Genomic DNA, 72,089 nt, shown 5'->3' with positions numbered 1-72,089 from the left:
AGTGTGTGTTCTACCTTAAAGGACAAATCGGTGTACATTCCTCCACATAAAAGAAATCAAAAGGTGGAGAGAAAGGTTGTTAAGTCAAAACCTTCGTTTAGGTCTCAACCTAAGGCTTTGGATGGATTTAAGTTTGTTCCAACTTGCCACCATTGTAGTGTGATTGGTCATATAAGACCTCAATGTCATAAGTTGAAGAGGGAACAAAAAAATGTTGCTAGATCCCTTCCCAAAAAGTTGAAGAGTGGACCTAAACACATTGTTTGTCACCATTGTGGTGCCTTTGGTCATCTAAGACCTCAATGCTCTAAGTTTCATGCTTTTAAAAGAATCAAAAGAAAAGAAAAACTTGAGTTTTTTGGAAGTTGTGCTAAAAAGAGTAAACTGGTTTTGAGTGAAAATAGCATGTTGTTAAAGAAAATGTTTAATGCTCTTAACTCCTTGACTATGTGCATCTCCAGTTCTCATTCTTCCAACCCTCGTCTCACTTCTCTTGAGACACTCATTCCAAACAATCGTTCCGTTTGGATGAGGAAGGGTTCCTATGGTTGAGCCTTTACTCTTTTGGTCCTTGATCTAATTCTTTCGATCTTTGTAGGACCCTTCATGCTTTAAATGTCATAACTTCATGCATTTTGTGCATCTTGCATCTATTTTTATGCATTGTTTTGTTTTTTATCTTACTTTTATATTTCAGTTTTGTGTGAGTAAAAAATCCAAAACCACATAAAAAGTGAAAAATTCAAAAAGTTTGATCGTATATGTTTGAGCACATATCACATGTGAGTTTGGCCTTGTACCTTTGTACAAATGGCTTTGTGCATTTTCGAGCTTAGCTTGTTATTTTTGCACTTATATCTTTGTGGGAAAAATCTTGACATCTTTGTGTGATTGTTGTAAATCGATCTTCAAGCTTGTCATGAATGATTAGTCAATAGTCATGTTAGTCTTGATACATGCGTAGACTTGTGCTTATATCTCTTCCTACTCTTTTATTTTTATTGCTTAAAGAGCTCAATAAATGTAAATCTCAAAATGAAAAGAGATAATGAGCTACAAAAGCCGTCGCATATACTAGTATTCGACTAGGAAAAAGGGAAAGCGACTTAAATGAAATTGTATGATACCCAAAAAGCCAAAGGCTTGTTCATCAAATTGAAATATCACAAATTTCAGGCATCGATCTCAAAATGAGATGTTTTGATTCAAAATGATCAAATGTTATGAATTGTAAAGAAGCCAAATGAAAAACTTCATCATATGTAATCATTTTCTTGTGGGAGGTCATATATGCTCATTTCTATAATTGAGATAGACCACTTGACTTAGCACTAGTTGTGTATGACTTGATTGAATTGATCATTGAAGCTTCACTCTAGACTAAGGACTATTCCACATTTGATACACACACACAACACACATGCCTAATGTTCAATGAATGTCTTATTCATTTGTTAGATTGTACTTGTCTAAATGTGATGTGTGTGTGCTCAATCTTATATGGATTAATCCAAAAAGATTTTTGATCATTTTATATGTTTTTGGAAGTGATTTTTATCATTTTTTGTGTTTATGTTTAGTGCTTACTTTGTTTTTCAATGTTTAAACATGTTCTGTTTTGAAAAACAAGTATCAGAATTTTTGGCCACTCATTTTGGCTACTTGCGCGAGCTGCCAGCAAGCTGCCAGTTTTGGCTACTCGGTTTGGCGGCTTGCAAGCCACGAGTCTAAGCCGCGAGTTTAGACAGAGAGGTTTCGCGGCTCACTCGCGACTTGTCTCGCGACTCGCCAGTCGCGACTCGCCCAGAATCAGCTTTTTAAAGAGCTTTTTCGGTGGAAACTTGTTTTAAACCTCTCCCATCCTCTCTAAAACCCCTCTTTCAACTCTAGCAGGGGGTCTTCTAATGCCAAATCCCCAAAATGACAGCAATGCTGAAAAGTAAAAGAAGTGTACCATCTCCCCTAGCAAGATAGATGACCTGCAAAATCCGAGCATGAAAATTAGACACTATTGAAAGTTAATTTAGAATAGACAAATGAATAAAAATTATTTGTATGCAATCAGGTCTGCATACTAGAAATTGTTTTGAAGAGTTATCTAACTATTCTCTAAATGGCATCAAAGTAGGTAATGGAACATGGAATGTGGGAGATATTGCTACTGATTTGTCATGTAAATTAGTTAATTTATTCTATTATGCAGAGAAAAACACTTGACATTCCAGCACGCAGTTCTTAAGATCATGAATTACAACATTAGAAAAACTCAATGTCTTTTAGGCTCTCAAATAATTAGTTGAGCTAAGAAAAAGTAGATCAAGATTTCATTGACCAAAATAGTCAATACAATTTGCACTAGTGTCATCTCTTACTGCATACAACTTAATGAAATTTTTTAGTATGGTTAGCTATGTGTTGAATGACATTGAATATGCCTTGTAGGGGTGGACATTTCACCTCAATGTCGGAGGCAAGTGCTAGTAGCTATAATTCCAACTATAGGGGGCATGTGTGTGACATGGATCAGTGTGTGTTGTGCACATCTTTGCAGCTCCATAATTTCGGTAGACAGTTTTATGGCTATAGACATTGGAAGCCTGTAAGTATCAGCTATGCTTACTATCATCGTTCCTTTATGGTTAAAGTTGCTATGCTCCTTAGCTCATGTACTTACCAGCTTTGTTTAATATGCAGGGCAGCGACGAACATTGTAAGTCCTTTAAGTGGTTGGATGGCATCCCATGTAGGCGTGGAGAGTGTCATTGCGAAATTTACTAGGCTTGAGGCCAAGGCAGCTATGGCAAAAAACAATGAGATGGAAGCCTGTGCAATGATAGCAAACCTACTCCATAGGGAAAGAGTAGCAAAGTGTAGTGCTGAAAAAGCAAGGGTTTCCCTTCGTATGGCCAATGCGCAAGCACGTAAATATCAAATTGCTCTACTTATGTCATGGTTGGCATTTGTGGTGTTGTTTATATTTTCACTTGGTGATTACGGCAAATGTGTTTGCCATGATTTTGAATTTGGATTAGTGGTTTGCGTAATGAAATTCTATCATGTGGTTGGACATGAAAATGTATTGTAGGTGTTAGGAGTGCCTTCTAGTGTAGGTATTGGACCTGGCAACGTATGTGTTGAATGACAGAGTTATTGTAACCTTATATATAACATTGTTGTTTTGTAATGGTAGCATTCTTATTTTTTGCCTTTCCTATTGTTTATGATTCAGTTGTGTTGTTAGTGTATTTAAGCATCGATATGAATAAAAACAGGGCAAGCAGAATTTAATCCCAAATATCCTTTTATAGTTCACTGCACATAGTTTATAAAATCATGCTATACCATTATGAAATCACCCATCATCACCAAAGTAAAAAGTGGGCAAAATGTGGACTTGACAGAAACTTCAAATACCATTGACCCTACAATAATAGTGCATAATACAATGGTATAAATACTAAATACCGAACTTATGCGCATCATACATTCGTGGTTCCAAAATAGCGTAATACTGTTATAAAAAAAATACATAACATGTGCTAAACATGCACCTAGTAAATGCTAATCGCCTGCCCTATGCTACCAAGTCTATAAATATCAACATGTAAGCATTTACAATACAATTCATGTGCGAAATCAATGCCTACAAGCGACATAATCAACCCACATAGCATCGGTGATGTCATCCCTAAAGTGGGCCATATGTCTCTTTGATGCTTCCGACATCTCCACAACATGCCTCTAGTTTGCGGTGCTGGTGGAAGCTCCATTGTTGCCACTATCGGGCAGAACAATAGGATTTCCTTCATATTCAACATTGTCCCATGTGTTAAACAATTCATCACAACAGTTATTAATGCATAGAAAACTGTGTAGACAACAATATACAGTAATCACATAGTGTTGCCTACTACGCTTGAAGTTTGGCATTAAATTGAGGATTGGAAAATGAGCCTTTAGCACCCCAAACAATTGTTCAATAACCATTCACAAGGAAGAGTGTCAATAGTTGAACAACTCTTTCTTGGTTGTTGGATTCCTGTTACTAGAATGAAATTCCTGGGCATGGTACCTAGTTGATTTGTGAGGTGGAAGGAAGCTTGTGCCAATAGGCAGGCCTGAGTCCACCAAGTAGTATGTTCTTACATGTTTATGAAGCTATTTAGAATTGGCTACAATAACTATAAACAAAACATGCAAAAATTGATAGCCTTTGAGATTAATTGTAGTACCAGTAGGTGGCCATGGGAATCCATGCTTCGGGTCACCAATCGCTTCCTCCAACACCCGTGAGTCATTAACACTACCTTCCCACCCTGCATGAACATAAACAAACTGCATATCCATGTTGCACACACACAACACATTGGTGGTTACCATAGCCTTTCGGCTCCTGTATGCTTAAATCGCATGTTTAGGAGGCTGAACACTCACATGGGTGCCATCCATTGCCCTAACACAGTTCTGCACATGACACAAGTACTGATGATGTATGTACCTAGTTAAATAGAATACGTTTACAATACAATTAAGTGATATATATTACCTTGAACCATGGGTAGTACTTGTTCACTCGACGATGTTTGGGGAGGCAAATTATATCTGGATCTGGCTTAATGAGATGTCTCGCATATGAATGAAGAGCCCGTAACACCCTGCGGAAGTGGCGGGACACTGTCTTAATTGAGTGCTGGAATCTGTCTGCAACACACCTCATTCGAGTACTGTGGCCAAGTATGTATAACAACATGGCGGCCACCTGCGTGGCATCCACATCACCCTGCCCTTCCTTTAAGTATCCATGACTGACCAACTCATCCACTAAATGTAACAGATATGGGCGTGTCATGCGAAACATCTCAAAGCACTTATTAGGATTACTGTCAAATTCATCCATGTTTCCTTGGCCCGTAAGGATACTATAACGCATGGGCTATTTATCATAATGTCGTTGCATATAGGTGAACATCTCACCTACCAAAGGATTCACAAAGTCAAACTTTGCTTCATCTTCGCTATCACACTCTAAACCCCACCAGTCATCATCATCATTATCATCACCAGCATCAATGTTGTTGAAGTATGATTTGTCAAAATCATAAGCCAGGAATGCATCTAACCATTCACTCCTTGATGCCATTGTCACCTACACACCATAATGGCATACTATTAACCCCTTTTATTTTAGGCATAAATGCACTTTTAGTCCCTACATTTTGGCTTTTTTCCATTTTAATCCATATATTTTAATTTTACCACTTTTAGTCCCTAAATCAATTAATGCATTCCATTTTGGTCCTTTCCGTTAGCCCTCTAACAAAAATTGCTTAGGTGGCATATGAAACTATTAAAATAATAATAATAAATTTTATTTTACTATTAAAAATGCCACATCAGCTTATAAATTAAAAAAATTATTTACTAATTTTAACTAAATAAAAAAATTAAAAATAGATAGTTTAAAAAAGAAATTAAATTAATTAAATCTCAAAATTCAAACAATCACACCACAACCAACCATGGTGTTCATCATAATCCCAAACCACAAAACCCTATCCCTAACCCTAGACCCAAACACCACCACTCTCCACTCCCTCAAACTTTCTCTCTACCACCACATTCACATCCCAATCCACCACCTCCACCAGCTCTACCTCTCCCAATCCCACCCTCTCCCATCTCAAAATGACGCTGTCCTCCTCTCCCACCTTTGTGTGGTACTAGACGGACCAGTTTGTTTCAGAAATCATTTTCCACAACCGGCTCTTCAAGCACAAATGCCGGGTTATGAAGCCAGAATCAGCTACGACATTTTACATTCCGTTCTACGCTGGACTTGCGTTGGGGAAGTATCTGTGGTCGAATTCAAGTGAGGAGGAGCATGATTAGGTTGGATGTTGGGTGAAGAGAGAGAGATCGTAGATCTGGGTTTGCTTACCGAAACGAAAATCTCTAAAGATCTCTTTCTTAGACCAAAATCTGCCTCTCTCTTTCATCTTTCTAAGGCTTTAAAGCTCTAAAGTCTCTCTCTCAAATCGTGGATTTGGAAAAATCTCTAAAGCTCTCTCTCGGATCAATGGTTGTGAAGTGGTGGTTGGTCCGGTGGTTGGTGGGGGTGGATTGTTGGATGGGTTTGACGTTGGTGTGGGTTGCAGTGGCTTGATGGACTGATTGGTAACAGTGGAGGGGCTGAGGTTAGCGATGGTTTGGATTTGGGTTTAAAGTGTATTTACCTCCAATCTCTCACAGATCAATGGGTCTCTATTAGATCGGTGGGTTTAAAATTTCTAGGTTTGTTTACGGGTTTCTCGAATTTGGGTTTGAAATTTATGGATTTGTTTTAGGGTTTGATGTTTTTATGGAGGGTTTGATTTTTCATGTGATGTTCTAGGTTTGCTAGAGATTGAGGGTTGGTTTTGGGTTTGTGTTCTTTGTGTTTTGAATCTTTGAAGGTCTTTGTATTTTTTAGATCAGTGCCCTTTGATTTTATGTGTTCCATGTTGGCATGTTCTTGATTTTTTTAATTTCCTTGGCAACCAAACATATTATTTAAGGAAGAACATGAACATGCTCTTCATGATGACTAGGAAGAACATAATGTAAAGAATTTTTTTTTTTAATTTAATTTCTTTTTTAAATGATCTGTTTTTAATTTTTTTTATTTAGTTCAAATTAATAAATATATTTTTTTTAAATTTATAAGCTGACGTGGCATTTTTAATAGTAAAATAAATTTTTGGGTAAACTACATATTTGGTCCCTATCTTTTATAGTATATTTCAATTTGGTCCCTAACCTTTCAGTTGTGTCAATTTAGTCTCTAACCTTTCAGTGTCATGTCAATTTAGTCTCTGTTGTTATATTTTAGATGAAAATTGATGACATGTTAAATAGTCAAAATAAAATTTTAGTGTATTGTCACATCAACGAAAGCTAATTTTTCATTTTGACCATTAGACACGTTATCAATTTTCACCCAAAAAATAACAGTAAGGACCAAATTGACACAATTGAAAGGTTAGGGACCAAATTGAAATATGATATATAGGATAGGGACCAAATACGTAGTTTACCCTTTTTTTATTATTATTATTTTAATAGGTCCGTCTACCACCTAAGCAATTTCTATTAGTGGGTTAACGGAAAGGACCAAAATGGAACGCTTTAATTGATTTAGGGACTAAAAGTGGTAAAATTAAAATGTAGGGACTAAAATGGAAAAAAGCCAAAATGTAGGGACTAAAAGTGCATTTATGCATTTATTTTATACAGTAAACCAATGCTAATAACAAGCACTCAACACCAAGGCGAATACGAGAAGTTATGAGTGTAGATAATAGAAATCAGTTACATGTTGATGCTTACAAAAATAAGTTACATTAACAATAAACATTTTATTGGAAAAAAAAAAAAAACATTTGATTTTTGTCCATAACAATAACTACAAAAATAAAATTTATACATTTGCGTTCTTACGAAGAAAAAGATTGTGGAAGCACAGGTCAAAAGTTAATGTGAATATACCAATAGACATCTTTTGGTATATCCAATATGAAGAGTTACAGCTTTTCAATAAAGACTTTTGGGTATATCAAATTTGAAGATGACCACTCTTCATTTCACCACATGACTACATAAATTTAGTATACATTTAAAAATACTAAATAGTTGTGACTTTTCATTTTTCACTAGATACTTTTTCAGTTAATTAGGCACATACCTTTTGACTTTTCATTAACTACTCCTTATTGCATCACATGGCTACATAAATTAATATCATGTATACATTCAAAAATACCAAACAGCTGTGACTTTTCATTTTTCAATAGGCACATTTCATTCAATAGGCACCTTTTTGGCCAATAGACATCTTTTCGGCTAGACACCTTTTGGTATATCCAATATAAAGGGTTATGACCTTTCAGTAGAGACTTTTTTGGTATATCAAATTTGAAGAGTTATGACATTTCAATAGGTACTTTTTGGCATATATATTACAACATATCTTATATATACCTATATATACAACATAGACTAAACTAAAGACGCAACATTATGTCTTTTATTCCTTCCTACAAAAAACTAATAAATAAAATAACATTGCTTTCTTCTGCCTAACTAATAAAACTTTGTATTATTTCTTTCAATATCATTTTATTTATTTATTTTAAATTTCATGCATTTTCAATTGCTACTCCTACTAAAAAATAATGGTTTTTTTTTCTTGAAACTCATTCAACAGCTATTCCTATGCATCGCACGAGTTAACAACTAGTTTATATATATATATATATATATATATATATAAACTGAAGCCTTTAACTTTTTATTGATATCTCCAAATCTTGCCACATCATTATCTTTTTTTTGATAAAATTATTTTTGTTTAGTCCAAACTTAACAAGGAGTGAAACTCTATCTCTCTAACAAGCTCAACTTAAACTCAAACTTATCGTATCATTTTTTTTAACAAAATTATTTCTATTTAGTCCAAACTTAACAATGAGTGAAACTCTATCTCTCTAACAACTCCAACTTAAACTCAAACTCAAACGTTGATAATTTATCTCCAAATTTGCAAAGTTAATCATAAACACTATAAAAATAGTGCAAACCCCAATATATATATATATATATATATATATATATTTTTTTTTTTTTAAAGCCGAGTAAAGGTATAAGCTCTTCTTTTGTTATTTTCTTCTCCTTTACTTTGTTTAAAAAAAAAAAAAAAAATTATGGTTTGTTAAAAAAAAAATTATGGTTTTTCATGTATTTTTTAAAAAAGTCATTTTCGTATATGAACCACTAAATTCTCTTTAGCTGTTTTTTCCGATATAAAAAAGCTTGCAATAAATGAAATTCAAGGTTGCTACTACTACATATGTCTTTGTTTCATCTCACGATATGAAAGTATGTTAATTTCTAGGGCAGAAAGCTTATACACGATATATTAAGAGAAGGTATGGCTTGCATTATTTTAACGTGGGCTCTTGCTCAACATTTTTTAGCATGGGCCACATGTTGATAAGGTTCGTTTAAAGTTTAGACCCATTAAAATTTAAAGCTTATTGCTTATGGGTTCGTGTACTTTTTTTTTCTTATATTTCTCTTTTGAATAGTCATATACTTTTTTGAATTGTTTCAATAACTTATTCTTTAATTATATATTTTTTTTAGAATTTGGAAGTTTTAATATATGAATTTGTGCAATCACACACACACACACACACACACACACACACATATATATATATATATATATATATATATTATCTATAATTTGTAGGCTCTGAATCTTTTCTGATTCCTTTCAATAATTATAGTCATGGATTATTCTTTTGCATGTAATACATCTTTCTCTTATATTTCTCTATTGTTTAGTCATATATATTTTGTTTTGTTTTAATAATTTCTAAGCAATGAATCATCTAATTCTTTAATATTTTTTGGTCTTTCAAAAGTTTTAATATCTGAATTTTTGAGCTATTTTTTTGTAGTATCTGAAATTGTCTGACAAATTTTTTGTAAGCCATTGTACGTTAAAGTAATGACTTCTTTGTCAAATTGTAACATAAATTGAAGTCATACAAGAACAAATCATGCAATGGTGTAGTTTTTTAATCAATTTAAGATTTTATAAAATTATTTTAGTCTACCTCACAAATAGGTAGGTTCTCCTGCATAGCACGGGTTAGCGACTAGTATATATATAAAATAAAGACCTCTTGTAGGAGTGCATAAGGTCCTGCGATATGGAACTCTAATTTTTCTTTTAGCTTTTTTTTTACCTCTTTTCATTAAGTTTTTTTTACTGTTACCCAAAATATCACATTAATTTATTTTTACTATTATTTCATTCATCTCTCCTTAATTGCCTAAGCTTAAACCACATATTTCTCTCTTCTTCATGTCTTTTAGCATACCCACCATTTTTGTATTAAAAATAAAAGAAAAAAAATTAATGACTAAAAACTAATCAGATCGATAAGGCCCTGGGGAGATAGAGAAGCACGAAATTTTTGTGGATTGTTAAATGAAATTTTACCATTACTAATATGTTGGGCATACACTTATTTCATGGTATGAAATCTATGAACACAACACAAATTAATTGATTTTCATGGTCATGTTACTCTCTTGCATTTAGTTTTGATTTCATGATTTTTTTTAATAATTAATTTTACCTTGAGAAGGCTACAAATGTGCAGTGAAAGAACATTGGTATTCTTCACTTGCCTTTGGTATCTCAAAAGAAAGATATGCCTTGGACATATTAAACTTAGAGAACTATTTTGTTTAAGTTATATCATACCTACGTAACAGTTGTTCTAACCTTATATAGCTAAACATGAAGCAAAAATTGATCTTAACTTTTTGGAATTGAGGGTTAAGGCAAGGGATATTGCCATTGTTACATTGTATATTGGCAAAAGGCTTTGAGTGATAGCCATATGAGGTTTTTTGAGATTATGTAGTATGTTAACATTTTTCTCAATCAACTTAGCAGTATCACAAACTAATTTTAATAAGATATCCATTGACAAAATTTATGCTTTAGAGATTGAAGTTGTTAGGTTTTAAAAGTTTAGAACAATTGGCAAACCATGAACACAAACTTGTCTAGATATAGATTACTAAGTCTATAAATAGAGGTGTGCAGTCAACTCGCCAACCCACTAAAACTAACCCGACCCAACCCAACCTGTCGGGTTGGGTCGGTTTTTAGGGTTTGGTGGGTTGGGTTGGGTTTGAGTCATAAAATTCAAAACCCGCCAAACCCAACCCGACCCACCCATATATTTAATATATATATATATATATATATATTTAAAATATATTATATAATTAATAAAATTTTTAAAATAACTAGCTCTGTCTATCCTATATAAAAGTTAATTAGTTCACACAAACCCTAGTAAATTACTATTGTTGTTTAGTCATTAGTGTTGTTTGCTTTTAAGGAGTTACATTAATACTAATCTTTGGATTTTTAAAATATATTTATATTTATATTTTTTTATTCAATTTAATAATAATAATTTTTGGAAAATTTAGACCCCGGTTGATAGAATTAACAAGTTTTAAACCCAAGTTGTTAATTAGATTTATTATGAACAAAACTTGTAAAAACAAACAAACATCAATATCATGTCAAAATTATGCAACAAAAAAATAAATAAGACAAGATATGATAACTCAAGAAAACCAATGAAACAAACTAGTTTCACAGTAAAAAACCTGAGGGGGAAACCTTCCCGAAAAGCAATCCACTATAGTAAAGAGAAGTTTCAGATCTAGTACAAAACCTTTGTCCCTAGACTCTACAATCTTCGTAGATGAACTCACAGCAGAAACCTTCTACCGCTTCAGAACCTCTGAACTCTTCAATATATGAACGTCACCCTTTGATGCACGAATCCTAGTACGTGGCTAACCAATTGCGCGGATCCCAGTACGCTACTTAATTACCAACTAGAAGAAAATGTTGGCTGCAAAGTTCTTCACTTCATCAACAATGAAGATTAAGAAGCACTTGGTTACAAAACCCTAAAGTGCAAAGACGCAGTAACTTCTTTCAGAAAGAATAAGGCATCGGTCACCTTTTGCATATGTTCTCCCTTGTTTCTCTTATGTGACGGCCTCTAAAATAAACCTTATATATGTCTAGGGTTATGTGAAAAGAAACCCTACACATACATGTCAGCATGGGTCGAAAATCAGATCTGAAAAACTAAATTTCATAAAAGCTTAGTAATTCTTGATCGATCGAGGAGGTGTCAAGCAGGTGTCGAGAGGACAGAAGATATCTCGATCGATCGACCAGTTGTCGATAAGCTATCGAGATTGCGATAAGAAATAGCTTAAGAGCTCGACAAATACCCTAGCTGTCGAGAGGTGTCGAGCAGCTGTCGAGCTTTAAAAAATCAGCACTTCTTCACTTGTTTCTTGGACAGATTTGCATGGCTTCAATACTAAACTTGAACTCTTTTTCCTTGAAGTATTAAATACATCCTAGATCTATCCAATTACAAGTAAAGTGCGTTTTGTCAAAGGATTAGCCAATTACACAAAATTTGTCCTTAACAATAATAATAATAATAAATTTTTCCAACCCATGGGTTCAACCGGATCCAACCCAACCCATGTGGGTTGGGTTGGCTTGAATTTTTTTGATCCACCATGGTGGATTGGTCAAAAAATCCCCTTAATCTGACCCAACCCGACCCATGCACACCCCTATCTATAAGTATAATTAGACAATGCTCAAGGTATTGCAAGTTAAAATACAAGAACAAGGAAGCTGCAGGTTCAGGAAATTCAAAATATGCCAGGCTCGACTGATCAAGACATGGATCTGTAGAATTTTAATTAAACCCAACAACCCATTAAGCCCATCAAGTGATCAGGGTTTCTATTTCACTAAGTATTTAAAAGAAACTCTAAGGCATGTTTTGTTAATAACTTCAGAGCTTCTCTTTTGAGATCTAAAAGGTGTTGTGCCTTCTCCATTAAAAGTCACTATCGGAAATCATTCTCATACCATTAGAACTAGTAGATCTAAAGTTACTGCATCAAATCAACTATAATTGATGATCTAAACCTTTAAGTGGAGTTCTCAGAGTCACAAACATAAGCGTTTGTATGCAACAAATTCATAATAAAAGAGTCTGTAGATTTGGAGCTACGTGCGGTCACATGACTAAGTACTACATGAGGTAGCGCAATAGATTTAGGATTAAATCTATTGTAAAAACTTCCATTCTATTAGTGAATTGTTGTCTTGTGGATTGTTTAGGTTAAATCCTCCCCAGATTTTTTACCTTGAAACTAGATTGTTTCATTGGCTTTCTTGGGTCATCACATCTTGTGGTACTTACTTTTTCGCTGTGTTTATTGCATGTGATGAATGATTAACCTAGATCTGAATTATTAAGTAACAACTTGGCTAATAAATTAGGTTACACAAACTGTGTTTTACAGGGGTCTAAAATCTAACAGAAGTCATTTGTTTAGTGCATTCTAATCTGCATTCGCCTGGTGTTATTTGCAAAATTAGGGAAAAAATTGGCTTTTGCCCCTTTCAAAAAAACAATCTAGCATTTTGCCCTCTTTCCCAAATTAATTAGGAAAATTCCCCTCTTTTGAAATTCGATTTTCTCAAAATCGAGTTAAACCCTATAGTGACGTTTTTAAGGATCCTATAGTGACGTTTTAAGGACCTATAGTGGTGTTTTGTAATCCGATTTCCATAAAGTCGAGTTATAGGTAAAAAAAAGAAAAAAAAAATTGCATGTAACTCGACTTCATGGAGATCGGATTACAAAATGCCATTATAGGTCCTTAAAACGTCACTATAGGCTCCTTAAAACGCCACTATAGGGCTCCAGAATTTTAATTTTTTTTTTATAACTCTATTTTGAGAAAATCGAGTTTCAAAAGAGGGGCATTTCCCTAATTAGTTTGGGAAAGGGGGCAAAATGCTAGATTTTTTTTTTGAAAGGGGCATTTGCCCATTTTCTCCGCAAAATTAGGACCATAATGTTCATTCCTCGTTCTTTGGCCTTACACTCATTTACGTGAAAACTGTGTATGTCTCATTGTTTATACTTGGGCTCTTTAAATTACTTTGTTTTCTTTCTTTCTTTTGTCTATGTCTAAGTTAAGGATGATAAGTACGCAATGAAAAAAAAAAATGGAAGACAGTGGCTTTGCCAACCAGTCACAAGACAAAATGATTAATATTTTCAAATCTGTGTAGAATCCTTCCAAATTATATTCATTTCTATTAAAGAGTAATTGAAGAAATTATTATTAATTTTTATACTTGCTAAGATTTACTTGGAAATTATTCCATGAAAATTTAAAAAGTTATATATCGGATGAGCTTTTAGTGTTCAATTGAAGGTGGGAAATTTTCACCATGTGGTAATTAAACATTTCTTTCTACTACATGGGTAAATTTAATATGGTAGCTTTGCTTTGATATAAATGAAAGCTCTCTTGCATTCTCATATCTAGGATTGAATATTGGAGAAAATATTTATATTTGTTGTTACATTGTTGAATTTTCTTTCCTTCATAGTTTGTCTCTCTATTTTTAATCTTTAACTCATTGTTGTGATAAAGAAAACTTTGTCACTGAGTCATTAGATAGTTTAAGTAGGTTGATCTTGTTGTATATATAGGTATATACAAGGATAAGTTGTAATAATGATGTTTGAGTTTGGAGAATATTGTTTCATAAAGTGAAAATTCAAGTTCTGGAATTTTCTAAGTGAAAATTCGAAGTACAGCATTTTCAATCGATTGAAACTTTGGTTCGATCGATCGAAAATGGCAAGAAAATAATCCTGGAGTCTCTGGATGTCTTGATCACTGTTTCGATTCCTGTTTGATTGATCAAAAAGAGCACTCGATAGATTGAAAGTAATTTTCCACCGATCAAAAATCGTGAAACGGGATTTCTATAGAATTTTTTGGCGACTGTTCAGAAAGGTTGAAGAGATTTCAAGCCTTATTAACAATTTTATGAAACGTTTTAACTCTCTATACGTGCCTTTTGATGAAATATAACCCTATGGGTATAAATAAAGGCTTATGTTCACTTGAAAAAATAACTAATTCCACAAAATAGTAAGTTTGAGAAAAACACAAGAAATCCTGTGGTCATTCTCTAGAATTGCTATCTGTATAACCCAACATCTTGGTTGTATCCTAAGGACAACTTTGCGATAACCCTTTAGCAACAAAAGTGTTGGGGGGGGGGGGGGGGAATATTCTCTTAGGAAAATGATATAGTGCCTCCAGTTATCTATTTTTTGTTTGTATTTTGTGTTAACCTTGTTCTTCCATTATTACTCTGTGTAATATCCCCAACAGATCTTAGTGATGCGTTGCTACTAAACTAATTTTTAATATCTCAAAATATTTATGTTTCTTTACTCTAATTTATTTTACTTTTTCTTTATAATATATATACAACATTCTCCAAAATTCCCCAATTCAAAATAAATAACATCTATAACATAACATAATAAATACTATCTATTACAACACTACAAATCATAGAAGCTTTCAGCAAAAGACTGAACTTAAACAATTCAAAAAATAACTAAGCAACATTCCCCAAATTTTTTTTTTTTTAAAGGGAACATGCTGGATACAAGTAAATGAGATTCTATTTAGAATATAATTTCTATAACCTGTTTGTAGATAGTATTTCTTCATTCTACATTAGTTAAATTTTTTTGGTACAAGCAGAAGGGTTCTGCTTGCCTGAAACTGCAGGTCGAACGTTAACACAAGTGGAAGTAGCAGATCCACTTCCCTTGTATGCGAGATCAATGTCAGCAACCACCACCTGTTGGCATGGTACACTCTTACTGCAAACAAACTTCACAGCTTCCAATGTTGAAGAAGTTCCTGTAATGTTCTTGAAGCTAACATTGTTGATCTTAACATTAGAGGGAGACTGAAAACAAAAAAAACAAACAAACAAAAAATCCATCCAAGAATTTGATATTAGAATCTGTAATTTGTTTATCCTTTTTTTAACTTCTAACATCAAAATGTGTGTATATATTTGTGATATTTATAATAACCTCATTTGAGCATTGATTGTTTGGGCAGTAGTTTTGATCAATGAGGACAGGATTGCCAACATTGTCCATGATAACATTCTCGAAATGTATATCAGAAGCAGTCCCAGAAGGGGAAGCAGGCCATGTTTTGATTCTAACACCATTATTTGTATTGCTAAGAGTGGCACCAATAACTCTGATTCCTGAAACAGGTTGTTCGTTTTGGTACCTTCCAAGACTTCCAATGCTAATACCATGGCCAGGTCCACAAGTTAGTTGCTTAATAGTAATATCTTGGGTTCCATCACCAATGGAGATGCAATCATCACATGTTCCAATATTGGCATTGGTAATGTTGATCTGAGATGACCGTCCCATGTGAATTCCATCAGTGTTGGGGCTATCTCCAGGTGCAGTTATGGTAACATGTTGGAATTGCAAGTTCTTGCATTCCAAAAGGTTGATATGGAAAAATTTGCTGTCCTTCGATGTAATGTCTTGGACTATTGAATTAGTGATGAAGTTGAACCTTATATTCTGTTCATGATTACAAGTTAGATAAATTAAACACCAAATATGAATGCTCAAGTTTCATTTAAATATTCACCTAAAAAAATGTCATATTTAGTAAAATGCTAACGATTCAAAAAAAAGTACAAATTGGTTTGGTAATAAATTTTTTAGCATCATTAAATCAACATAATACATAGGAAAAATGAAAAAATTATAAGAAATATTATCACATAACAACTTACAACCTAATGTGTTAATGAACGTGGTTGGTACCACTTCAACAATATCATCTTATATAAATAATTCTTATCTTAAACCACATACACTTTGTCACAACTTGATGACATTTGTGATTGTGATTGGTGAACTATCACCTTCAGATTTGACCATAATTTTTTTCTCTATCACTCATAGTCACATTAGTGTTATGGCACAAAATGTTGTGTCCATACTCCATAGGCTTTCTCATATATAAATGTTGAATTACTTCTTTTGTGAGTTGTGACACATCACTATATAAAATTTATGCCAAATCATTTATATTATCTTTAGCATTCTCTAACATATAAATGCTTGAATTGCTTTTTAGTAATGGATAAAGCTTGTAAAGTTGTAGTGACTATATATATCTAAGTAGAAAATTATGGAAATGTAAATGCTAATTATTTTGATATTTAAATCTTACAATAGGAAGTATGTCGCAATTGTACTTTTTTGCACAATTATTTTTTTGCCATGCCAGTTGTCCTTGGCCATCAAAAACTCCGCCGCCTGACACAGTAAGATTGTCAATCCTTTCAAAAACGACCCAACCATCTTTCCCTTTGAAGGATTCAATGTCTGATGGGGCTTGTAGGGTGCCCTGAAGGTTAAACTCAATAGAACCTTTGCATGGACCCAACAAAGTCACTAAACCTAGTTTGTAAGTCCCTGTTGAAATCACAACTTTACTTCCTGCCACTGCACATGCAGCTTTCCAAGCTTGTGTCAAAGCCTAAACACATTATGAAAAATCAAAATCAGCATATTACAATTATTTTTCATGTTAATGTTTTATCAATTTGGTCAAGAAACCAATTGGGTTTTAGTGTAAATAGAGTTTGAACCTAAGTTCTCTTATATGATGTTAAAAGGCTTTACAAATTAAGTTGAACACACTTTTCATGTTAATTAAGTATGGTTAATTGCACTACACATATTTTTACCTGAGTGATGTCGCCATTAGTTTGTGCTCCATATGATTTAACGTCAAAGACCTGCCCAGCATTGGTGGATGTCAACAGCAATAGCAAGGAAACTGTTGCAATGCTAAAATTCTTTCCCATCTTATTGTTCTTCAATTATTTCCTTGCTATTGCCAATTTGTTGTACAGAATGTTGAATACCCCATTTGGTTTGAAGCTATTTATACTTCAATACGTGAGCTCACCACCATTGAGCTATTCAACTAATGTTAACTAATTTTATGATTGAATTATGCTAAAAAACTTAAGGGATTTAATTCACTTTGCCTTATTTGTCAAGCTCTCATTCCTTGAAATCATTCCCTGAAATCAAATCCTTGACACAAAAATGACCATTAACGGTTAACCAGTAAATCCAAATCCCTTGATTTTCTCATAGACACAAATGATTTTTAGCGATTAACCAAGTAAAAAAGTAATGCTAGAGATGCAAACTTTTTTACAAACTGCTGATATTGTGGGTGGTTATTGGTAAATGAAAAAGTGATGTTAATAATGAGCCTAGATGAAAAATCAATAAAAAGTTGGCCACATCAATAATTTATAAAAATATTATAAAATAGTTTGTAGCTGTAGCATTACTCGAGGTAAAAATATCAATTTTACTAAAGGATGGAATTGCGCTCGTATAATGCATACATTAAACAAAAATAAAATAGGAAGAAGTGTGGCTATATTTAGGCTGCTCTAATTTACTAATGCGTATTTATGATATATTTTTGCTAATTCACTAATGCTTGTTTTTGATCTTTATTTGGAATGCTAAAAATGGAGCATATAAAGATGGAAAAAAGAGGAGAAAAGGGGCATTTTTTAAAATTAATTATTAGTGTATAACCATGTGTATATGCACGGATATATTTAAAAACAATCACAAATATACACATATATGAGTTCAAATTATAATTAATATTAGAGTTACAATTGACATATTTTCTAAGTTATGAATTTTTTAAATTATGTAATAGTTTTTCATTATATATATATTTTTTTTTCTATATATATAAAATTTTAAATCTAAATAGATTTTGACTCTTCCGTTTTTACACCAAATAATTCACTTGTCCTAAAAATTACAAATTAGATAGGACATATGATGCATAATTGAACTCTAATTGAAATCCAATTTAAAATCAAATTGGATTTAGATTTTTCAATTTTTTCACCTAATAATTTACTTGATACAAAAATTTAAAAATTAGACGAGATACGTGACGTAAAATTGGACTCTAATTTAGAATCTAATTGGACTTTTCTCTAAATTTTGGCTTTAACTATATATATATACACACAAATATGACACATATATATTATCACAATTATGATAGATTTTGTTTTCAAAAGAAGGATAGCTTTTTTTTCTTTCTTTCTTTTTGGCCCCGTATTTTGACTTTGGATGAATTATATCAGTCCATAACTTTGAATAATAAAAAAAAAAAGGCCTTATATTAATATATATGTGATTAAGCGCTTTTCTTGCTAGAGTATATTAATTATAATTTAGTGATTATGTTAATTATTATATATTTTTTTGATAATTAGATAGTTGAGTGAGATTTTTTATTTTTTATTTTTCGAGTGTGAAATTTGAACTCCAAAGATGTCAACTAATTTAGTTACAATAGTATTAGCATGATTATATTAATTATCATATACTCAGAATAATTAATTAATTAATGTTTTTTTTTATGTCCATTTTTTAAAATTTTATTTCCTAAATGCAATTTCTTTCTTAATCAATTTGAATGTTGCGTGTGTAAATTTTATTTTGGACCTAAATGAGATTTTCTTCATATGCTCAAATACTTTATTTGATTTATTTGTCTCACCATCAAAATTATAATAATAATGTGGATGCTTGTAAAAAGACTAAAGGGAGAAAGAGAAGAGGCATGCCAAACTGTGGATGCTTTTTTTTTTTTTTTTTTTTTTTTTTTTTTCTTTGGCTTCTACATTGGGTGCTTGGCAAAGTGTAAACTTGTGCTAACATGGATTTTTTTTTGGGAAAAAATGCCACATGGAACTCGAGCATGGTAAACTCGAGTTCCATGCAACACAATACTCGAGCTTACCAAGTTCGAGTTCTTTGTAAATACAAAACTCGAGCGTAATGCTCTTTTTTTTTTCTTCTATGGTACTCGAGCGTACTAGGCTCAAGTTCCTTCTAATATGGAACTCGAGTTTGGCAAGCTCGAGTTCCTTATACTTTTTTTTTCCCCAATAGTCAACAAATAAATGTAAACATAAAAATAAGTAATTTTTTTCATTTGAACACACAAACATATGTTTTTATTTATTTAAATAGAAGTACTGTAAAATATAGAAATTTTAATTTCAAAATATTAGCCCCGTTTGGTAGAGTTGTTTAACAACTCATTTTTAATTTTTAAACAACATTACACACATTTCCACACACTTTTTCACCCACATGTATTTTAAAAAAATAAAAACAACATTATTCAAACTCTTCTATCAAATGGGCCCTAATTTTTAGGCCACTCATACCCCTTGTTAATTCATTTTTAACACACTCATCGGTTTCTAACTTCTCGGAAGCGTTATGATCAAATTATTTAAAATATTGGGGGTTACAATGAGAAATTAAAACATTAAAAGAAAAATCTCGTAGAAGCCCAGGGCTCTTTCGAGATTTTTCTGAATTGTTTAATCGGAGGGTCTACAGCAATGGCTCTTTTTCCAGTAAATCAAAATCTGAAAAAGCCCAGGGCTTTTAAAGTTTATTGCACAATTGATGATGAGAAAGTTGCTTTAGCAATTTTTTTCTTGATGAGTTGTACCACACCAAAAATACAACTCACCAAGAATACTACAACTCGCCAAGAAAAAAAGTTCCCAAAGCAACTTTTACATCATCAGCCAAATATTTAGATGTATTAAAAAATCTTTCACATTCCTCTTAGAAACACTGCAAGTCAAGAACTTACATATCCAGACATGGTAAGGCGTAAGTTCCTCTTTATACTTGAGTGGTCCACTCTTTCTGCAATACTTATCAATCATTTGACCATACAGTAATTCAGAACAAGATTGATAAAGTAACAATATGTAGCTTAAACTTCTTTCAGTGTGCCCATGGCTAAAAATGGAGTGAGATTTTTCTTTTACATGTTGTTCTAATTTATCATTGTAACCCCCAATATACCAATTTGACCATAATGCTTCCAAGAAGTTAGAAATTGATGAGTGTGTTAAAAAATTACATAAAGAAAAACATATGTTTGTGCGTTCAAATGAAAAAAATTATTTATATTTATGTTTATGTTTATTTGTTGATTATATATATATATATATATATATATATAAAAGGAACTCGAGCTTAGAAAAACTCGATGTCCATATAACAAGGAACTCAAGCTTGATATGCTCGAGTACCATAGAAGGAAAAAAAAAGAGCATTACGCTTGAGTTTTGTATTTACAAAGAACTCGAGCTTGGTAAGCTCAAGTATTGTGTTGCATATGGAACTTGAGTTTACCAAGCTCGAGTTCCATGTGACATTTTTTCACTAAAAATCCACGTTAGCACATTTTTTTTATGAAACTCGAGTGTTTAAAACTCGATGTAGACAACAAACTTGAGTTTCACTTACTCGAGTTTCAAAAAGTGGTACTACATATTTTGTAAACAGTGGTATATTGCTAATAATTTCCGCGAAAACAGTGGTATGTTGCTAATAATTTCCATGAAAAGTGGTAAATGGCCCGTAGGAAAGAATGGAACATTTTAGTTTATGAATGATGCCCCTCATTCCCCTAACTAAACCATCTCTATTCCATATCTAATTTTAGAGGTTATGAAAGCAACTTGGAAGGTAAGAGGACCTACCTAGCATATGTTTCGGAGGGACTGGGGAAGTCACAAGACTGGGAAATGGTCTTGAAATATCAAAGAAAGAATGGATCACTGTTTAATTTGCCGTCCACCATAGCAACTGCTTTTACTCACCTTAAGAATTCTGGTTGTCTTAGTTAACTCCAGTCACTCCTAGATAAATTTGGGGATGCAGGTCTCTCCCTCCACCCTTGTCTATAGTTTTCTATGTATTTTTAGTAACATTTCCAATTTCTCTAACAGTTATTTGGATATCTTGAATTTTATTTTATTTTTTTTCAGTTCCAAACAGTTTATCCTCTAGATATATATACTCATCTTTGTATGGTTGACAGTCTTGAGATGTTGGGAATCGATCGGCACTTTAGGAAGGAGATTAGAAGTGTATTGGATGAAACATACAGGAAATGTCATTTTTAGGTGATTGCACCAATTATGGTGTGCTAGATAGTCATTTTGAAGATTATAAATGCATACTATTCTCTTTAGTTAACTTTTCAAGCCAAAAATTAGTTTGAGTTTGTAGATTGCTTTTTGTTCTCTATTACTGCAAAAGATGACATTTGCCAACAAGCAGATTCTGGCTAGAGGGTGAGGAGGATATATTCTTAGATACTACCACCTGTGCAATGGCATTTCGAATTTTACGTGTTAATCGATATGATGTTTCTTTAGGTATAGACTTAGGGGCCTAATTATGGGCTCCGTAAAACTTGACTGACAAGAAAATATATTCTAAAATAACTCTTAATTGATACCTAACCATAACAGGAACTAATTTGACTTAAAAAGCATTAAAAGCACCTAAAAACACCTCAAAACAACGAAATAATAACCCTAAAAATTACAAATTAAATACCAAAATTAATAAATTACAATAATTAAATCGTAGATTCCGTCCTATATCATTAACTCAAAATCTTCCTTATAAACTTCAACAATCAAAATTTACAAAGAACCGTTCTTCTTCCTTTTTTCCTTAAAAAAAAAAAAAAAAAAAAAAAAAAAATTATTATTATTATAAAGTAACCTATGAAGTTATTCAAAATTTTATTTTATTTTTTCCTTAGTTTTTCTCAACAACCAAATGGAGACTAACCACTTTCTATATATTTGTTAATTTTGGCAACAAATTTTGTTTGAGCGTTTTTCTGGTATTGACTACAATTATATATGGACCGAATTTCTAGACTTAGACAGGCTTATATGGTTAAACTTAACCTAGTGTTGTCAAATTGAATTCCTTTTTGCTTTTTCTGAATGTAAGTGGAGGATTTTTCCCGGTATCTATATAGCAATGTGGAAATCTAGTATAATCATGTTGTTGAACAATTTTAGACTGATTATTAAATTCTACTAGCCATGGTTCCGCGCGATGTGCAGATAATGATTTAAGCTATTATGTGAAAAACTTATATAGAATATTCAAAATATTTTAAAGTAATAACATGAAGTAATGTTACAATAGCATGAATAGACTTTTGTTAAATTAATGATGTAATTCAAAATTAAGGGGATGGAGAATTTAAACTATAGAGAAAAAATTACATAAATTAGAAATTAGTTACTATGTGGTGTAATATCTTATCAAAAAAAAAAAAATGTGGTGTAAAAAGTTGATTGTTTGCTTAATCATTTATCTTTTTTGCTGAAATTTTTAATCATAATTTTTGTTTCTACATTGGCTTGGAGTTAGCATAAAAAATTAGTAATTTCTTGTGATTTTTTTTTTTTTTGAGAAAAATGTAAATGTTTAGTTGGCCTATGGAAATATCATCTAAAATTTATGATGTCACGTTTATGTTATTGAAGCCTAAACTTTAATGAGGTGGAGGCCTAAATAAGAGAGACCATGTGATTCTATCATGTGGCGCTTTATAAGAGTAATTTTTCATTTAGCTTTACACCTCAACTTCTTTACATATTTGGATTATAACAAAATTCATTAATAGGATGTCATTATTTTCACTAAGTGTTTAACTTACCACTATCATACTTCAATAACATAAACGTGACATCATAAATTTTAGATGATATTTCAATAAGCCAACTAAACATTTACATTTTTATCAAAAAAAAAAAAAAAAAAAACTAAAAACTAAACATTTACATGAAATTACAAATTTTTTATGCTAACTCCAAGCCAATGTAGAAACAAAAATTATTATTAAAAATTTCAGCAAAAAAATAAATGATTAAACAAACAATCAACTTATTACACACTTTTTTTTTTTTTTTTTGAGAAGATATTACACCACATAATAACTAATTTCTAATTTATGTAACTTTTTCTCTATAGTTTAAGTTCTTTAGCCCCTTAATTTTTTATTACATCATTAATTTAACAAAAATATTTTCATGTTATTGCAACATTACTTCATGTTATTACTTTAAAATATTTTGGATATTCTATATAAGATTTTCACATAACAGCTTAAAGTATTATCCGCGCATCATGCGGGACCATGGCTAGTTTTATTAGTTGAACTAACCAGAATCAACAATAACTCTCTTTTATTTTGTCTATTACTCTATTATTTTGGAAAACTATAAACCAAAACCAAAATGAAAATGATATATCTGTGATGTGGCTTATACTTGCCACTGAAATTAACTCATTGACTTGGCTTAATTATACACATATCTTAAGAAACAAAAGATATTTAAGCCTACATGGGGAGGAAATCAAAATGCCCTCTTCAGTCTTCACAATAAACATTATGAGACAAATTAATCTCTAAGCCACCAATAACGTACCCTACAGCTATAGGGAATTCTCTCTATTGCTATAAAAATTTTCTCGTTTTAGTTCACTACGATTATGGGCTTTGCATAAGATATAGGCCTGATACAGCTCCAAATATGTAAGCCCATCAGTCTTTTAGTGAATGGAAAAGACGAGACACCTCACTGGAGTTGGGTTTATGGTCATTCAGTGGGTTTTTTAAATTGGGTTTCTTATTTTTACAATGAGTCTATGTTCTATGTTTGTATCTGTTAGAGAAATCAAGGCCCCAGTCATGTTTGGTAAGAAAGCCAAGACATAATTGGGCATAGGCCTTGATTATTGGGCTAACATATATCTCTAACAGAATCATTGCCATTCATTTCTACAAATTTTAGACTTCCCTATGACTTGTAACCAATAATAACAAGGTAATTTATTGTAGCAAGCTTTAGGAGGCCATCTGCCATGGCAAAGTTCCATACCAAATGATTTGGTTACTTTTTCTTCTTCTTTTTTAAAATTTGTTTTCTGGAATATTTTAAGAGCCTTGTTTTTTCAAAAAAAAAAAAAAAAAGAAAAAGAAAGAAAGAAAGGAACTTCGTAGCACCAAAAATGTGATATAACTGTTCTATGCCGCAATGGAAGAACTCAAGTCGGAGAATAGAGTTTTTGAAACGAAAAATTTGCTAGGACAAATTACTTTTTTTCACCCTAAACTATTATTCCAATTACACTTAACCAGTTCGCTATTACTATTAGGACTCCATGTTTCATATTGATCACAAAGATTTGGAAGTACTATAACTGTAAGTTAAAGAAGTGTTATACTGTTATCTCACTCTACTTGAATCTACTAGAGAGAAGTGTTAAATGAAAAAGTATAGTAAGATAGATATCATTTTAGCTGGATGTAACCTTTAAATTTATATGGGTTCCTTGAAAATATAAGAAAAATTCTTGGAATCCACCGTATCCACGGGATGAAAGAAATTAAATGTAATTTTATTGATAATGAACTTCTTTTCATTTATAAGTTAGGTATTAATCTAAAGATTTTAGAAAACTTGTTTTTTCAAGAAAAATATTGTTAAACAAACATAATTAATACCTTATCATAGAAAAACTTATTTTTTTATTATTAAAATACTCTTAAAAACTCTCTAGAACAAAGAAATAAAACTCTATTTTAGAAAATTCCTAAAATTACATAAAAATATTTATAAAAAAAAAAATAGATAACAACATATTTTGTCCTATATATCAGCTGTAAAGCAGGATGCCAGTGATAAACAAACAATTTTTCGAACTTGTTGATTAATATGTGTGTCCTAAGTCCTAACCTTTCATGACTTAATTTACAGTTTAGGGAGAAATAGAATCTGGGCATGTGGTGGCATTTGTAAATGGGAAGACTTTAACATTCTATTTAACATTACGTCAACAAAAGAATCTATTTAACAAGCTAAAATTATGCTATATATTTATATTTACACTTATTGTTATGGCATATTTCAGGAGTTACGTAACTACTTAAAACTAAGAGTCTTTTATGGGTTTCAGTTATTTTAATTGGTAAAATTTATTATTGTTAAATGAGAGATCTGTAGTTTAATCTGTTTACATTAAAAATCAATTGGTGTCTTAACTTGATGATGAAAAAAAAAAATCATCGTAAAACAGTTTAAAATATTATCATATCTATAAAAAATAAAATAAAAACGTAGGAGTCATTTTGCTTCCTGTGCTCTTATTTCTAATATATGCATACCTGTTCCAGTCTCCATTCTGCTCCTTCAGTCAATTTCTGCAATAATATTTTCTTATTCAGCCAAAAAGGAGAAATATTATATAGCATGTTGCATATAATTTCCTCTTATAATATTTATTTAATACAATTTAAGTGATTAAGACAAAACAGGGAGATGATGGGTTTTGGTTGGTAGATGGAATAAGTTATTGGTTCATGCAATGCTTGAGGAAAAAAAAGGGGAAAATATGACTACAATTTATATTAATAATGATTTTATTTTCTTATTCTCCTCAATTACAAGATGGATAAGGTTGGTTTTTTTTTTTGTTTTTTTTTATGAGAGACACCCCTAGTTTTGGGTGGAAGGAAATTGAAATTTGCTAATGCTTGCATTTGTGTTGAAGTTTTTTAATTTTTGTATGTGTAAATGCACTTATGCTAATTCTAAAGGACAATAAATTGACCAGTCATGAGAATAAGTGAATAACCATTATAAATTTAATAGTGAATATTGATATAATAAAATTGCTAAGACAATATTTCTCTTAAATTATTTTTAACAAGAGTTGGAAATGAAAAAAAAAAAAAGAAAGAAAAAAAAAAGAAGGATATTTGATTATCTATAATTTTTTGTTGTTATTTTTCAAAATGTTTAGTTGGGAGAATCTAAAACGTCCCTCGGCATCCAAATTTTCATGAATGTAATGTTCATGAACTTGGATGTCTATTAACCATAACCACATTTAGCTTGATTGGGAATATGATAAGATTTTCGAGAATGTGAGATCCTTATACATATTTAGACTGTTTTGAGGAATCTTGTTGGAATTATTTATCCTGTTTAAAATATTATTAAATTTATAAATAATTAAATAAAATGTCAAGCATAAGATTCATCCCTTTTATGTGGATTTTTGCAAATAAGTAGTAAGAAAAATAATATGAGCAGTGAATTAAGTAAAATCTCATAAAATGATAGTCTATTATCTTCGAATAACATAGACAAGAAAAAAATTATATCAATTTTTTTAATGTGTTATCAAGACATCATGTCTTATTTATGAAAGTTCTTTATTTTCTTGAAAGACTAAAGGGGTTTCAAGAATGAGATAACAATATCCAATCAAATATGAGACGTGTTTCACTTAATTATCCCTTCAGTTGAAAATTTCTTTTATTTTGTCTTTCTTAAAGATGATTCACACTTTCTAATAAGTTATGTGATAATTTATTCAAATAATACATAAGAATAACTTATAAATCACCACATAATAAGTTGGAGGAGATAGTTTCAAATTAGTTTGAAGCAAAATTAGTTGTTCCGAATATAAATGATGGCATTCATAGATTCGAATCCAAAAACAAAGGTTGTATGAAACACCTGTGATAGTATCAGTCAAGGACTCAAGATAGTCTTCTTCTTTTTCTTTTCTTTATTTCATGCATGTGTGGGTTTTTTTTTTTTTTTTTTTTTTTTTTTTTGTTTTTTTTTTTTTTATATGGGGTTTCATGTGTGGATTTTAGTCTTTTGGTTATGTAGATATCAAATATTGATGTAACAAATAATACATTTGTATGAAATCTATCAAGACAAGTGGATAGTAATTGCAATGACAGTTGATGCCTATAATAAAATTTATCCACTTGTTAGTTTTTTTTAGGATGGATATCCACTTGTTAGTTAATGATAGTTTTGTCCTATATATATTAGGACTTGCATTACAGACAGGGTCCTTTTTTTTTTTCAATAAAAAAAAAAAGAAAAAAAAAGAGACTGAGCTTTATTAACTTAAAGAAGCCAAATCGGCTTGCAAAACAGATTCAAGTATTTAACATTGGAGGAACTTCCTTGACATGTATAGGTAATTGAAAGATACAAGTTTTTTTTTTGAGAGTTTCAAACAAGTTGATACAAGTTAATCATTATTTTCACCCCTTATCTATTATGGCCATTAATACAAAAATGGCAATATAATACAAAAAAAGTAGCCACTTTTGGTTTGATGTATTATGGCCTTCAATTCTTTTGACTGTATCTATCTACCTTAGATTCCTTTTTCCCACCTCACAGCTATATATACACCCAATTTTGAAACACACACACACACTCTAATTCAAGCTAAATGTTTTTAAGTTCAACTTCCTCTTTTTTCATTTTGGCACAACCATGTCTCTCTCCCACTCTACTGATTCAGGTTCCATCTCTCTCTCTCTCTCTCTCTCTCTCTCAATTTTGAGGGGTTGTTTGATTTTGGGACTAAGCAAAACAGTCATAATAGGTTTCTTGTATTATGTTGAACCTTTGTGGAACCTTTGCTCTAAGTTTCTTTCAATATTTATTTTTGGAATTGGGTTTTTGTTTGCATATTGAATCATAGATATAACTTATAAGCAAAAGGAGTGTTACCTCTTTATCTATGAGGGCCTACCTTTGATACAATCTTAATTTTAGGCCTAAGGGGATAACTTTAAAAGAAGTATCACATTTTTTGTCTTTCTTGTACATTTGTGAGATTTTCACATTGATATTGGTTTTGTTAAGTATTATTTATTGCTAGCAAAAATTTATCAATAAAACAATTCAATAGCCTTAACCTTCACAAAGAGAGACGGATTCACTTTAAAATCAAATTTTGAAATTTATATATATATATTTTTTTTGCATTAATTATATATTTTTAGTATTAAAAAAAATAAAAAAAAAATAAAAAAACTTATTTATCTTAAATGTGACCAGTGGAAATAAGTTTAAAGGTAAGAACGAAAAAGAATGACTTGTTAACAAGATATTCTTTTAGAGATAAAGAGAAAGTGAATATGTAAGTGGTTTTATGGTGACCGGTTGCAAGAGCTACTTTGAAAGAGAGAAAGAATTGTGAATACTGTAGTAATTCCAAGGAATAGCTCACGGAGTATCAAATTAAAAAGGGAAATTTAGGGAAATTTTGTGTAAATCAAGGGAGTAAGACCATAAATTGAGTAAATTAAAGGTAACTAGAAGAAGAATCATGAAAATGGATAAAGAAGTCATAACTTATAAATTACTAGGAGTTTGTTTATGTCATGGATTTCCTGTTTCCTTGTATTAGTAAATTTGCACCTTGTATCCTTTATATTCTCCATTTATGATTTATCCCCAAAGGAGGCCATGCAAGAAAAGATAGAATAAGAACTACAAAGACTTTCAGAAAATAATGACTCTAATTCTAAACAAGGTGGACAAAAGTCATTTAAGATGGTACGATGTCCGCATCTATATGAGAGAAAAGTAAAATTCACTGGAATGAGCTTACATGGTCAAGAGGATGGATGTAAAGAACATTGGTTAAGATGGTGCAAAACTACATGATGACCTTTGAGCTTTTAAGAAAATCCTTGATAAGAATATGAAACAGCAAAACAGTGAGGGGCTGCAACATCTAGCAAATTCGTATCACAGTATAACCACAAATGAAACTTGTAAACATGAAGTAAAAATTGAATCCATTCCTTTTATTTTTTTTTGTTTTCCACTCCTGTTCTCTTAATATATAACTTATGCTTTGAGTAACTTCAATTGGATATCTTTTGTAACTATACCTTCTTTAATCTCTGGTGGGGTATTGTGTTCTCAAGAAGTTAGTTTGGTTCCTGGATCAATTGTAGCAACAAAAGCCAAGACTCCAGTTTTGGTATGAGACCCTGCATTCAGTTAAATTATTCCCTTCTATTCTTGTATATCAGTCAATTGTATCTATAAAAATTTCAATTTTTTTAGGCAGTGCATTGAGGGGACGAAACAAAGAATTAAAAAAATGTTAAATAAGGTTGAACTATCTGTTTCCTAGTATGACACCGCCTGGATGGCAATGGTCCCTCGCCCAAATTCCCCACAAGCCCCCTTTTTCCCTCAGTGTGTGAATTGGTTGTTGCATAATCAACTCCGTGATGGCTCGTGGGGTCTTCCTAACTGTGATCCCTTTTTATTTAAAAATGCTCTCTTATCTACCTTAGCATATATGTATCCTTCCACTAAAGCAATGGGGTGTTGGTGAAGAACAAATGAACAAGGGCGATTCTGCTATTCCTCATACTTAAATCTCCTCAACTTTGGTCCAGAGATATTTTCTCTTTTTGCAGGCCTGTTCTATATTGAGTCAAATATAGCTGCAAGCTTCTCCTATTGGATTTAACGTAATATTTCCCGCAATGATTGAGCTTGCCAAAATTTTGGATTTGACTATCCCTCAAGGAACAACAAATTTAGATGATTTGTTCCAAAAGAGAGAGTTGGGGCTTAAAAGGTACAGTTGTAATTCAACTTTGCTTTATGTTCAGCTTTATTATTTAGTGAATATACTTTTTTGTGCTTCACTGCTTGTGTTTGAGTAATGCCCTTGACAGCAATGGGCATGACAAGGATTATCCAATCTCATATTTGGGATGTAAAGCTAGTACAGTTAAGCCTAGTCAAGCTCAATACTGAGCTACCTTTGCTGAAACTTGATCAGCTTGGCTTTTTAGGTTTGTTAGAACAATCAAATGGTATTTTGAATTAACAACTTTATTTCTTGTAATGATAAATACTGTTCATATATGAAATGTGCTGCTTTTAAAGGCTCTGGAACTTTTAGTTTATATATGATCAAAACTGTTTATATAGTAGTAGGAAAGAGGCCAAATCAGCCATTTATCACTTTTTGCAGAAATTATTAGCAACATACCACAGTTTGCAAAATAGTAGCAATACCACTTTTTGAAACTCGAGTTCATGCTATGTGTGTAAATCAAGTTTTAAACACTCAAGCTTCATTAAAATTTTAAAATAAAAAACTTGTGCTAATGTGGATTTTTTTTTTTGGAAAAGATGCCACATGGAACTCGAGCATGGTAAACTCGAGTTCCATGCAACACAATACTCGAGCTTACCAAGTTTTTGAGTTCTTTGTAAATACAAAACTCGAGCATAATGCTCTTTTTTTTTCTTCTATGGTACTCGAGCATACCAGGCTTGCGTTCCTTCTAATATGGAACTCGAGTTTGGCAAGCTCAAGTTCCTTATACTTTTTTTCCCAATAGTCAACAAATAAACGTAAACATAAAAATAAGTAATTTTTTTCATTTGAACACACAAACATATGTTTTTATTTATTTAAATAGAAGCACTGTAAAATATAGAAATTTTAATTTCAAAATATTAGCCCCATTTGGTGGAGTTGTTTAACAACTCATTTTCAATTTTTAAACAACATTACAAACATTCTCACACACTTTTTCACCCACACGTATTTCAAAAAAATAAAAAACAACATTACTCAAACTCTTCTACCAAATGGGCCCTAATTTTTAGACCACTCATACCCCTTGTTAATTCATTTTTAACACACTCATCAATTTCTAACTTCTCAAAAGCGTTATGGTCAAATTGGTTAAATTATTGGGGGTTACAATGAGAAATTAGAACATGTAAAGGAAAAATCTCGAAAAAGCCCAGGGCTCTTTCGAGATTTTTCTGAATTATTTAATTGGAGGGTCTACAGCAATGACTCTTTTTCCAGTAAATCAAAATCTGAAAAAGCCCAAGGCTTTTGGAGTTTATTGCACGATTGATGATGAGAAAGTTGCTTTAACAATTTTTTTCTTGGTGAGTTGTACCACACCAAGAATGCTACAACTCGCCAAGAAAAAAAAGTTGCCAAAGCAACTTTTACATCATCAACCAAACATTTAAATGTATTGAAAAAATCTTTCACATTCCTCTTAGAAACACTGCAAGTCAAGAACTTACATATCCAGACGTGGTAAGATGTAAGTTCTTCTTTATATCTGAGTGGTCCACTCTTTCTGCAATACTTATCAATCATTTGACCATATAGTAATTCGGAACAGGATTGATAAAGTAACAATATGTAGCTTAAACTTCTTTCGGTGTGACCATGGCTAAAAATGGAGTGAGATTTTTCTTTTTCATGTTGTTATAATTTATCATTGTAACCCCCAATATACCAATTTGACCATAACGCTTCCGAGAAGTTAGAAATTGATGAGTGTGTTAAAAATGAATGAACAAGGGGTATGAGTGGCCTAAAAATTAAACTTTCTATATTTTATGACGCTTCTATTTAAATAACTAAAAACATATGTTTGTGTGTTCAAATGAAAAAAATTACTTATTTTTATGTTTATGTTTATTTGTTGATTATAAAATAAATAAATAAATAAATAAATATATATATATATATGAAACTCGAGCTTAGAAAACTCGATGTCCATATAACAAGGAACTCAAGCTTGATATGCTTGAGTACCATAGAAGGAAAAAAAAAAAGAGCATTACACTCGAGTTTTGTATTTACAAAGAACTCAAGCTTGGTAAGCTCGAGTATTGTGTTGCATATGGAACTCGAGAACTCAAGTTTACCAAGCTCGAGTTCCATGTGACATTTTTTCACTAAAAATCCACATCAACACAAGTTTTTTTATGAAACTCGAGTGTTTAAAACTCGATTTAGACAGCAAACTTGAGTTTCACGAACTCGAGTTTCAAAAAGTGGTACTACATATTTTGTAAACAGTGGTATGTTGCTAATAATTTCCACGAAAACAGTGGTATGTTGCTAATAATTTCCGCGAAAAGTGGTAAATGGCCCGTAGGAAAGAATGGAACATTTTAGTTTATGAATGATGCCCCTCATTCCCCTAACTAAACCATCTCTATTCCATATCTAATGTTAGAGGTTATGAAAGCAACTTGGAAGGGAAGAGGACCTACCTAGCGTATGTTTCGGAGGGACTGGGGAAGTCACAAGACTGGGAAATGGTCTAGAAATATCAAAGAAAGAATGGATCACTGTTTAATTCGCCGTCCACCACAGCAGCTGCTTTTACTCACCTTAAGAATTCTGGTTGTCTTAGTTACCTCCAGTCACTCCTAGATAAATTCGGGGATGCAGGTCTCTCCCTCCACCCTTGTCTATAGTTTTCTATGTATTTTTAGTAACATTTCCCATTTCTCTAACAGTTATTTGGATATCTTGAATTTTAATTTTTTTTTTCAGTTCCAACAGTTTATCCTCTAGATATATATACTCGTCTTTGTATGGTTGACAGTCTTGAGATGTTGGGAATTGATCGGCACTTCAGGAAGGAGATCAGAAGTGTATTGGATGAAACATACAGGTAATGTCATTTTTAGGTGATTGCACCAATTATGGTGTGATAGGTCATTTTGAAGATTAATAAATGCATACTATTCTCTTCAATTAACTTTTCAAGCCAAAAATTAGTTTGAGTTTGTAGATTGCTTTTAGTTCTCTATTACTGCAAAAGATGACATTTGCCAACAAGCAGATTCTAGCTAGAGGGTGAGGAGGATATATTCTTAGATACTGCAACCTGTGCCATGGCATTTCGGATGTTACGTGTTAATGGATATGATGTTTATTCAGGTACTTCGTGATATAGGAAACATAGCCTAAAGGATTTTGATAGTTTAGGTGAGGTTTAATAGCTTTATCCTGCTTTGTAGATCCATTAACCCGACTTTCAGAAGATTATATCTCCATTTCCCTTGGAGGATATGTGAAGGACATTGGTGCTGTCTTGGAATTATTTAGGGCTTCAGAAATCATCATACATCCTGATGAGTTTGTTCTAGAGAAACAAAATTTCCTGACCAGTCATTTTCTGATACAAGAATCATCCAAAGGTTCAATTCATGCAGATGGACAGAATATATACGTTGGCCTACAGGTAGTTTCCTCCAACAAAACCCTTTTTACTAATTCAGTGATGCTTGACTGTATAATCCAAAGTTGATTTCCAGTAGTCTTCAATCTTTGATTGTTTCAGGTAGACAATGCTCTTAAGTTTCCTTACCATGCAAATTTGGATCGTATATCGAACAGGAGAGCAATTAAGCATTACAATAAAAGCAATATAAGGATCTTAAAAACTGCATATAGGTAAACCAATGGTGGTTTCTTTGTCCACTAATCTTTTCTATTAATGGAATATGGAGATTTTAATTCTGCTAAATAATTAGCCATTATAAGTGTAACTATTAATTTATCTTTTTACACTTCTTATGTCAGTTCTTTAAATACTTGCAATGAAGATTTCCTAAAACTGGCAGTACAGGACTTCAACATCTGCCAATCAATACATCGCGAAGAACTCAAACATATTGAGAGGTGCATATCTTTGTGTAGTATCAACTATCTTCATATCATGACTATCACTTTCTTGGAATTTTTCATTATAGGAGGATCAAAGTTTGGCATACTGAACTAGAAGCAACTTTCAGTCCTTTTGTTGGCTAAAAAATCATTTTATCTGGAATTACTGGTTTGCCCTTATTACTAGTGGATAGTGATTGCTACTTGCCCATGATATCAAGAAAAATTAATTAGGCTGTCAGTCTTTGAGATAACTTCTTGCTTTAACTAATGAAAAGAAGTAGAATATCATCCTTTGTTCAATTTTCATTCTCATGTAAGCAGGTGGGTTAAAGAGTACAGATTAGACAAGCTAAAGTTTGCTAGGCAGAAACAAGCCTACTGTTACTTTTCTGGTGCAGCCACCTTTTTTTCCCCTGAACTTTCTGATGATCGAATATCATGGGCCAAAAGAATGGTGCTTGTAACAGTGGTTGATGATTTCTTTGACATCGGCGGTTCTGAAGAGGAATTGGTAAACCTTATACAACTGGTCAAGTAGTATGTTTTCCCTTTTTCACATTCTTTTCTTGAATCTCTCATCAATCAGTGAATTTTGTTTGGAGTCTTTAAGTAGTCTTTCCAGTATAAAACTGATTTTGCTATTGGAACTGAACCACAGGTGGGATGTTAATGTCAGCACTGACTGTTGTTCTGAGAATGTTGAAATTATATTTTCGGCACTTCACAGCACAATCTGTGACATTGGAGACAAGGCATTCACATGGCAAGGGCGTAATGTGACAAGTCACATAATTGAACTTATGAGATAAAATCTTCCCTTTTTCCGCATTTCCATTGTCATGCATTTCGGGTATATCACTTTTGCAGGCTTTTTTGATAACATTACCAGTCTCCCTATGGCTCAGGCTCATGCAATTACTTCACTTTAATCTCTCATGGAGACTACCTTGAAATGGGAATTTAGATGGTCTTTGGTTTTTTTTTTCTTGTAAATGCAGTGGTTGGATTCACTAAAGTCTATGATGATGGAAGCTGAGTGGTCAAGAGACAAGTACATTCCAACTATGGATGAATATATGAAAAATGGGTGTGTATCAATTGCCTTAGGACCTGCGGTCCTCACAACCCTCTATTTTATTGGAACTGAGCTTTCAGAAAAGGTTGTTGGAACCCCAGAAATCCATCATCTATTTGAGCTTATGAGCATTCGTGGGCGTCTACTCAATGATATACAAAGCTTTAAGGTAAGGAAAGCAGAAAAAGGGATAGAAATTACTAGTTTTGCCTCCTATATGGTTAGTTTTGTAGTTAGTAATCTTTCTAGATAATGTTGCAGAGGGAATCTGAACAAGAGAAAGTGAATGCTGTAACGCTACGCGTGATTCACAGTGGAGGAGTTATTACTGAAGAAGAGGCCATTAAGGAGTTGAAGAGTATTATTGGCAGAAAGAAGAGAGAACTGCTGAAAATAGTTTTGTGGGAAAAGAGCAGTGTTGTTCCAAGAGCATGCAAGGATTTGTTCTGGATAATGACCAAAGTGTTGCACCTGTTTTACATGAATGATGACGGATTCACTTTACATGAGATGATCAATGCTGTAAAGGTAGTCATTGAAGAACCCATCGTTGTCAATGAGTTTTAAGTCATCTATGTCAGATTTATCTGTATCCCATGTCAGACAGCTGAAGGAACCGCTTCTCACCAGTTATCTGTATCCCATGTCAGACAGCTGAAGGACTGCTTCGCACCAGTTATCGATCATTTCAGTGCACATTGTATGCATAAAGAACTGATTCAGTCCCTCCAAATTCTTAGTGTAAGTAATCACTTAACATTTTCAGCATTTTACACAATTTTCAATCCCTTCTCCACTATGTCGGGAAATTTCTACTTTTGCTCGTTTTTCCTCCCTTTTTAATTGCAGGCTGAGGTATAGGCACTTGCACAGACCATGAAATATTAAGTTCTCTTGTTTGATTTCAAAGCACAATAAGTCTAAGCATGAGATTATCTTGAAATGTAGCATTGTTCTAAGTATGAGATTACCATGAAATGCTTGGGGTTGTTGAGGTGGCAGGTATAGAGGCAATTAGTCAAAGTCTTTTTACTTAATCCCTTGAACCTCCTTATAGTTAGTCAATTCAAAGGATGCATGTCCAATTGCCTGAAAATTTAAGAGAGATTGATACATTTCACCTAAAATTAGAATCTAGAAGGCGACAATGACACTGGGCAGACTTAGTTGCTTTCTCTCTCTCTTTCTCATACAGCCAATGCAAGAACAACCAGATAACATCCACTCAGATGCCTGTAAGCTTGATTATTCTTTTGGAAAACAAAAGTCATGGTAAAGATGATCAATAGGGATTAAAATGAGAGAGAAATGTAAACAATATTAAAGAAATAGCAAACACTATTCAATCCGCCATGGTGAAGGTTAAAAACAAATTTTTAGGCTTTCTGAATCCTTTACGAAGAATCGATTTGAACAAACCCCAATTCAACAGTGCGCTGCAAGAAAAATGTAATTCATTTCAGTAATTATATACAATTCTTACAAAGCTTAATCACTTCTTATAGTGATGAGGTATACTGATAAAAATTAGCTGCAATTTAGCAGATCCTTTGTATAAGTTTCAGCTACAGAACCAATAACTGAATGTGGACGCTCTTGACAAAACTTATAGCTTCATTCAAAAGCACGGCAACATGAACTCATACCTATATTACCATCTACTAACATTTAGTGCATGGAAAAATGACACATGAATTGGTGATTAGCATTAGGTTTTTCAGCAAATATAGTTTATAATGGGGCTGCCTAACAAAATTTCACATACAATGTCAAAGAATATGCAATTGGTCATCTAATCCATATGCACTTGGTCACAAACAATGTCAAAGTCAGAAATGGCTTAAATCTAAAAGCAGTGTGAGAGAGAAGAAGAGAGAATCTTTGATTTGTTGGATATCTAATGCTTTCTTTCTATTTGCAACCACAGTATCTAGTTAAATGTTGTTCTAGATCTATACCCAATTAAAAGATCTTGCAACTGTAACTACCCTATTAGCAACTACAATATCTAATTTAATGTTGTTCTAGATCTATACCCAATTATAAGATCTTGCGACTGTAGTTACATAAATTCAACATTTGTTTAGATCTATTCCTTTTGTCACACACATTCAAGTTTTAATCTGTTTTCCTTTACCATAGCTAACAAGATCAAATCTTTCATTTGTACACAATGGGTTGTATATTTTTTGTTCATTTGGGGTGTTGATTTTCTTGTTTGTTTTGGTTAGTTCCCGTTTCAATTGGATCCAAGTGGGATTAATATAGCTAATTAGATAACACTTTTTGCATGGCAATATACCGAGAAGTCCACTCAATAGCGCTAAAAGCATTGGCTGCAAAAAGACACATGAGCTTGAGTTCAAGGTTGACCTACTAGTAGGAAGCAAAAACCATAGTTTTCTCAGATTAACCCTTCCATTGTAACAAAGTATATAGGATTACAAGGAAGTGAATACCCATATACCTTTCATAATTCTATGTGAAACAAAATTGGGGTAAATGCCATAAACGTTTTTGAAATGTGTGACTTGTGAATATTGCTAAGAATCCTGTTGCATTATATAAAGTATCAGCCAGATTGCACAACTGGTCACAATCCTTAAGCTCCTATAAGTGAAGGTTCCACTAGGCCTGTAATTATGGATAAACAGAACAATAATAAACCAAAGGAAGCTCCTCATGGAGCTGTTTCTTGTACCTCAAAATTTCAAGTCTGTTGTCCATGTACCCTGAACGCTAGGGTGTTTGGCAACCTGTCTTGTCTTCAGTTTCACAACCTTTCTTCCCAAAGAATTTCTTAGCCTGGTTGCATGTAGAAGTACGTCTTCTGGATCCATATTCTTCACGCATATCACCTTTTCATTTTTGTTCCCTGTGCATTTGGTAAAAGAAATCCTTATTTAAACTTCACATAAGAGAGGAAGAGAGAGAGAGAAAGACACTTACGGTAAAGTCCTTTCAAATGTGGATGCTGACCGTGAATTAGCTGAGAAACAACATCTAGCTGAGGATTTTTCTCTCCAAATGCTGGAAGATGTGACTCCATAAATGCCCTGCCATATTGATTGCTTACTTGTTATTCATTAAATAAGTAAAACGAGGGGGCATCCACTTTTGTTTTGTTAATGAATTTTTTAGCATCCACTTTATTCCTGACAAAATGAGCCTTGCTAAATGTCCAGTTTTATCTTCAGGGATCTTAACCAATTACTCATCTCAGAACCTACATATTACTATTATTTTCAGTGGTGCTTGTAGCAGCATTGACCAAAAAGTAGTCAGCAAAAATAGATAAGCCTACTACAAAGAATGGACAGAGTAGAAAGCAAGTATACAACATAGTAATTGTGCTTCCATCAATTGTTTATAAAACTTGGTTAAAAAGACCAGCCCACTAAAACAGACCCCAAAGAAAGAAAATCAAATCAAATCACATTTTGCACTAAATTATCGATCTCCTGTCAGGAAAGAGACAGATGGTAAATAGTAGGGGCACTCCTATATAGCACCTTTGTCAAGATTGATGGAACTAACAAAGAGTGGACACCATTTTTGACACCAAATTCTGGATAGTTTCTTTCTCTACCACCGTACATGTAGTTTCAATGAATTCTCACCACCATGATAATAAAAAATTAACTATAGTGGAAGCAAGGAAAATGGCCGGGATTTCTAACTCCACGGAAGAAAGTTAACTTACTGCTCTCCAATTTTTCAGTCCTCTCAACTTAACTCCATGGAAATAGTATACTAGAAACAAACGCAACTTCATATTCTACCTAAGAACCCTCATCAGGAAGTTAATACCTCTGAAGCCCTCATGACTCTAGGGGGAAGAAAAAAAAGCAACTGTGAACAACCCTGCCTGTAGCCCAGTGGGTTCTGAAATAGCATAAAGTGGGACTATCCAAGAATTTGCTATTGGCAACATATAATACTCAGCTCAGTACCCTGAGAAATGCAAATTTAATCTGCTGGAACATATAACACTCAACCCAGCACCCTGAGAAATGCAAATTCAACCTGCTAGAAAGTACAACAGAAAGGCCTAGTGTCACATTCCCTTCGCCAACTTGCAAACTACCTTAGATCATTGTCCTTCGCAAAAATAGAACACACTGACATTACATACGTTTTAAAGTAATTATCTTTCCAAGACAAGAGAGAGAGAGAGAACAAAATATAGAGCGATTTTTCTAATTATCTACCCTACCAAAGAAGAACAGTTCTACAATCTGGCATAACTCATAAATATGTTTGATTAGTACACATCACTGTCACCAAAAAGAATTTGTTTTTGACAAGTAACAAATTTTGTTAACACACCCAAAAAATTAAAAATCTACAATTCAGATCAAACCAAGAAGAATTCCCACACAAATTAATTTGGTTTTTAGCCTAAATGATTGTGGCCATTTACAATCATCCATTTCAACTTAAGATGCCTCATCTTGTTCAATAAATCATCAGAAATGGCAATATATTAATACACAAACAAAATTTCAAAGAATCTATTATAATAGAGCAAATTACTACATCCATGCAAAAGCCAAGGCATTCTCACTTCAATCAATTTCATCTTAAGATATAAATCTACAACAAATATTTTATATATATATATATATATATTAATATACAAAGCATACCTGATGCCCCTACTACTTCCTCCCAAATCAGAAAAGCTCAGAACCAGCTTTTGAAGTTGCCATGCACCTCTCAAAGCCATCTCACTTCAAAGCCAATAAAACAACATAAAACAATAATATTATTAACATTGAAACCAAAATAATAAGAATAATAAATTAGTTTTGAGGATTTAAACTTTAATATAACTTTTCCTATCATCATAATCATAATATTTATTTTCTATGCTTGATTCTAATACAAAGGTAAGGAATTTAAGTGATTCATAAGAAAACCTCATAGTTGAACCTGAATTTTTTAATTATAATTATATTTAGAACAAATTTTCTTTTAGATTACTTTCAAAATCAAATCTTGTAGAGGATTTTTACTCCTATTTATTAGATTATGGCTTCTATTTGGTTGCCAAAAAAGCCTAAGAAAAATATTCCTCTTCTTGTTTAGATAATTTGAAAAAGTCAAATGTTTGCTCTCTTCTCATGTTGTTTTACACCACTTAATAGCAACATAATTGGGTTGACACGACACAACTCACATAATTCGTTTAATAAATGGGTTGTGTTGGGTTAACACGAACTGTTAGCTAATACCAATTTTCATAACTCTTAAGTGGAAGAGTGTAACACAATGAGTCAAGGTTATATTTATAAATGTGGTCAAACTAAGGACTAATTACCAACACCAAACAAGGACATGAGAACACATTAGTAACTTATTGATATCATAAAACACAATATTAACAATGGCATAGTATTGACACCAAATTACAATACATTAACAACGGCACCATTCTGTAATAAAATATTGGTCAGAGATAATGTGAGCAATAATTTTGCCGACTTAATTTTAATTAAATGATTTCAACCAAAAAAAAAAAAAAAAACCCATGCCCCATTGCTACTAAATACCACACCACAGCCATTTATTATTGACATATTTTTCTATTTCACTTTAAAATGGAGTTAGAACCATAAAACAAAGCAAAATGTGGAAAGAACTAAAATTTTCAAAGCACACCTCTTTCTCATCACCCCTTTATTCAAACCAAAACTGGGAAACTACAAAACATTAATGTGTAAAAGAAAGAAAGAAAAAATGGCATTGCTAAAGAAACAGAGAGAGGGAACCTTGATGTTGGCAGAGTTAGAGGTGATGGTGGTTGGTGGCGCGTGCGATGGTGACTGGTAGCGGCAAAACAATGGCTTGTTTCTATGATAGATTTGATAGCTACTAATTTGAAAGATTGTTAATGACGTTGGGTTAAGATAAAAACCAGTAAAAGCACTTATCAAAAAAAAAGTAAAAGCTTGCTAATTCAACAGGTGTGAAAAGATGTTGACAAATTTTGTTTCACAACTTTTGCTACAATTTTGATGTGGTTAATTATGAATGATAGGAAAAAAGTATGGATTTATGTGAAACTGATAGATAATCACTTACAGTTTATCAAGTCAAAATTGTGGCAAAAGTTATGGTAGAACTCCTCACACAATTCTTAATCATTTGACTTCATTCACGCCAACTTCTCTAGAATTTTAGTTAAATTTTATGTTTGTTGAGTAGGCCAATTTTTCATGCACTCATCAAACTCAATCTCTCTATTCTTTTCCTGTTTTTATAGAAATATTCATTTTATTTTTTATTTCTCCAAAAAAACTCTTCCTTTTTTTTATGTCTTCTTCTTAGAATTGATTTTGTCACCAAAATGCTATGTTGATGTGGCTCAACATAGCAATAATAAATATTACACTTCAACTTTTGCATATTTCTCACAAAAAAGAAGTTGACAAATGTTAACGATCAAAAATATATTTTGATCTAAGTGAGAAAAAAAAAATTAATGTAGCTTATATGGTGAAAAGAGCACTTCTATTATTAAGTGAGAATAATGGTACTATATGAAGTTGGCATTCTCATTGTATAACAAAGATGTGATGATGTCTTTGTATAAAGTAGTCCCTTATACTTGTACGGAGAAGAAAATAAGAATGAGTAGGCATTCCTGTTATACGATTGTTGATGGAATTGGAGGAGCGAGGACGTGATGATTGATGTTGTTGATGTAGGATTAGATGGAAGTTAGGGTTTGAGGAGAGAGAGGCTTGTTCCATTGAAAGAGATAAGAGAGAAATAGAAAATTTTGGTTAACATACTACTCATTTCATATATGATATTTGAACTATGCTTCTGACCATATTTTGACTTTATAGATTGACCTCTTCATTGGTGATTTCATTGTTCAATTTAATTTTTCTATACTTAAATTGATCTATTGAAAATTTTGAAGTATAAGGCCATTTTCAGCTAGATGGTGAAAAGTAAGTAGACTGCAATATAACTTATTTTTAAATTTTTTAAGACACCGATAAAATGGTTTCAAATCAAAATATAGGTCACATTTGTGAGAAATACTTTTTACATAAAGTAATAAATTAAGGCAGGTAAAGTCATAAACACATACTTATCCAAGTCATACTAGGAAATAAGATAACCTTCTATCATTATATATTGTATTTCAATTAAGAAATGCTAGCCCTTTTTGTATTTGTAGATTTATGTGCAGTTAAATTTTCATTCCCATTAAGGGTAATTTCGTCAATTAACTCCTAAGCTCCCAGAAATTTCAATGAGTACCTTGAGATAGTTAGTTCACCAACTTGTGACTGGATCACTGCCCCAACATAATTCTGTTATCCAAAATAATTAACTTCCCGCCAGTCCAACAGAATCCAAGTCAATCTTCTACCGTCCAAAATTTCTGATTAACTCCATCAAAAGGATCAACGGCCTAGATTGAAAGAACCCGCGTAACGAACAATATATTAAACAAGCAACACTAACAGCTTTTCCCTCCTAAATTTCAAGCTCTTCAAACTCTCTCTCTCTCTGTGTGAGAATCACAGAGAATCCATGGCTGGTAGAGAAACAACAAGTTTGTTGGTTCTGATACTGATTGCTTTGCCAGTTTTGGTATTCGCAATTCAAACTGTGAGAACTGAGCCTTCGAGGAAGGAAGATCGGGAGTACAAGGAAGGCGATTACATTCCTCTCTTCGCCAACACAGCTTTTCCTAATCAAAATCCATGGTAATTAATTTCCTCATTTCTATGTGAAATCTCATATTTTCCAACGTTTTTGCTTATGATCTTATATGTGAACTTGAGCTTGGAATTTGATTTTTATTCTTTTGATTTGATTCTAATATTTTGCTTATTTTACCTATAAATTCTCTATGTTCTGAGCTTCACTTTGGTTGCTGAGAATTTCTTTTTTAGGTCTCAATATCTCGATTTTGTTTAAGAAACGGTTTGTTAAGTAAATAATTTTTCATTGTTAGTGATAGGAAAAAAAAAAATAATAATAAAATAAAATAAAATTTCAGTGAGGCATATTCATATTTTGATTTTGAGCTTCATGATACTTTGTTCTTTCCACTTTCAGTGAGGCATATTCATATTTTGATTTACCATTCTGCCCTCCTGGAGGTAAGAATAACTCTCTTTGGCCCTTGGTTTGTTGCTGCAAAATTAGTGATAAATATGATTATCTAACCGACATCGATCACGATATACAGATCCAATACCCAACAGAAAGAAATCGCTGGAAGAAGTTATAGCAGGGGATTGCTATATGAACACTGGGTATGAATTGAGGTTCAAGAAGGAAACAAAGAGGAAACTTCTTTGTGAGAAGAATCTGAAGAGAGAAGAAGTTGCGAAATTTAGGGATGCCATTGCAGCCGATACTGTGTACGAGATGTACTACGATAACATTCGCTTGAGAGAGCAAGTTGGAGTAAATGCTACAGATCCATATATAGAAATGCAATGGTTTCATCTTATCAATCACCTCGACTTTCATTTCCGTTACTTAGGAAACAGAGTGAAAGAAGTATATGTTTTGGGTGACATCGATTCTGCCGTGGATGTAACTGATGAGGATGCTGAAATCAAAGTCAATTTCACTTATTCTGTCATCTGGGGAGATTTGGAATCCAAGGAGGAGAATCAAGACAAGGTCAGGCTCAGGGGGTTATCAGAGCAAGTTGGAGAAGATGATCCTATGCATTATGTTTCATTTTCATTTATACTTTTAATAGCCTTCCTTTTTTTTTTATGAATTCAATGATGTTTCATTTTCACTTATGAATTCAACAATTTCAAATTTCTTAACTTTTCGTAAGCATTAATTTTTAAAAGTCATATTATCATAACTACAGTTTACTAATGAATTCCATTTGCAGAATTTGCATTCTCTTTGTTTTGGCATATACAGGTCACCTATATGTCTGCTCTAATAAGAGCCTGTATATTCCACTCATCGTGATATATAGTCTCGCATCATGTTTATCTGGGTACAAGGCTACTTCATTTCACTCTGGCTTCACAACACATGGATGGGTAAGAGTAAATATTAACGCATACAGTATCTTGCATTTTCTGTATTATTTTTCTAGCTACAATTCAGGTTTTTAATTATGTGGTTTCTAATTTTTCTTACAGATAGAATGTGTAATTCATTCTGGCGCCTTGTACCTTGTTCCAGTGATCTTAGCAGGTCTTGTCGTAACTATATTGGCGATAACAATAGGCGAGGTGTTAGATTTACCAGAATTTGATGAGATAGCCTACTATATTATCATTTACTTATTCATTGGTATCAGTTTCCTCACTGTGAGTGGCATCTCTGGGCGGACTTCCCTAAATGAATCTGAAATAACTTGTTCCACCAGACACTTTCAAAATGAGATTACAAATCAGGCTTGGTACATGAGGACACCTATTCAAATGTTCCTTGGGGGTTTTCTTCCTTTCAGCTTAATCTTCTCCATGATGGATGATATCTATGCAAGCTTGTACAATTTGAAAGTTTGTGGTGCATTTAGTACAATGTTTACAGCCTTCATTTCTATCATTGCACTAACAGTGTTTGTGGGAATCATTTGTACATGGTCTCAGCTGTACAAGCAAGATCACCAATGGTGGTGGAGGTAATTCTCTTACAACAAATGTTATAGACACTATAAATTTCACAACTTATTTACATTTGAGGTGCAAGAATGTGATTAGTGCAACATGACTCTCACATGGGACTATAATTGATATCATTTTTATTATACACCAATCACAACCTACCACCTAGTAGTTGTGGAAAAAAACAATGTGAAATTTGTTGTGCATTTAGACTTATTGAATCTCCTAACATATACCTTGGAGAATTATAGGAACAGCCATCATGATGGAGTCTACCTAATTAATTTCCAAGGGTACTTTCAGTTATTAATTTCAAAAGGAACTTTCTAGTTATTAATGCTTATCTAAATTTTCATCCCCAAATGGGTGTTTTACCTAAAATGACTTCCCTTAGTTGTTAATTTAGCATGCTGATGCAAATCTGTAAGCCATTCAAGTCTTATGTTGCATATGTTTGCGTAGTAGTGAACTGAGTGAAGCCTACAACTCTTATACCTGAGTAGTTCTTTTATTTCCATGAAGCAATATAATAATGCCTTTTCATCTAATATCTATCTATCTATCTATCTATCTATTGATCCAAGTCTGTCTACAATGCAGATCTGTCTTTCGTGGGGGATCAGTTGCCATTTTCATGTTTGCGTATGGTCTCTATTTCTATGCTAGAGCAAACGCCAGAATTTCAATGAACCTGATAGTGTTTCTGGGCTACAATGCTTGCATATTCTACGCCGTCTTCTTAATGCTTGGAACCATTGGCTTCTATGCTTCGTCAATTGGTTTCCATTACATGGGCCGAGTCCTAAGGAGAAGGTGACTAAAAAGCTCAATTCTTTCTCTTGTTGACCCAAAGAGAGATAGCACATCATTTTGGTTATTTTCTTAGACTGACAGGCTTAAGGAGTCCCTCGTAATTGTTTTGCAATATTTTTCTTTTTTTGGTAGAAGAACTCAACACCATGGATTCAAAATCCATGACCTCACCCACACCTACATTGTTATTCATGGTCTAGGAATTGGATGACTGGCATTTACCAATCATGTTGCATTGAAACGCACTCGGCACAGGTCACTTTTAGTTTTAGTAAAAAGAATTACTTGGATCAATCCCTTTGTCACAAAATAATTGAAAGCAAAGCTACATATCCGTTTATTTCATACAAATAGCCACCCCGATTCAAGTATCAGTCAATGTCACCTTGTAGAGATGCAGAGGGGATGGTGATTGTAGCAATCCTGGACCTCTTGGTCTTGTATGAGGTGGTCATGACATGGTGTCACGGTTGGTGGCGGTGCCCCGGTGCAAAGGATGGTGGTTCTGGAAAGAGTCCCTTACAAAAAAGTTTCTTGGTGGAGGCATATTTTCCTCCAGTCAGTTTGAATTTTAGTACTCAATTCCATTCTGATCAACATCCAGTACCCTATGCCCGGACCAAAACAATAAATGAAAAACTGGAAGAGTCAGATTTATTTCTCAAAAAAAAATTTCCATGTTTAATGACTTCTACTTAGAATTTCAATTTTAAATTCAGGTTGGAAATTAAGGAGATGAAGAAAAGGTGTGAACAGAATAACCCTAATTAGTGATCTCACGCAATTTGATTTCATCACCAACAATTTCTTATCTAACTGAGAAAAAAATAATGTAGCTTATATAGTGAAAAGGGCATTACTATTATTAAGTGAGAACAATGTTGCCATATGAAGTCGGCATTCTTACTGAATAACAAAGATGTGATGCCCCCTCAAAAAAAAACAAAAACAAAAAAAAAGTTGTGATGATGTTTTTTTTATATAAGGTAGTCCCTTATATTTGTGCGGACATGGAAATTAGAATGAGTAGACAATCCAATTATATAATTGTAGTATAATGCCAATTTTTACAATATATAAATAAATAAATAAATAAATAAATATATATATATATATATATTTATATCATATACTATATAATAAAAGTTGAGCATAGAAGTTGTAGTTGCGCCAAGTGGCTGCACTAAATTGTAGAAATTTTTTTTAGAATTTTCAAAAAATTAAAATAATTTTTTTTGTACTTATCTTCTTCTCCTATAATTTCTAAATTGATAAAAATCTTAATTTGATTACAATCCAAACTCTTCATCTAATCCATTTATTATTATAATTTATAAGTTGATAAAAAAATTTTATTTGATTATAATTCAAACTCTTCATCTAATCCTTTTTTTTTTTTAATTATATTACTACATGTAAAAAAAAATAAGAAAAAAACGCTCTCAAAGTGATAGAGAAAATAAACAAGTTTATTCTTTATTGTTTTTCTAAATTTATATCTTAATTTATAATTTGTGTTAATTTCTTAATTTTAAATTATGAATAATTTTGATTATATTCTTTATATTGAACGTAAATTATCGTTTATAGGTTTTTGGTTGTGTTATATTCTTCAGAAAAAAAAAAAAATAAAAGAGTTTATATAAATTTGGCAACAGAGCTAAATAGATAAGGCTAAGAAATGTTTACTAATAAAAATTTTATTAGTAACTTTTTTTAACATGATTAAAAAAAAAATGAATAGAGAGATAATTTATTAACATGATTTAAACTCTTCTAAAACTTTTTTAAGGGGTTGGTTTAAAAAAATTGCAAAGTAATTTTCTAATTATTTACTACTATGCGCTAACTTCAAACTACCAAAACCCACAATTGAAATACTAATCTGTATGAGATACCACTTCTAAAGATTAATATCTTAGCTATTTTATATTAACGCTGACTTATATATATATATATATATATATATATATATATATATATATATATATAAAAGAGGGGTTTTTTACCTCCTTGCAAAACAAATGGACTATAACAAAAATTAGCTAGACAGGGATAAGACTACATCACCTTTTTTCTACAATATATATTAAATTCAGATAATTTTTCATGCATATTCACACGCTATACAAAGGAATTATAATAAGAATTAACAAGACATGGGTAAGACTACATCACCTCTTTTCTACAATAAATATTAAATTTAGATCATTTTTCATGCATATACACACACATGTAGCATGCAATGCACAAGGCTTAAACTTTAAGTTTAATTAAACTTAAACTTGGTAGGGTGAAACTTACTCAAGTTTTAGTGCCTTCTTCCATGCTTTCAAGGACAAAAATTAAATTCTCATGTAAGTCTCTCTCTACTTCAAATTTTTAAATGTTTAATAATTTAGATTGTTCTTAATTATTGAATTGATGTTTCACTTAAACATTATTTCAATTATTGTTTCGAATAGTTTTTAATTATTAAATTCAAGGGTTTTCCATTTGAATATATGTGATTAATTGAGCTTTAAAGTTCAATGTATTATTGAAAATCATTAATATATATATATATATATATATATATATATATATATTAGGTACCTCTACCATCTTTCATTCAATTATGCATATTATGAATCTTAGTTTCACACAACATGCATTTATTATGTAACTTAAAAGTAAAATATTCATTTATTTTAAGTAAATTAATAAAAAAAATTATTTTTCTAGATAGGGATAAGACTACACCACCTCTTTTCTCAATATATGTTAAATTCAGGTCATTTTTTATGCATATTCACACGCTACACGAAGGAATTATAATAAGAATTAACTAGATAAAGGTAAGACTACACCACCTCTTTTCTAAAATATATGTTAAATTCAGATCATTTTTCATGCATATTCATACGCTACACAAAGGAATTATAATAAGAATTACCTAGACAATGGTAAGACTACTCCACCTCTTTTTTACAATAAATATTAAATTTAGATCATTTTTCATGCATATACACACACATGTAGCATGCAACACACAAGACTTAAACTTAAACTTGGTAGGGTGAAACTCACTTGAGTTTCAGTGCCTTCTTCCATGCTTTCAAGGACAAAAATTAAATTCTCATGTGAGTCTCTCTCTACTTCAAATTTTTAAATGTTTAATAATTTAAATTGTTCTTAATTATTGAATTGAGGTTTCACTTAAACATTATTTCAATTATTGTTTCAGATATTTTTAATTATTAAATTCAAGAGTTTTCCATTTAAATATATGTGATTAATTGAGCCTTAAAGTTTTTTTTTTTTTTTTTTTGAGAGAGAGAGAGAGTTTCAACTTATGGCGTCCGCTTTTGATGATAGTTTTTTATCATCAAACCAAGACACCAATCAGTTTTTGGTGTAGACGAGGATTGAACCCCAGATCTCTTATACAACCATCAAAGACTTTACTAGTTAAGATAACTGGAACTCATGAGCCTTAAAGTTCAATGTATTATTGAAAATCATTTTATATATATATTTTAGGTACCTCTACCATCTTCCATTCAATTATATATATATATATATATATATGTGTGTGTGTGTGTGTGTGTGTGTGCATATTATGATACCTTAGTTTCACACAACATGCATTCATTATATAACTTGAAAGTAAAATATTCATTTATTTTAAGTAAATTAATAAAAAAATTATTTACATATAAATTTCGATTAAACCGTGCATCACACGGGCATAATGCTAGTATATATATATATATATATATATATATATATATATATATATATATATATATTCTTATTCGTGTTATTCATGCGCCTGGGGGATTGGCGTTTACCAATCATGTTCAATTAAGGGTAATTTCGTCATAATAAATCAATTATTTCTCAAATCCTAGAATTTTTCGAGGAGTACCATAAGATCAGTGCCAAACCTAGGTGGGGGCAAGGGGCCAGGCCTTCATTGGGTCCAATTTATTTATTTATTGTTATTATATATTCATTTTTGTAATTGGGCCCTCTTCCAACACTTTAAGTCCCTTCTTCTCAATAAGTTTAGCTAACCTCACTCAAATAACAACTATCCAACCCAAAAACTTAATAAAACAATAAAATCATTCACAATGGTGACTGTATTTTAGAAAAAAAAAAAAACTATTTTACCACAAAAAAATCATGTGTTATTGGAGAAACTAAAGCTAAAATTTTTATAACTACAGTAAACTAGTATAAATACCAGTTGGCTATAGTAAGTTATTAAAAATAAAATTCAATATTTTATTAAAATTATATCTCTTCCTTCAATTAAAAAACTGAAATTTTCTCTCTTCCTTTATTATTTTCATGAGTTGTGTATATTATTTTAAATAAAGTGATAAAAAAAATAGAATATTTAATATTGGATGTATTGTAAACTAAGGAAATAAAATAGATGAAGTAGCTTTTTAAAGTGTTAAAAGCTAAAATTTTTAGCATCACCACTATAAATGTTCTAACTTCAAAAAAAAAAAAATCCTAACCAGCCTTGTATTCAATGGCGACACCAAGAATTTATCTTTAGAGGGAGCCATACATAAAATTAGACAACTAATTTTTTTTTTTTTTTTTTTTTGGGTATGAAATCTAGAATAGTAATGTATAATACAATTTAATAATCAATAAACATTTCAAGAATGTGTCAATGGTCCTAAACTTAGCTATGAACTTAGATTTATCAAAATAAATTATCACCCATTAAATAAAATGACTGAGATTTTAAAAAAATATACTAAAAAAATACTAATAATTTCAATATTGCTAAATAAAAGACAAACAATCATTCAAATTTCAACTCATTAAAAAAAAAATCTAATAAACAACAACTAAATACATGTTAATATGTTATATTATTTTATCAATAAATTAAATGTTATATAGTAGTGTAAGAACCAAGTATGGGACCTATGGGCCTTGGATTACTTTGGACTCACAATCTATTTGTAGTGGGCTTGAAGATTTCCTACTATGGGTCGTTCTCGGCAGAGAGACTCAAAGCAACGCCCCAGTTGATACTCACTCCTTTACTCTCTTCCCTCTAATTTTCTGAACCCCCTTCTTCTCCCAACTTTCCTCTATTTATAGCCAAGGTTAGTGGGGAGATTGTGATTACAGCCACCGTTAGTGCTACTGAAGGTCCAATACTTTCTGATTAAAGTGGATGTTCAGGTGGGAGGACGGTGCGGCATTTATGATCTTGGAACTTGGTTCCATCGTGCCTGATCATGCTCGGCAATCCAGTTTCCTGTGCAAGTCGCACCTTCCCGGTAAAGGTTTATATACATGACCGGGAACTTTTGACCGACCACCACTTGGACCTCAATACCTTACACTTGTTTGTTTATCAAGGAAGCTTCAGGAAGGGCGCAGGAGAATTGGACATTTCTAATGGGCCTGTGTCTAAGGCCAGCATAGGACTGGGCCTGGGGCATGCATGGGCCTGTGCCCAAGGACGGCATGAGGCTGGGCTCCGGGCCTGTATGGGCCCGGGATCCAGGTGCTGTACAATAGCCCCCCCTTGATTCATACTCGGTAGCCGAGAAGAATCAAGGAGCTGTCTGGGCCCTTTGACCTCGGGAATCTTCTAGCCTGGGACTTCCGACTGTCACTTCTCATTAATATCCATCTCAAAAGACGCGCCGTTTCGCGGCGCCAGGCGCAGTCGTCATCATTGCTTGACGGTTCGTGAACCGAAGCGGCGTGCGAATCTATTACGCTTGGCATTCGCTGGGTTGCTCGTACACTGTGCCCATTTATTGCTTGATTAGGCGTTTCTTCTTCCCTCATCTCTTTCTGGCTCTATAAATAGTTCCCCACTGAATACTATTCCATTTTTCCCTTGCCTCTGATCTTTTAGTGCTTACTCTCTGCCGACCACATTTCTGTGCGCTTGCTTGCTCAGTGTTCTTTTCCTCTTTAGGACCCAAAGTAAGTTTCTCTTCCCTTTCCTGTTCCTTCAGCTTTACTTCTTTGAGTTCACTTTCGTAGTTTTTAGGCGTTAGGTATGGGTTACTCTTACCTCTTAGAATCCCCCTCTGCTTTGGCCACCTTTAGGAGTAAATTTAATATTCCTAATGACGTGGATGTGGCTTATTGTCACGAGAGTGATATTGAACTCCACCGAGGACAGGGTACAGCCTTCTTTCCTTTGATGTCCATTTTAGAAGGTGGGGTCAGGTTTCCCGTAGATCCCCTCCTGATAAACGCGCTTACTTACTATGGGCTATGCCCCGACCAACTTCCCCCCAATTTTTACCGGGTAGTTAGTTGTGTCAGTAAACTGAACCACACCTTTAATTTACAGTTAGACCACCACGATATTAACCAAATGTATAGGCTCTGTGGGAGCAAGGCAACCAATTATTACTTAAAGACAAGAGATGCTCGGGTACGGCTGATATCATGCCTACCTGATTCGAACAGGAACTCCGCCGGGGAGTTCGTTAGGGTGCGCGGCAATTGGTTTGCCGGGGAGATCCCCTGCCCCCTTACAAAGCGTGAAGTGGGTTCGTACCATCCCCTTCGTATAATTGCTTTCCTTCCCCCGTACAATCTTTATTATAAGAGACTAATGTCATGTGTTCTTTTGCAGACGGCAAAGTGTTTGTGCAGGACCTCAGACCCGTCCACGCCAAGGATTTAAACTTCGTCCTCCGTTCCGAGATCTACGTGCACTGGGACGGGAAACTACGGGCCTCTCACTTAATCCTTGGAGTGGAGCCGGTTTATTCCACCTGGCAGCCTTTCAAGCAGGCACTGTTAGTTGACAGCCCCCTGTTATCGTACATAGACGTACGGTACGTGAACTTTTTGCCGCCGAAGCTCACGACCGGGGACGCGAGAGAATTTGGTCCGCGGTATACTTGCGCGGACGAGCAAGCCCCCTTGCGAGACGAATCCGCAGAGCAAGCATCCCGGCGCCTCAGGGAGTTAGCCCACGTACCCATACAGCAGGAAGAACAAGCGCAAGAGCAGCCCGTTCCCGAGAACCCAGCCGCCGTGCCTCAACAGCAAGCGATAGAAGCGGCTGCCCTGCTAACTGAAGCTGTCCGGTCTAGCGGAGAGATGGTATCGAGAAAGGTGATGTCAATAGACCGGTTCGTGCCCGGTGCTCGGCAACCCAATCAGCCCCTGCCTTCTCAGGGCCGGGGTCAATTGCCTCAGCCCCCATCCCCCTTGCAGGCTGGTCGTGCCAAAAAGAAACAGAAAGTTACCGACCAACCTTCCAATTTCCCGGGGGACGCCGCTGCTCGCACTCCTCCCCGGCAAGCAGGTTCAATTGTTATCCGTGAGCCCCAAACCGAAGCTGGCACGGGGGGTGCGTCCTCCTCCCGAGTGGCTCCAGCGTGGGAGCCAAAGATCCTTCTGGACGGCAAGCCCTTGCCCTCAACCGCCTGTATTCGGATGTGGGATAAGGGCGAGGGCGGCCGTATTGCCCAAGCTTTGGCTGAAGCTCTCCAACTTCCCGAGGACGTGCATGCTTTTGAGGACGGGTCCGAGGAGTCTGTGGGGCGCCGGTTAGAGTGGCACGCCATTGCGGTAATTCTTTCGTCTATCTACTCCTTCGTATAGATTTCCTTCTGCTTCTTTTCTAACCTTTGTGCTTGCTAGGCTGCTCAAATGGCTCACATTGTGGCTGCCCGCGCACGGGAGCTTGCCGAGGAAAATGAGCGCGAAAGGGGGGCGCGAGAGTCAGCTGTGAAATCGGCTAAGGAAAAACTGAAGGCTGCTGAATCTGCCGAGAAGAAGGCTGCTGCTGCAGAGAAGAACCGGGCGTTAGCCGAGAATAGGTACGCGGAGCTCTTGACTAAGCAGAATGAGACGGAGCTCAAGCTAGCCGAAGCCATCAGCCTTAACACCTCCAACGCCGAGGAGATTGCCGACCTCAGGGCAGGCTTGGCGGCAGCGGAGCAAAAATGGTATGATGTCGGTTTTGCTGATGCCGAAAATTCCGCAGAGCCGGTGGTGGCTCGTGCTCGGAATATGGGTTTTGAGGCCGGGTGGTTTGCTGCTCTCCAAGCACTGGGAGTTCCCGAAGATTCCCATTTGAGAGACCCCGGCCAGATTCCATTCCCGAGCCCTGCACCTGCCGCCAAGGAAGCCCCGGTTGCTATTGATGAGGAGGAGACGGCTAGTATGAGGGAGTTGGTTGAACAAATCGATGCTCACGCCGAGCCCGAAGAGATGGAAGTCGCCAGTATCCCGACTGTGCAAGAGCTTCTCGGTGAGGCCCCGCCCTTTCCTCTGACCGTCCAGCAGGACGTGACTCCACCGACTCAACCTCCCAGCTGATTTTACTTTCATTTGCTTGCTTATTTTTATTTTATTAGTTTTATTTGCTTATGTCACCGGGATGTGGTGACCGAACAATTGCTTTATTTTGTTGGTTTTATTTGCCCATTTCACCGGGATGTGGTGATTGCACAATTGCTTTCTTTAATTAGCGGTCCGTTTTCTTTTTCCGTCTCAATTTGTCGAATGAGTTTACATTTATTTATGTGTTTTGCTTGGATCACGTCAATGCTATGGCTGCTCAATTGAATGGTACCCCCGAGAACCTATTGTGCGGCGCTTTGTGTAATTTGAGAGCGCTATTTGACTTAGTATTTGTAAAAAGGGTTAGGTTTTCATCAGGCTTCGGTGAACTGGGAATCGAGCTTTCGTATTAAGATTATTTGCTTGTTAGGTTGAGTTTAACCGAGGGCCAGGTTTCTGTCCTTAGAGATTTGTGTAAGGTTTCCACCTGCTCGGCGATATTGATCGAGCCGAGGGTCAGGTTTCTGTCCTTAGAGATTTATGTGTAAGGTTTCCACCTGCTCGGCGATATTGATCGAGCCGAGGGTCAGGTTTCTGTCCTTAGAGATTTGTGTAAGGTTTCCACCTGCTCGGCGATATTGATCGAACCGAGGGTCAGGTTTCTGTCCTTAGAGATTTGTGTAAGGTTTCCACCTGCTCAGCGATATTGATCGAACCGAGGGTCAGTTTTCTGTCCTTAGAGATTTATGTGTAAGGTTTCCACCTGCTCGGCGATATTGATCGAGCCGAGGGTCAGGTTTCTGTCCTTAGAGATTTGTGTAAGGTTTCCACCTGCTCGGCGATATTGATCGAGCCGAGGGTCAGGTTTCTGTCCTTAGAGATTTATCTGTAATTCTCTTAGTGCGCGGTTAAGGTATCAAAAACAGCATCTACATAAAAAAGGAAAAAAGAAAAATTCATCATGCTCTTAATTTTAATGGAATACAAGTTCTGGCTTACACCGATGATTATGCGTAGAATTTCTTCAAGTTGTTGGCGTTCCATGGTCGGGGGAGCGGCCTCTCGTCAAGGTCTTCCAAGTAGTAGGCCCCTGCACCCGCAATGGCTGTGACTCTGTATGGTCCTTCCCAACTCTGAGCGAGCTTCCCTGCAGCCAAGTCCTGCATGTTCCCTACTACTTGTCTTAAAACTAGTTCCCCGGCACTGAATTCCCTACTTTTCACGTTTCGGTTGTACCTTTGGGCTAGCTTCTGCTGATACTCGGCAAGACGTATGGTCGCGGCCTCCCTGCGTTCTTCTAGCCAATCCAATTGTTCCATCATCAGGTCGGCGTTCTGTATGGGGTCAAACCCGGCAACTCGTGCACTGCATAAGCTCACCTCGGTTGGTATTACTGCTTCTGACCGTATGTCAGGGAAAATGGGGTTTCACCCGTGGATCTCCTGGGGGTCGTACGATAGGCCCACAATACACTGGGTAGCTCTTCCACCCATCTTCCCTTCGCTCCGTCCAACCTTCTCTTGAGCTCGTTCAAAATAGTCTTGTTTACCGCTTCAGCTTGGCCGTTGCCTTGTGGGTACGTCGGGGTTGAATATTTGTTCTTGATGCCAAGCTTACTACAAAAGCTCCGGAAAGCATTGCTGTCGAACTGCAGCCCATTGTCCGTCACTAGCGAATTCGGCACCCCAAACCGTGTAACTATGTTTTTCCATACAAACTTTTTCACGTCAGCATCTCGGATATTAGCCAAGGCTTCAGCTTCAGCCCACTTTGTGAAGTAATCTACAGCCACCAATACAAAACGGCAGTTCCCCGTTGCCCGGGGGAATGGCCCAAGGATGTCAAGCCCCCATTGTGCAAATGGCCATGGGCTGCTGACAGGATTTAGCTGCCCTGCAGGCTGATGGATCATTGGGGCGTGCTTTTGACACTGTTCGCAACTTCGAACGTATTCGGCGGCATCCTTCTGCATCTGTGGCCACCAAAACCCCTGTGTCATTGCTCGGTGTGCTAAAGATCGTCCCCCGGCATGCCCGCCGCACACTCCCTCATGCAGCTCGGTTAGAAGCTCTTTGACTCTTTCCGGATGTAGGCACAAGAGGTAAGGGCCTGCGAAGGATCTTCGGTACAGTTTTCGGTCTGAAGACAGCCAGAATCTGGGAGCCATTCGTCGAATCTTGTTGGCCTCGGCCTCATTCTCCGGAACTTTATCTTCGGCAAGGAAGTCCATGATCGGGCTCATCCAATTTGGACCAGCCACTGTCACCTGCGCAATCTCTACTCCGGCTTGGTCGGGAACATTCTTCACATGGATGCTTGGCTCCCTTACAAGTTCTACCGTGATGAGCCTCGGCGTATCCTCAGTAGCCGATGAGGCTAACGTGGCAAGAGAATCAGCGTGCTTGTTTTGTGACCGGGCTACCTGGGATATCTTTGCCGTTTTAAACTGACCGATAATCTGCTTTGCCGTACTGAGATAAGCTTTCATTCTGGGGTCCCGAGCTTCGAAGTCCCCAGTGATCTGATAAACCACCAGTCGAGAATCAGAGTAGATCTCTACGTCCTTTGCGCCCAGATGTAATACTGCCCTTAACCCGGCCAGCATGGCTTCGTACTCGGCTTCGTTGTTCGAGGCTTTGAACCCCAATCTGAGGGAGTGTTCCAGTCGTATACCCTCAGGGGTGACTATGACTATACCAACCCCGGCCCCCATAGCATTCGATGCGCCGTCCACAAATAACCTCCACGGGCGAATCTCCGTACTACAGATTATCTTACCTTCATCCTTGGGTGTAAACTCTGCGATGAAGTCAGCCAGAACCTGTCCCTTCACTGAGCTTCTAGGCCGGTAGCTTATGTCAAACGATCCCAACCGAGTCCCCCACTTGGCAATCCGCCCTGTGAAGTCTGATCTCTTCAATAGTGACTGCAATGGATACTCGGTGAGGACGAACACTGTGTGTGCCTGGAAGTAATGTGGCAACTTTCTCGTGGCGTGCACCAGAGCCAAAACTAACTTCTCGAGAGGCAGGTACCTTGTCTCGGCATCGACCAAGGTTTTGCTCACGTAATACACCGGCATCTGCACTCCCCGGTCTCTTAGCAACACAGCACTTACTGCATGGTCGGTGACAGCGAGATACATAAACAGATCCTCCCCGGGCTCCGGGGCCGTCAACCTCGGCGCCTTTGCCAAATACTCCTTTAGCTCTCGAAAGGCTTCATCGCAGCTCTCGTCCCATCGAAACCCCTTCCACTTTTTCAGAAGCTGATAAAAAGGCCGGCAACGGTCGGCAGACTTGGAGATGAATCTGTTCGGGGCCGCTAACATTCCAGTGAGCACTTGCACCTCTTTGGGATTGCTTGGTGGTTTGAGGCGGTTCACGGCTTCTATCTGGTCGGGGTTAGCTTCTATTCCCCGAGTAGAGATCAGATATCCCAGGAACTTACCAGCCCCCACTCCGAAAGTGCACTTCTCGGCATTCAAGCGCAATTTGTGCCGACGTAGTATCTCAAACACTCCCCGGAGGTCTTCGGTGTGCTGCGACTCAATTCTGCTTTTCACCACCATATCATCGATATAAACTTCAACCGTGCATCCAATTTTTTCTCGGAACATTCTCGTCATCATTCGCTGATACGTAGCCCCGGCGTTCTTTAATCCGAACGGCATGACCTCGTAGTGATAATTTGCATTCGGGGAGATAAATGCAGTCTTTTCTCGGTCTTCGGGCGCCAAGGCAATCTGGTGGTAGCCCTGGAAGGCATCTAGGAAGCTCATCCTCGGATGCCCGTACGTTGCATCTACTAGCTGGTCAATCTTGGGCATCGGGAATAGGTCCTTGGGACATGCCTTGTTCAAGTCTGTGAAATCCACACAAACTCTCCATTTCCCGTTCTTCTTCTTCACCACGACAGTGTTTGCCAACCACTTCGGGAAGAATATCTCCTTTATGGCTCCGGCATCCTTCAGCCGCTGTACCTCCAGGTTTACTGCGTCGACGTGTTCCCTCGACGCTCTTCTCGGTTTCTGCTTCTTTGGGGGGAATAATGGATCCACGTTGAGTCTGTGGACAATGAACTCGGGATCTACGCCGGGCACTTCATACGGGCTCCATGCAAAAACATCCACGTTCTGCAATAGGAACAGCAACATATCTACCCTTTCCCGGTCGTTCATGCTTGTACCTATCTGGAAATACTTGTCAGCATCTGGGAGAATTCTTACCTTCAGCACCTCCTCGGCAACGTCCGCCCCAGCTTCCCCTTGGGGTTTCTGTAATTGCTATGAATTTTCTTTCTCGTTCTCCTCAGTTCGACCGAGCTGTTCCTTCTCCCACCGGACCGCGGCGACGAGGCACTGCCTCGCCACCTGTTGATTCCCCCTTACCACGGCAACTCCATTCTCGGTAGGAAATTTCACTTTCACGTGAAGGGTGGACGGGACAGCCCCCATGGCGTGAATCCACGGCCTTCCCAGGATTGCGGTGTACGGTGCGAATGATCGGACTACTATAAATGTAACTATAACTGTCTTGCCTTCCATGTCCACTGGGAGAGAGATCTGCCCCTCGGGAATTACAACCCTTCCATCAAACGAGACCAACGGCGTGTCATACTTCGCCAAATCCTGGGTCTTTAACCCTAGCCCTTCAAAGAGATCCGGGTACATGACGTCGGCTCCGCTTCCTTGATCAATCATTACCCTTTTCACTAGGAATCCGCCTATCCGGGCAGTCACCACCAAAGCATCGTCGTGGGGTTGGACCGTCCCCTCGAAATCGTCTTCTCCGAACGAGATGGTCGGCCGTCCACCTTTCTTCTTCTTCTTGGATGATTCTCCTTCCGCGCAGGCTACTGTCAGTATCCTTTTTGCCGCTGCTGCCCTTCTTGGTGCGGCATGGATGACTTCGATTACCCCCAGGGGTGGTGGAAGGGGATTCCTTTTCTGTTGGGATCCCTGCCCGGTTTCTCGGTCAACGGAATCTGTTTCAAACTCTTTCAAGTACCCGGCCCTTGCTAGCTGTCCGAGATGATCTTTTAATACCCGGCACTGTTCGGTCGTGTGCGCCTTGTCTCTGTGATAGGTGCAGTACAGGTTTTGGTTCCTCCGAGATGGGTCGCCCCCCATTTTGTTCGGCCACCTGAAGAATGGCTCGTTTTTGATCCGTTCCAGGATCTTGTGCACTGGCTCTTTAAACACCACATTGACCCCATCGATCTGCACCTCTGGTCCCTGCATTCTGAAGTCTCGTTTCGGTTTTGCCGGCAAAACGCTTTGCCGAGATCTCCCCACTAAAGGAGCTTTCCCCCTGCTTTGCAGCCGGTCATCTTCCAGGCGTTTGTACTCCTCTATGCGTCTCATCAGTTGCCTCATGTCCTCGGGGGGTCTTCTCGTCAGTGACTCCCGTAATTCAGAATCCTCAGGGAGCCCCATTCTGAAGGTGCTTGCCGCAATTTTCTCGTTTCCTCCACCAATCTCGTTGTAGAGTTCCCAGTATCGGCTGGCATAACTCCGAAGGGTTTCCCCAACCCTCATCTTCATGGAAAGTAGTGCGTCAACCGGCTGTTGCACCCGGCTACATGTCACGAACCTGCTGCCAAATTCTTGAATCAGCTCGGCAAAGCTGTGTATGGAGCCCTTCCGCAAACCATTGAACCATCTCAGTGCCGTGGAACCGAGACTAGAGGGGAAAACCTTACACATTAATGCATCGTTGTGCGCATGCAAAGACATCATGTGGATGTAATGGCTAACATGCTCCACGGGGTCTGTCCTTCCCTCATACGAATTGAATGGTGGTCGTGTGAATCTGCTCGGCATAGGGGCCCGTTCAATTTCATCGGAGAACGGTGACCGGGCCGCCATCCGCAGAGCCCGGCTCATTGCGTCCATGGAGGCATTGTGGTGCAGTCGTTCTTCCGGTGATTCTGATCCTTGGTGATCATAACCGTGCGACCGTGAGCGGTTCCGCCGATGGCGTGGTTCCCGTGATTGCCGGTGCGACTCTTGGGAGCGCGACCGGTCTCGGGATCGATGCGTATTAGACCGGCTGGAGGCCTCACCCTGGTTTCTCCTTTGCTGGGAGTTGCGATTTCTTTCATCTCGCCGACCCCTTGCTTCCAGCTCTAAGTCCATTACCAGTCTGCGTAACCGTTCCAGCTCTCGGTCCCTTTCGTCATGCTGCCGATGCGCCGAGACGTCCGAAACCGTCCAGTGTGTCTGAGCCGACCCTTCTCCTTGTCCGGACCCTTCCTCCCTTCTTGAGTGCTCCCTATCTTCCCGCCTTTTTTGCCTTCTCTCCCTCCATGTTGACCCCCGAGAAGATCCCATGGAGCCGCTTGGTGCACGCTCTCCTGAACGCTCCTCAGACATCCTCGTCGTTTGAGTCTCAGTCGAACCACAGCTTTGTAGGAGGGCCCCACGGTGGGCGCCAATTGTAAGAACCAAGTATGAGGCCTATGGGCCTTGGATTACTATGGGCTCACAATCTATTTGTAGTGGGCTTGAAGATTTCCTACTATGGGTCGTTCTCGGCAGAGAGACTCAAAGCAACGCCCCAGTTGATACTCACTCCTTTACTCTCTTCCCTCTAATTTTCTGAACCCCCTTCTTCTCCCAACTTTCCTCTATTTATAGCCAAGGTTAGTGGGGAGATTGTGATTACAGCCACCGTTAGTGCTACTGAAGGTCCAATACTTTCTGATTAAAGTGGATGTTCAGGTGGGAGGACGGTGCGGCATTTATGATCTTGGAACTTGGTTCCATCGTGCCTGATCATGCTCGGCAATACAGTTTCCTGTGCAAGTCGCACCTTCCCGATAAAGGTTTATATACATGACCGGGAACTTTTGACCGACCACCACTTGGACCTCAATACCTTCCACTTGTTTGTTCATCAAGGAAGCTTCAGGAAGGGCGCAGGAGAATTGGACCTTTCTAATGGGCCTGTGTCTAAGGCCAGCATAGGACTGGGCCTGGGGCCTGCATGGGCCTGTGCCCAAGGACGGCATGGGGCTGGGCTCCGGGCCTGTATGGGCCCGGGATCCATGTGCCGTACAAGTAGTATATTTTAATCAAGTATTTATAATGCAATATGATATATATATATATATTGATTATTGTAATAACAAATAATATATTGTAAGGAAAATTAAAAGAAAACAAATAAAAAGAAAAGTGCATTACCTGGTAATTGGGAAAGTGGGCAACAAAGTGGGTTAGGAGCACAGCCACACGGGCCTACACGGAAGCTTGGAGAACCTTGTCTGTCTTGTCTAGTCTAGTTTGCCATTATTATTCACACATTCACATGGAAGCTTTGTTAGTTTTTATATTGTAAATCATAGAATTGCAGCAGTGTAACTTAAGGGAGAGAAGAACTAGAAAGAAAGAGGAAGAAAGGCAAACGGAGACATGGAGAGTGAGAGAGAGAGACACTTGTGTGAGTACTAATCAAAATGTTCTACAATTGTGTGGTGGACTTGGTAGTGCGGCAGATCAACAAAGCCTCTAACCTTCCAATTTGCTACTATTGTGGTGCAAGTTAAGCAATGTGTTGAGGCAATGGGATGAAGATTAAAAAAAAAATCCCCTTTTATTTGTTGAGGTAATTGTTAAAATATTTATTTGTTCATTTTAAAGATGCAAAATGTCTAATTATTGTAATTTTTTTACATCTATATTTATCACTAATTGGATTGTATTCTATTTAAATGAAAGTTATATTTCTTAAATCTATATAAGCATATTATCAAGTATGAGGGCCAAAATGATAAGGGTTCTTTAAAAAATTTCAAATTAATTAGGATAATTCCAAATATATATATTTCCTTTTTTTTTTTCCAAAATTTTTGGGGAGCCAAGGCCCCTTCGATCTCAATGTGGCTCCGCACGGCTTGTATTAAAAAAAATATTATTTTGTTTTTGTTTTTGTCTTTGTTGATATATGATTGTATTTTAATATATTTAAAAACAACAATTTTGTGCATTTATAATTATTTTTCTTTGTTAATTTTGATTTTTTTAAGCTTTCGCTAACTTAAAATCCTGGATCCATCTTAATGTGAGATAGTAATTTCACCAAGTTGTAACTCCATCGCTGCACCTGACTAATTCTGTATTGCAAAATAACTAGCTACCCGCCAGTGCAACATTATCCAAGTCCATCTTTCACCGACCAAAATTTCTGATTAACTCCACCTAAAAGATCAACGGATTATATTCAATAATAATAAAAGAAAAAGTATATATAAGCTACCAATTCTAACAGCTTTTCCCTCCTAAATATTCAAGCTTCTCAGAATATCTCTCTCTCTCAGAATCGCAGAGAATCCATGGCTGATACTGGTTTCTTGATTCTGGTACTGGTTGCTCCGTCAACTCTGGCATTCGCAACTGTTTGGACTCAGAGAAATGCGCCAATACAACACAATTATTGTTTTTTCTTTCGTTCTTTCTTATATGTTTTTTAACCACTACCTTCTAAATTATTGTTCTAGATCAAAAGTACTTGGCAGAACTGCCATACGTTTGGCTTTATATCTTTTTTCTGCCACGCATAAAGGCATATTCTTATAATCTAGTACTCTATCTATTCAAAATTGAGTAATGATAGGGACACAAAATTCTATAATCTTTTTCACAACAAAATTTCAAGCTCTCACCTTGTAAAGAGCCTTACAATTTAAGTAAAACACCATGAACCACATAAAAGAAATAGGGGGCAAGTGTAGCAGGGAAAACTGTCGTATCTGCATTTGGCAATAATGTACAAACCTATCTAAAGGAAAATTATTGTGTACTTTAGTAAACTAGAACAATGCAATGAATAATAAAAAGCATCATTTCATAAACTTAAAACGTTGCTAGTCTATTGAGCATTCATTAAAATTCACTAATGCTTGATAACATTTTATTTTTATTTTTTTTAATAAAAAAAAGGTAATAAAAAGCTATAATAATTCATATATCATCCTCTCACACATGATTGTCAATGGAATAAAGGCAGATTGAAGATATCATGCTCAACAACAAAAATTTGGTGCTTCTCTTCAGATGCCTCCAGGGGAGAATGATCAACTACTTCATATAACAGATAGCCAGTCTGGTTAACCCGAATGTTGCTCATTATAAATTAGCAATTCCGCTGCAGGGTGAACCACAAAGACAATTTCCGGCCAGAACACAGCCACGGCAACAATAACATAAGCATAAGGGAGTCTAATATCAAAATGGTTTCTTTTCATAAGAAACTAGGCCATGGACACCACCTTCAACTTGCGCAGCTCCTGTCCGGACCTGAACAAACCAAATAAAAGAGCATGGTCAGTCCATATAATCATATACTGATTAGTCATCAAGATTACATCTTCTGCAGAATAGCTAAACCAAGCCAATGTCTAAGGAAATTTGTAAAAAATTACACTTTTTCATTATAACAATGGAGAACCCAAGAGAAAAGGAGGGGGGGGGGGGGGGGGGGGTGGTGTAGTGAAGGAAAAAAAGAAGAAGAAGAATAAAGAGGAGACATTTTGCTCATGCACTAACATGGGGATCGCACCAACCATGAAACTCACCACCACCAAGGGTGGAATGCCATATGCACTATGCCCCATCTCAAAAACCCATTTCAATTGATTTCAAGAGGAAAATGGTGTTATTAAAGGGACAAGGAACATCCAAGAAGACATATTAAGATAAAAGTTTCAGAATGAAACCCACCTTTATGACTATATATCACATTTAAGTTGCATCCAATGGTAGGATTCTAGATAGCTATATTTTTCTTTCAAATAAGTACAAATTTCTTCCCTTATCATTAGGGTGGTATTTGTAGTGATGAGCTAGGATAATATTAATGGCTTTTAGCAGAAGAATAGGTAATGACCTGAGTAATTGATAACAAGGCCACCTCTTATCAAAGTTTACAGCCACAAATTTCTTGATATATAGTTCCATAAAGAACATCAGATCATGCTCAAAGCCACAGGGAGAATAAGTAAAATACAATGATAAACCATACCTCTAGCCTTAATACCCCTCCTCTTAAGAGATCATGAGCAGACTTCAGAGAGGAAGCACCAAGATCTTGGAACCCCTGCTTTACTGCTTGCATAGTGTAAGGTACAAACTTCAGAACAGAACCTTTATCTGCAACTGCTCCAACAACGCCCTGAGCAATTTTTAGCTTGGTTGTATCACCCAAATACCTTTGATCACTCCCTTTAGTCATAGCTTCTAGGGATCCCATACCTCTGTATTTTTTGACCCGTCGACCATTCTGGTATTGCAAATTTAACAATTTATTATTACTGAAATATTGACTTAAGCAAAATCCAATCATTTGCCACTCCACAAAAAGTAAAACTTTCATGAAGCAATAAAAAGTTGAAAACAAGACTACTTTTAAGGAGCTCACACCTCCAAATAGCTTTGACACACACGACAGGCACAATTCAGTTACATGCAAGGAATATTACAATCTTCTGTACATAAATCAAAATGACTTCTCAGCCATTCACTGACTCCTTAATCACAAAATCTATAATAGATACGTGCTATTCACGTACAGAACCCCATTTTATCCTAATGAATTTTTGCTACAAAACACATTCGATAAAGGATATGAGGCACTAAAGATCAAATTTTGATCTAAATCAAAATTTATCTGAAAGCATTAAGAGAATCCAAGACTAAATTGCACCTACAGCTTGCAAAAAACTTAATTTTTGTTTTTAAAATATAATTTACAAAAAGAATATAACAACACATACTTTTTTTTTAAAGTAGAATCACATCCAATGATGAGTTGCAAACATTCCCAGCAATACAAAATTTACACATAAAAAATTACAGAATGCCAAAAAAGAGACGAATGCTTAATGGCAATAAAGGAACCATGAAAGAAACAAATTTGTTTCACAGCTGAGCAGTATATCATCTACTTCAGCAATAAAAGAGGAAATTGTCTTAGCAGTGTCATACCTGATATTCATAAGACCCAGGAGCCTCCTCACTTCCCGCTAAAAAGCTTCCCATCATTACAGTAGATGCCCCTAGGACCAAAGCCTTGACAATATGTCCAGAATTCGAAATTCCACCATCGGCAATGACAGGCACACCGTACTTTGAAGCAATAGAAGCAACCTTGTAAACAGCAGTAGCCTAGAAAGTAGCAATAAGACAATGAAAAATATGTTAATTAAGTATATGGAAAGCATGCCACCACTAATAAATGTAGGCATCATTTTCTTTTCTCCTTGAACAAAGCATTGGAGCATTGGTCAATGTGTCTCATTAAACATGATATTGTGATTACTTCTCCCCACATTCAATCTTCTTTCGGACAAAACCTTAGCTGCCAACACAATTAACAATCTACCACTAGCACACCATTTATCTCATTTCACAACGTTCACCCAAACTTCATCACTCCATAACCCATCAAATCAAAAACACACAATCCAAACAACCCCACAAATTAAACACAAATAAACAACAATCAAATGAAATCCCAATACACTATCATGCTATCTAATACATTTCACAATCAAAACACATACACATCAAACCAATGAAGCGAAAAATGGATATACCTGCCCGCGCCCCACAGCGCAAACCTCCTGCGTAGTACAAATAGACCCGGACCCCATCCCGACTCTCAACCCATCGACACCCGCCTTAATCAAATTCTCTGCCTGCGCAGCCGTCACTACATTCCCCCCAATCACATCAAGCTCCGGATACACTCTCTTCACATACTTAATCATCTCAATCTGATAAATTGAGTTCCCTTGTGAACTATCCAACACCACCACGTCCACTCCTTCCTTCACCAATCCCTCTAATCTCTCCTTATCGTTCTCCCTCGTCCCGATTGCTGCCCCGACCCGCCACCCTCCGTCGGGCCCCACCGTTCCCCCCAACCCCAATCTCGGATTCCCTCTCACTCTCTCCACATCCTCCTTCATCACCACATCCACCACCTCGCTCTCCGCCGCCACGTCAGCATTTCCCCTCACCAAAACCCCCAAATCCGAGTCTTTCTCTTTGAAAAACGATTCAATCTGATCCAAACTTTGATTCCACGGAACAACGATATCGTTCGAGGTCTTCATATACGATTTCACCTCCGAACCTTTTCTTTCGTCTTCGAGATTCAGCCAATCGGACTTCGACACGTAGCCGACGAACTTCGACCTCGGGGAGCCCGATTCGGTGACCAAAACGTACGGAGACGAAGCGTCGAAGTCGTCGAGGGACGAAATGCGATGCGAGGGAGAGAGGAAAGTAGGGGAAGAGAGGAAAGGGACGCGGCGAGACTTGACGGAGCGGACCATGGCGGCTTGGACCTGGGCGGAGAGGTTGGGGTGGATGATTCCGATGCCGCCGAGCGAGGCCACGGCGGCGGCCATGGCGGACTCGGTGACGGTGTCCATCGGAGAAGAGACGATCGGAGTGTAGAGAGGGAGGCGGCGCGTGAGGTTGGTGGAGAGAGAGACATCGTCGGTGGAGAAGTCGATGTAGTGCGGGAGGAAAATCACGTCGTCGTAGGTGTAGGAGTAGCCTTGGTTGAACAGACGCGTCGACGCGAACCCGTCTTCGACAATCTCCGACGGCGCCATTGTTAGGGTTTTTAGAGAGAGAAAGAGTGAGAGGAGAGAGAGAGTTAGGGTTTATTGGTTAGCGCGAGAGTGAGATTGGTTAAATAAATGTGGAGGGAAAGTCCAAATGTGGAATTGGTGTGGCGGGTCTCATTGTAATTGAGTGCATCTCCTATGTTAAAGTACATTTTTGCCCTTTAAGGTTTCGATTTTTTAATTCATTTTTTTATTTGATTTTCATATTAATCTTTAAGTTTAAATTTTTTTTCATTATTTTTTAAGGAAAGTTATAAAATTTTATGAAGATATATTTAAACAAATACATATAAACAACTTAAACAGTATTCTGCAATAATAAAGCTAAATTGTGGGCTGTTTAACATGGTTTAATTACGGTAAGGGACGTGTGTATTAAATTTTTAAATGTTACTGTTGATTTTACTTTTATTCTTACATATGTAACTTTTCTATGAGATTTTGGCTCTGTAATTGTTTCTTTTAATTTTTTATTGTAGGATGCTTCTCGGTAGAGAATGGGTGGTTCATCTACATCACATATACTATGTAGCAAACTCTGTAGCAAATGGTCTCACGGAAAAAGGGGAGGGAGCGAGCTAGCCTTTTGGAATTGTATTATGAATGTCCATTTTTTGTATTATGTAAATATTTCTGGGACTTTTTGTGTATAGGAATTCCACGAGAGTGCCCTTTAATTCTTATAATTAGGCATCTTTTATAGGTGTCTCATGGACAACTCTGATGTACTAGCTCTATTATCAAAATACATTTCTGTTCTTACCAACAGAGAAAAGAAAAGAAAAAAAACCACACTATTAGAACTGTTACACTGAAAGAAAAAACAAATATAATGAAATTGACCACACGGAAGCTGCATACCTTCAAATAGATAGCGATATCTATTGGGTTATGTCATTTCTTATTGTTGATGTACCAAAGAGACCTCCCAATTTTGGCATACTAAGAGAAGTGAGTTCTCCAAATTCAAGACCTCTCATTATTTTTTATTTTTATTTTTTTTTGTCTTTTAATGTTTCAAAGATTTTTATTTTAGTTATTTATGTTTGATTCAATTTTTTGTTTAGTGGCATATTAATTAGTATCATCTTCCTTTGTGGTACCTCATGTTTCCACTTTCCTCTACTCTTTAATTAAGTATTCAAATTTTCATTTTTGATGAAAGATTAAATTGAAAATTTTAAAACTTAACTGACCAAATAAAAACTAAATCAAACATGAAATTTAAAATAAAAATTTTACCACCATGCACTCCTTAAAGTGATAATCACCTCACAAGTATAAATGTTTGTAAAGTGTGGAGAAAGATCATGATTCAAATCTCTAAAATGAAGTTTCATACACATATGCACTTAGATTAAGGCTAGAATAGAATTTTGAATTTCTATCTTATATTAAAAAAAATTAAAAATTTTGAAACATAAAAGGAAACAAAAAAAAAAACTTAATTGAATTTGTAGATTCAAAAAACAAATTTGGGAACATATCATATCAATATCAATTTATCAAACATGAATGGATTAAAATAAATAAAAAATAAAAAAAATATAAAGGATTAAAACGAAAATAATATATAGATGGTGTACTTTGGTCTTTTCACAAGTGAAGTCCATGTACGTGTGGGGATTTTCAGATTGGATTGAGATCCCGTGCAATAGCTTCAATCTCATCTGTTTGTTCAATCCAATGCCTCTTAAATTTGATACATCATCAAATTACAAAAAGACAATTTCACCCCTAAAATATTTCAAACCCCGCGTCCACTTGTATCTCCTATGGAACAAAAATCAAAATTCAAAATTTACTCTCTCTCTCTCTCTCTCTCTCTCTCTCTCTCTCGGATTGAAGCTTTCTCTCTTCACGGCATAGCCACTGGCCCGAATCTTCAATTCTGACGATACTGGCCTTTTTCTCATCAAAAAATCCCTAATAATAACAATTATTGTTAATACTAGAAATCCAATAGCTTGTCTAAATTAGCTCATATAAAGAAGTTCTTGCACACTACAGGCTAAAAACATTAGGAACCCAGAAGCATAGGATTCGACCACTATAGTCTATAACATCGAACTTGTAAAATAGGGATTTTAGCTATTTCCCCTGTAGCACTAATTATCCATTTCTTTAATTCTGCTAGACCAAATTTCACATATTCTCCATTTGAAAATGTGCAACATTAACGTGGCAACAAAAGACTACCAAAAAAAAAAAAAAAACTAAATAATTATCCCATCGATGAAATATATAGCACTAGTAGACCTTACTCTCCTCTTATCCAATGGAGTGTCTATTTTTCATAAGTAATTTTTATTTCGATTCATTGTATACAAAAGAGAGAACTCACCTCCTTGCGAAGTCCGATATAGGAAGCGGCCTAGGAATCACAGATAAATCTAATCGACACCAGCGATGACTGTATTAGTGGGGATTTTAGGAATTTTCCGAAGAGAAAAAGGCTAGTACTGTCGGAAACAGAGATCCGGGCCAGTGGCTATGCTGTGAAGAGAGAAAGCTTCAATCTGAGAGAGAGAGAGAGAGAGAGAGAGAGAGAGTGAATTTTGAATTTTGGTTTTTGTTCCAGAGGAGATACAAGCGGGGTTTTAGGGGTGAAATTGTCTTTTTCATAATTTGATGATGTGTCAAATTTAAGAGGCATTGGATTGAATAAATGGATGAGATTTAAGCTATTGCACCCCGTGCAATACCCTAGGTATTGCATGGGATCTCAATCTATAAAGATCATTATATGCGAAATACCCAACATTTAACCATTAAAAACTTATGAACATTTTTAAGTTAAAATTTTATAGGGTATTGCATGGGATCTAAATCTATAAAGATCATTATATGCCAAATACTCAACATTTGACCATTAAAAACTGATGAACATTTTTAAGTTAAAATTTGTTATAAAATTTGTGTCCTTTTTTCTTCCTCTCATTCTCTTTCTCTCTCATCGCAACAACCCACCAATCACTATATTCTATTTTCATTCTCTCTCTTGCCACAACAACCCATCAATCAGTTTTGGACGCAAATTTAAAAATATAATTCCATATATAAAATTAAGTAATGACCGCCTTAGGTTTTTTAATATATATATTGTGGGGCCCGGCCCAGAAATAATGGGCTATTCCAAATTCAGGCCCGTCCGAGGAGCGTCCTGTCCGAAGAGAGACCACACATGAAGCATTACCCACTCCCAGTAAAACGCCAAGGAAACCTTTCCGAGGAGTAACTCCTCCTCGGACATCACGAAGCCCAGACGAGGAACTCTCCCCAGCCATTTCAGTTCATCCTCCCAACATATAAAATGAATAAAATCCAAAATATCTTATGGGGAGCTACCACCACATTAATTGTGCCCCAACCACCCTCTTGGCCGCATTAATGAGGAAAAGACCCCTGAACAGTACCGCCTTGGCCTCTGCAACTCACAAAGGGAGAGATGAGGGCGTCTGATGGGACAGGTACTCAAGTAGATGTTAGACGATCAACAAGTGTAAGGTTGAGATGAGAGGAGGGGAACTATATAATGTAGTGGAGTCCCTCAAAGAAGGGACGGAAAAACTGGTTAGGAAGGAAAGAAATAGAATCATACGTGAGAAATCCATTTTTGTGTCTTTATTTTCTGCAACCATATTGTCCATGCATCAGACCGAATAGACTCACTGAGGCCAAGTTCTTTGACCCATCCTCTACAAACAATATATTGTGGGTTGCGCTTTGGGCCAAGGCCTGATCAATAGAATTTGGGCCAGGAAAATCGTGCGACTACAATTGGCGCCGTCTGTGGGAAGAACTAAAGCATCAGCTAGTGCAACGGTCGAGCATGGCAGAACTGGCTCCGCACCAGGAGGATCCTCACCAGGCTAATTCCCAACGGACACAACCCGCCGAGTCCCAGAGGCAAAATAACCCCGTCAACCCAGGCCCCAGGGGAAATCATGAGGGAAGTATGCATACTACCCGGACCAGCCAGAGTCACACTCAGATAGGAAGTCACGTGTCTCAGAGGCGAAATAGTCACCAGGCCATGCAGCGAGAGATAGATGACCTAAAAAGGGAGTTACGGCGTGTGCGGCGAAGACGATCTCCCTCTGACTCAGGCGAGTCTTCTAATGCAGAGGATGCAAGTTACAGACAAAGGTCAAGGACCCCCCCAAGTGAAACCTTTACCTACGAAAAGGAACCACACCCTGTGCGGAAGTATGAGAGCACATCTAGCAAGGGTTCGGGAAACGACGCCATGAAGAAGGCGTTGGATCAGGTTTCAAGGTCCCCCTTCACGTATAGAATTGAAGGGGCTGAGCTGCCTCGACGGTTCAACCAACCAGCATTCGCCATCTATAGCGGTCGATCAGACCCGGTAGAGCATGTGAGTCAATTTAACCAAAAGATGGCGATCTACTCGCAAAATGAGGCCCTTATGTGTAAAATCTTCCCGTCCAGCTTGGGATCAATGGCGATGAGGTGGTTCAACGGCCTGAAGACAAATTCCGTAAGCTCTTACAAGCAGCTCACTCGGGATTTCTGCTCTCGCTTTATCACCAACACCAGAGTCCCCAGGCCCCTCGGTTCGCTATTGTCCTTGTCCATGCACGAGGGAGAGACTCTGAAAGCATACTCCGATAGATACTGGGAAGTATATAATGACCTGGATGATAACCACGATGCTGTCGCTATCAGCACATTCAAAAGCGGCCTCCCCACCGACCATGGCTTAAGGAAATCCCTCACTGGTAAACCGGTTGCCAACGTTGATCAGTTGAGGGATAGGATAGACAAGTACAAAAGAGTGGAGGAAGATCAGCTGCAAGGGAGGGGGAAGGAGAAGGTTATCCACCCCAAAGCAAATGATTTCAGGTCGGAACGGCACAACCCTGGTCAGCCGAGGAGAGATTTTTCGCGACAGGCTGGGCAGAGTAACCCGCAAACAGTGAATGCCATATTCAGAAAGCCCGTACAACAGGTACTGGAGAAAGTAAGAGATGAGCCCTATTTCAGGTGGCCGGGAAAGATGGCTGGAGACCCTTCCAAACGTAACCAGAACCTGTACTGCCACTATCATCAAGACCATGGGCACACTACTGAGGACTGCAGGAATCTGTGGAATCATCTGGATCAGTTGGTCCGAGAAAGAAAGTTACGTCACCTGCTGCACCCGTCGAGTGGCCACACCAGCCAAGCAACACAAGAGCCTCGAAAGGACGTGACCTTAAGACCACCCACCGGGACGATACATGTCATCCTCGCTGCACCAGGAAGAACGGGACCACCCATCCCCAAGGTGTTAGCTGTTGATCGGCTCCCCTCCGGGAGCAGGCAAAGGGAATACAAAAGGTCAAAAAAGGGAAGCTCTTTGATACTGGGGTTCTCGGATGAGGATAAGAGAGGAACTATTCAACCTCACGATGATGCCTTGGTGGTCACTCTGAGGATTGGGGGCTTTGACGTGAAAAGGGTGTTGGTGGATTCGGGAAGTACAGTAGAGATAATGTACCCTGATCTATACAAGGGGCTGAGCCTGAAGCCAGAAGATTTGGCAGTTTATGACTCCCCCCTTCTCAGCTTCGAGGGAAGAATGGTTACGCCAAAAGGACAAATCCGACTACCCGTACAGACTGGGGCGGAGGTGGTGGAGGTGAATTTTATCGTCGTCGACGCTTACTCACCCTACACTGCGATAGTCGCCAGGCCATGGATCCACACCCTGGAAGCCGTAACCTCCACACTTCATCAGAAGGTGAAATACCCATCCAAAGGACAAGTAGAAGAGATCCGAGGAGATCAGGCCGTATCCAGGCAGTGTATGGTGGCCGC

At 36.0% G+C, this 72,089-nt stretch overlaps 4 protein-coding genes, 1 long non-coding RNA gene and 1 pseudogene across 6 annotated transcripts in view; 3 read left to right on the top strand and 3 right to left on the bottom strand.

Moving 5' to 3' along the window:
• Positions 1–2,792, top strand: part of LOC115986244 — a 5,765-nt gene extending 2,973 nt beyond the window's left edge. The window contains exons 3-4 of the long non-coding RNA XR_004090611.1: positions 2,443–2,599; positions 2,695–2,792. This is a non-coding gene — a long non-coding RNA (uncharacterized LOC115986244). The remainder of the gene's footprint in view (positions 1–2,442; positions 2,600–2,694) is intronic.
• A 12,236-nt stretch (positions 2,793–15,028) lies between these two features.
• LOC115987580 (exopolygalacturonase-like) lies at positions 15,029–17,459 on the bottom strand. Of its 2 annotated transcripts, none has more exons than XM_031111160.1 (4): positions 17,303–17,459; positions 16,783–17,091; positions 15,606–16,121; positions 15,029–15,475 (listed from the first exon to the last, which is right to left on the bottom strand). In XM_031111160.1, exons 1-4 carry the CDS (start codon positions 17,420–17,422, stop codon positions 15,242–15,244), a joined length of 1,179 nt encoding a protein of 392 aa, XP_030967020.1. In that variant the 5' UTR covers positions 17,423–17,459; the 3' UTR covers positions 15,029–15,241. The 2 variants fall into 2 exon arrangements, with proteins under 2 accessions (XP_030967020.1, XP_030967021.1); XM_031111161.1 differs by having other exon boundaries at positions 15,285–15,443.
• An 11,598-nt stretch (positions 17,460–29,057) lies between these two features.
• Positions 29,058–35,472, top strand: LOC115986197 (annotated as a pseudogene).
• Positions 35,473–37,524: 2,052 nt separating this feature from the next.
• On the bottom strand, positions 37,525–40,751 carry LOC115983292 (54S ribosomal protein L51, mitochondrial-like). Its single transcript, XM_031105943.1, has 4 exons — positions 40,680–40,751; positions 39,555–39,638; positions 37,855–37,961; positions 37,525–37,780 (listed from the first exon to the last, which is right to left on the bottom strand). Exons 2-4 carry the CDS (start codon positions 39,632–39,634, stop codon positions 37,608–37,610), a joined length of 360 nt encoding a protein of 119 aa, XP_030961803.1. The 5' UTR covers positions 39,635–39,638; positions 40,680–40,751; the 3' UTR covers positions 37,525–37,607.
• Positions 40,752–42,458: 1,707 nt separating this feature from the next.
• Positions 42,459–45,588, top strand: LOC115986196 (transmembrane 9 superfamily member 4-like). Its single transcript, XM_031109050.1, has 6 exons — positions 42,459–42,638; positions 42,994–43,037; positions 43,127–43,583; positions 43,796–43,952; positions 44,055–44,542; positions 45,126–45,588. The coding sequence occupies exons 1-6, from the start codon at positions 42,463–42,465 to the stop codon at positions 45,340–45,342; spliced, it is 1,539 nt and encodes a 512-aa protein (XP_030964910.1). The 5' UTR covers positions 42,459–42,462; the 3' UTR covers positions 45,343–45,588.
• A 16,888-nt stretch (positions 45,589–62,476) lies between these two features.
• Positions 62,477–66,345, bottom strand: LOC115987248 (inosine-5'-monophosphate dehydrogenase 2-like). The gene is made up of 4 exons (XM_031110755.1): positions 65,223–66,345; positions 64,612–64,791; positions 63,650–63,907; positions 62,477–62,925 (listed from the first exon to the last, which is right to left on the bottom strand). The coding sequence occupies exons 1-4, from the start codon at positions 66,249–66,251 to the stop codon at positions 62,854–62,856; spliced, it is 1,539 nt and encodes a 512-aa protein (XP_030966615.1). The 5' UTR covers positions 66,252–66,345; the 3' UTR covers positions 62,477–62,853.
• Positions 66,346–72,089: the final 5,744 nt, after the last annotated feature.

Source organism: Quercus lobata, chromosome 4 (assembly GCF_001633185.2).
Source record: "Quercus lobata isolate SW786 chromosome 4, ValleyOak3.0 Primary Assembly, whole genome shotgun sequence".
Lineage (NCBI taxonomy): Eukaryota > Viridiplantae > Streptophyta > Magnoliopsida > Fagales > Fagaceae > Quercus > Quercus lobata.
This window is presented reverse-complemented; position numbering and strand designations above follow the sequence as displayed.

Excerpts from the sequence above, each read along its gene's own strand:
- LOC115983292 (XM_031105943.1), bottom strand. The coding sequence starts at position 39,634 with ATGGCTTTGAGAGGTGCATGGCAACTTCAAAAGCTGGTTCTGAGCTTT. Across the intron at positions 37,962-39,554 it reads GGAAGTAGTAGGGGCATCAG|GGCATTTATGGAGTCACATC; the intron begins GTATGCTTTGTA and ends TCAATATGGCAG. Across the intron at positions 37,781-37,854 it reads ACATTTGAAAGGACTTTACC|GGAACAAAAATGAAAAGGTG; the intron begins GTAAGTGTCTTT and ends CCAAATGCACAG.
- LOC115987580 (XM_031111160.1), bottom strand. The coding sequence starts at position 17,422 with ATGGGAAAGAATTTTAGCATTGCAACAGTTTCCTTGCTATTGCTGTTG. Across the intron at positions 17,092-17,302 it reads CTAATGGCGACATCACTCAG|GCTTTGACACAAGCTTGGAA; the intron begins GTAAAAATATGT and ends TAATGTGTTTAG. Across the intron at positions 16,122-16,782 it reads ATTGCGACATACTTCCTATT|AATATAAGGTTCAACTTCAT; the intron begins GTAAGATTTAAA and ends AATCATGAACAG.
- LOC115987248 (XM_031110755.1), bottom strand. The coding sequence starts at position 66,251 with ATGGCGCCGTCGGAGATTGTCGAAGACGGGTTCGCGTCGACGCGTCTG. Across the intron at positions 64,792-65,222 it reads GCGCTGTGGGGCGCGGGCAG|GCTACTGCTGTTTACAAGGT; the intron begins GTATATCCATTT and ends GCTACTTTCTAG. Across the intron at positions 62,926-63,649 it reads GAGGGGTATTAAGGCTAGAG|GTCCGGACAGGAGCTGCGCA; the intron begins GTATGGTTTATC and ends TGGTTTGTTCAG.
- LOC115986196 (XM_031109050.1), top strand. The coding sequence starts at position 42,463 with ATGGCTGGTAGAGAAACAACAAGTTTGTTGGTTCTGATACTGATTGCT. Across the intron at positions 42,639-42,993 it reads TTTCCTAATCAAAATCCATG|TGAGGCATATTCATATTTTG; the intron begins GTAATTAATTTC and ends TTCCACTTTCAG. Across the intron at positions 44,543-45,125 it reads GATCACCAATGGTGGTGGAG|ATCTGTCTTTCGTGGGGGAT; the intron begins GTAATTCTCTTA and ends TCTACAATGCAG.